This window comes from Haliotis asinina, chromosome 1 (assembly GCF_037392515.1).
Source record: "Haliotis asinina isolate JCU_RB_2024 chromosome 1, JCU_Hal_asi_v2, whole genome shotgun sequence".
In the NCBI taxonomy this organism is placed as follows: domain Eukaryota; kingdom Metazoa; phylum Mollusca; class Gastropoda; order Lepetellida; family Haliotidae; genus Haliotis; species Haliotis asinina.
The window spans coordinates 74557832-74620960 of NC_090280.1; the positions used below are offsets into that span (position 1 = coordinate 74557832).

Below are 63129 nucleotides of genomic sequence, written 5' to 3' on the forward strand. Positions count from 1 at the left end.
AATAAAAATGGACCGAGGACACATTCTTGTCTTAATCCACTCAAGCAATCAAAATATTATTATAGAAGAACCAGATATTCTAAAAGAAGCTTTTATGTTAGAATACATCTTTTGTCAAACCAGCAGCAGCATTCCATGAACCCCAACTGAAAACCGTAACAAATTTCTATTAACTAAATAGAAAACCTTTTTTAAACCCACCACCACTTTTAGACATACAGTTTTGCACAAGTCATTGTGAAGTAAATATATTATCTTCGACTCCGGTATACTGTTACAAAAATCAGAAGTTTACTGACAATGATCAAAAAACACTTTACTAAAGAATTCATTGGGGACAAAGCTCGATAATTCTCCATACAGTCATACCGTCCCTTCTGAAGGAGGGGAGCTACCAAACCTTTACAAGATTCAGTAGGAAAATTACATGTAGATATGATATTATAATGTGACCTGAACCAGGAGTCATCATCCGGACATGCCGATTTACCCAACTTAAAATCTTTTATGGCGGCTTCAATCGCTCCTGTCTGATATCAAAATGTAGTACATTATTGACTTCGTCATCTTGACAAAGATTCATTTCATGATTCTTTTAAAAAAAGCCTTCTACATATCACTATTTACACCTAAATCGGTTCAAATGGAGACTCTTTGGAAATAGTTTAACCCATTTTAACAGCTAATCTTTGTAACCGTACTCTCTGCATTCACCTAATAAGTTAGATAAGGAAGCTCTCTGTAAATGACTTCCTTGTACTATCGGCCAGCTGGGAAAACAAGACTCCACATACGCTTCTGGTAAAGGGACCAAACGACTCCAACTTCAACATATTATTTATTATTATTTGTTCGTAAATGCTATTGCACTCTAAGACTTCAACCAGTGCATTACATCCGCACAACAGGGTCATGTCTTAGGTCTTGTGATCGAGTGCAAATCGTTCCAGCAGCACTCAATGTTAGTACGGGTCCTTGTTGTTGCCTCTGAATGTTTTACCAACAATGGTCCTGCATACGTGACCGAACCCCCACCAGCTTACTGTCCAAGGAAGGATTCTAAGATCAGAGGATAAATGTGTAATCACTAGAGTGAAAAGTTTTGGCAAAACAACAATCGCCTACGCTGCAGCATCAAAACGACACGATGTTCCAGAATATCTCAAATCCTCCTCCAGTCTCACTTCTTTACAATCTCAATTAAAGACCCACTTGTTTCTACACTACTACTTTTAAAATTATCGTTTTCTTTCAGCGCAAAGAGCACAGTTATTTACGTGCTCTGTAAATGAATTAATCAGTTTTATCATTATTTTCTGATCACATGGCTTAGGCACCAACGAAAGCTTTATCAATAAGGGAACATTTTATCTTCGGGATCTGTGGCTAGGAATTACTTCAAATATGTTCGTAGTAATGTTGGTTATTCTGCATCTATGAAACATTGCAGCATGTTGATCAACTGACTGATTATGCTTATGGAATCTAATGCTTTAATGCCAACTAGTATTTTGCTCATATGGAAATAATTGAACAAGTGTCATCAAAAAATGGTTTGAAATATTAGTTCATATTATTACATCGAAATGACAACATTTCAATAAAATATGACGTTTCAATAAAAAAGATTAACATGATGGAATTTCTTGATATAATTTCAACACTGACGCAAAAAAAATCCATTCTTGTTTAATACAAAAAGTATACCATACTGTGGATGATGTAGTGCTGAAGAGATCGTCAATATAGACATTGTAAGTATTTCGCACTGACGGAATTAACGGTGCTTCGTTCTGTTTTTCCAGTGAACCGGGCCAAATGTTACATCAGTGGAATACGAACCAACTGTGAGCCATCTTGTGACGGACCGTGGGCATGGCATGAAGGAAAGACCATAAACGAATCAGACCCAAGATGGCATCCCGGATCGCCAGTGCCACAGCTGGCTAGAAACTGTATGGTATATAGTTGGAAGAATGGGAAATATTTGTGGGAGGATACTGCGTGTTTTGGATACGAGCATTATTTCTGCGAAATCAATCTGAATTGACATGCAACAACAAAGTGGTACTCTTATTGTCACCAATTTTATCATCAACTTTACATTAAGGCCTCTCTGTCCTTTTAATACTCCTTTTACTCCTGGATCCTTTTAACTTGCGCTTGGTTGCGGTTCCTATGTATCAAAGTGTTTTTATTTAATTTTTGTGTGTTTGGTTTGGGGGATTTTTTTGCTTTTTTTTGTTTTGTTTTTTGTTTTTTGTTTTGTTGTTGTTTTAGTATTTAGTATTTAGTATTAGTATTTATGGGTTGTTAGGTTGTGAATGTTTATTTGTTTGCCGTTAAACGGCACTCTCGGCAATTATGTAATCTGTTGAAACCTTTCCAACAATTACACTGGATGCTGAGCATGTCTCTCAGCTGTATTCAAGTTACATGACGGCGGCTGGTATCTAGTCGTACACTGGACCAGAAGACAACAACAAAAGTATTGTCTCAATTTTCCCCGTCGCGCTGTGTAAATGTATGTTTCGTTGGTTTGCCTAAGGTCACATACAGCAAATATGCAAACCGTGCGGACGCGGTCTGTAAATATTCGAGAATGCATCAGATAATCCAGTGATCAGCAGCATGCGCTACGATCTAAACACTTTGATCCGGTGATATAACGAAAAAGAAATCAAGACACTTCGTATCAGACCTGTACATAATTGGATAAAGCAATTGTGCTTTATATTGAAATCAAGACACTTATACGACACCTCGTAATAGATATGTACATAACTGAGTAAAATGTTGTGTGTTATACTGAAATCAAGACTCTTATAAGTCATTTCGTAAAAGCTTAGTGCCTAACAGAATAATACAACTGTATGCTACCATGTTTTAACGTTAGTTATGAAATTTCAAGATTGAGAGTTCGCGGTAGGTTTTGTACGAGTGCGTGCAGAAATAATATGAAAATATAAACATGTATTCCAAACCTTTTGCGCGTGAAATGTTCACTAGAATCCAGAATCGTTACAAAATTTATTGTCTTTTGTATGTTGCTGTTGCTGTACGTTTTAAAACTGAGTAGATAAAAATCTATGCGTGCAAAACACGCACGCAAAATATTGTTTGCATGTTTTTGGCGCGAAAAATACACAGGTTTATGCGTTAACGCGAATACTGAAGATTGCATGAAGACTTGTCACACCTTGTGTCCTTGGGAAGAGTAAATAAAACTGACACCGTCATGGTTTTTTTACGTCAATTACAGTTATCAAAGTATCAGTAGGTTTGTGTTGAGCAAGAGATTGTTGTCTTGCCACGTTTACTCACATTATTTGCTGACAACATATGTGATGCTGTTGATTAAATAAACGTTCAAAATGGATGTGTGTTAAGTTTGATTGATTTTTTTTATGAAAGATACGACACAATTAGTGCTGGATAGTTAATACAAACGATTTAAAACGAGCTTTTCCAGGCTTCATATGCTGTTCAAAGTGCACCGTCTGAATCCATTCCCCGGTATACCTCAAGCTACCTTTGAGGCGCTTGAAGGTTCATGACCACGTGAGTTATTCCATTTGGTACTCATTTTCTGGTGGGTGACCAGGGGCAATTTTAAACAAGATGAGTCAACATGTATCACACGTGCTTCGGTGAGCGGCAGGACTAATGTACTATGACATTTCCTGAAACGTTATTGTATTTCCTTTTGAGCATTGAGTACAGGCAGGTTCGAAAAGTAATTTTGTTTTCGCTTATGCACGAGCTTTGCATATACATACATATAGGGAGTGAGTGAGTGAGTTTGGTTTTACGCCGCTTTTAGCAATATTCCAGCTATATCACGGCGGGGGACACCAGAAAATGGGCCTCACACCGTTCATACATATAGGAAACTGAGATAAACTGTAAGTAAAACTAAAAACCGTATCTATATATTACAGGAGGCAGGTCTGGCACGGGGATATTTCTTTCGTAAAATGAAATTTCACATACTAAGTGTTAATCTCGTCAAATACTTTCAGAGCTGATCGTAACCATGGAAACACTATCTGTCTCGGTGAGGATTGACAGACGGAAATGAGACGCAACGACGAAGTGACATAGGTCCATGAGTCAAACACTTTTGTTGAAGGAACATAAGCGTTTTCAAGGTTCGACGGAACCACAAAACGGGCACCAGAGGAGAATTATTCAGGGACTAAGCTTATATGATATAACCGTGGGTTCAGCACAACAGTGTTAACTATAGCTAAAATATCACATTTTCCCAAGCATCAATTTACAAGTTTTATGAAAGGCGAAATGTAGACTTTGGTTACTCAGTGTAGGTGACAGGGGCATGAGAATGGTTACAGAGTTGAGGTATCGAGAAATGTACGCTCGTGTCTCGTCTCTCTGACAGTTCATGAATAGCATTATATTCCTTTCCGCAAGGTCCTTTCTGGAGAGTAAAGCTTTAAATGAAGTAAGTCTGTATTTCCTCGGGATCAGGTTCATTTCCTAAACTAGGACTCCTTTTCAATTCAAAAGGAATTATTTCCCCCCGTCAAAGTTTATTCATTTAAGGTCTAGCGTTAGTCTCACTCGGTTCTTGCATCAAAAATCTGCCATATTGATGTTGACTTACGGAGATTTAGTTTGGTATCATATATCGTATCATAGTTGCACCGATACTTGTGTTTGCTACCTTTCATCTATGAACAAGTTTGCATGGGCACACATGGATTAGTCACACTCAACCAAGTTACGTATGCAGTAGTTAAAGCGTTCGTTCACATTATGTGAGTGAGTTTTGTTTTAAACCGCACTCAGTAATGTTCCAGCTGTATGACTACGGTCGGTAAATAATCGCGTCTGTACCAGCCAACTCAATGGGCAGCACCATGAGCATCGAGTTACATAATTGGGATACGATGACACGTGTCAACCAAGTCTGACCACCCGATCCCGTAAGTCACCTCTTACGACAAGTATAGTCGCCTCTTATGGTAAGCATGAGTTGCTGAAGGCCTATTCTACCCCGGGACCTTCACGGGTCCGCTTGTAGCAATATTCCAGCAATATCACATGGAGGAACACAAGACGTTGTACCTATATGAGGAATCGATGACATGTGCCAATTCAATTCACCCCATCCCGTTACTCACCTCTCTCCACAAGCATGGGTTACTGAAGATCAATTCTAATCCCGATTTTCATATGTCTTGTTCAAATCAACACACGGATTATGGTGTAGTCAAAGACGTGAAGTCATTTATGTGGTGTCCCATCATCTGTAATCTTTCTTGCAAAAACCTTGAGCAAAAACACAGTACTTCGACGTTCGCTCAACGTTCTAGTATCACTATTATCTAGTATTTGTGACAACAATCGAAAATGAGAGATTGAAGACATTCTGCAACAGATTGTTGACTTAAATTCCTATCGTGCAACATTGATATCCAAATTGTTTCACAGTTGTTGTGCACACTCTCTGTGAACGACCCACGAACAACTGCTGAAGGTCTCGTCGGCACAGTCGGCACAGATGTAGCTTCAGGGGTAGATATTTCAGCGCGTTGTTCAAGAATTTGCCGTAGATGACATATAGTGTTGGCCATCGGCTAGAGATATGTTGGAACAGGTCTATATACAGGCGATGCACAGGGCACGGGTCGTTTTACGGATGAACGGCAGTCCACATTTGCCAGTATAGAAAGGCCTGCACGTGCTGGAATCGTTGGAAGGCGTCATCAGGGATTATACGCTAATTCCATTCAGTATTATACTTGTGTGTTACTCGTTCCTTGGTGAGTTTGTTCCAAGATTGCGTGACTGGTATTGGTTGACTTTGAAGGAAACCAACGAGGCAGTGTCCGAGACTGAAGAGTTGAGAGTTGAAGAAGAGAGACGGTTGCGTGACAGAGTCCATGTAGAGTGTCTTAATCCGCTTCTGGGGCTAAGACCAGTAAGGTGGTCTGGTTTTGGTTGTATTTTATTGGTAGTGTTTGTAATATTTATTCATTTATGGATGCTTCCAGTATCGGTGCGACGTGTTTCACCATAGATCATCATCAATCCCAAACCCCTAACTCCCCTACCCATAAATTATCAACGATCCCTAACACTTACCTTCAGCATTTTAATGTGCACGTGAGAGATTTGATGCCTCACATGGGTACATTGTGTGAAGCCGATTTCTGGTGATATTGCTGGAATATTGCTCAAATCGGCGGAAAAGACCAACCCATCCACTCATTCATTCCAGCCTCATCAGATGCTGTCTATTTCCGTTTTCTTGAGTGCAAAATGAAATATGTGAGAAAACTGAAATAATGAAATAATAATTTTTTTAATAGCTTGTTATTAATATATTAATCATTACTTGTTTATTCATTTTGAAGGCGCATTTTCAATGCTACTGACCCTTTGTTGGTGAGTACCAGCTTCACAGCTTTATCATCTCGTAACAAATGAGACCATTACAAATCACGAGAAAGAAAATTAATTCCTGGCAACAAACGCAGCAGGTGTGAGGAACGTCAACCTCCTTGACACCCTTGAGAACACATTTCCACGTGATGCAGGATGTCTAAGAATCATCCTACACGAATCTGACCTTGGTAATAAGTGTGACTGCTTCATGTTTTTATTATTATATTCACACAGATATTATGGCAATAACCATCATTACATTGAATTTCCCCCCTCAACATTAAACATTCCAGGGCCACACTTGTACAAACAGGTTTTGTATTAAATTCTATGGGGTATTGTAATAATCATAAAATCAACATGGATTCCAATCATCGTTACCATGTCTATACATAGCTGGAGCGTCCGCGAGCGAAAGGTTGTGAGTTCGGTCCCCGGACGCACCATACCAAAAGGCGTTAAAATATGGTACTTGTTGGTCCCTGCCTCGCGCTCGGCATTGATGGGTACAAGAAGGGCTGGTCAGCTCGCAGTCAGTATGATGTTGTCGTAAGTGGGGTATTCATTGTATCTAATGCATAGTATCTAATGCATAGTATCTCAGCTTAATCTTAAAATCAGCTTAAGTCTGGGTATTATATGCAGCCACACATATACACGCATACACGTCGTCATATGAGTGATACCCTATATATGACTGTGACGTAACGCTTTATGATGTCAACATAAAGTTACGTCACAGTATAATCTGTAACTGTTATGACCTATTGAAATTGAAATTTCGTAGTGTGTCAATATTTTGTGGATATCGTGTTGATATCGTTCAATACCGCATCACCAATATGTATAAAATTATGTAGTCAAACCATACCGTGCAAATCCATTGTGTCTTAATGTAAGCTGTGTGTTGAAGACGAATGTATTTGCTATCAAATAGTGATGCATTCATTAAATCAGATTACGTACATGTATGCTGTGGCGCTATTTCATGACTTCCAAAGGTTATGAGTTATGTTAGTGCATATGTAAGACCGATACTGTGACAAATTGTTTCGCCTCCAGGGTGTTCAGCTAGTGACTGTTATCTATCCACGTGACACAAGACCTTGAAACACCCAGCCAATCACTGCAGGATGGGCTTTGTCTGAAGGACATGGCCCTGTCAAATGCCAATCCACGCGATTTAAACTGTTCATTTCGTACTACCATCTACCTGTTTTCATTACCACGTGCCTACTGACGCTGATAAGGGCTTTTTTAAGCGGGGTGCGGGATCACGGTATAAAGCATTTGGCAAAACGTTTTACGTTACAGTGGTACTGACTAGTAGCGTCTCTACATTTCCATTCTAAGCTGCAGACATGTAAGATAGCAAAGACAGCAGAATGGTCAGCTCGGACTTGTGTTTCGTTCTGCTTGTGTTGGTGTCCAGTGCCGCAGGTGCACCGTTTGAAGATGGGCACAAGCATTACTTCACCTACTTCTCCAAGTCTCAGGTTCTTGGTCTACACAACTTGTCTACGATCATTAAGGTAACTTCTGATGGTACAAACATTACGAAAGGAAATAACAAACATTCAGAGTTATCTTTTGAATGAGTCACAATATTAATTCCTGGCGTCATTTCTAATTTATCACATCATATTGTATTCCACCGACTCTTTTAACTTTGTGCAAACAATTTTCGTCATACCAGTTATGTAATAACCAATGCAAAGTGCGGGAAATGTTAACAAAGTTGTTGCTGTAACAGTCTTGTATTGGATACCCACTTCATCTGGAAACGGGGTGGTGGGGTAGTCTAGTGGTTAAAGCTATCGCCAGGTACGACATAGATCGGGGCTCGACTCTCCTCCAATGCATTGTTGGAATATTGCTATAACTTACTCTACTGCATCGCGCGATAGCCGGTCATCGTCCTGTTGAAACCTTAATTTAAACAACTATTTAATCTCGTTGCGAATGAATTATCCGCGTACTTCATCCCCTTTTGTCCTGTGTCAGACCTTGCCGTTTGCCTTGCGATACTTTAAATAACAAAACACACCTCACTTAAACTGTTTCCCCTTTAGTTTTTGGTGATATTTAGGCTGTTGTCATATTGTATTGTAATCTATAGTCAATTTGTTTTAGATGGAATTTCTTGTAAAGTAGAATCTGTGATAATCTAGCTATTTTACTGTCCTTCGTTGACAGGTTTTTACAATTTAACATTAATTATTATGTATAAAATTAAATTAATTGTCTCCAAAATGTTGTCTCTGAAATGTTGCCAATATGACGATAAATTTTAACTCACTCACTTGATCCGTGAAGATCCGGGATAGAATACGTCTTCCGCAACCATTGCTTGCCCCAAAAGGCGACAATGCTTGTCGTAAGAGGCGACTAACGGGATTGGGTCGTTAGGCTCGCTGACTTGGTTGACACATGTCATCGGTTCCCATTTGCGCAGATAGATGTTCATGTTGTTGATCAGTGGATTTTCTTGTCCAGACTCGATTATTTACAGACCACCGCCTTATAGGACTATTGCTGAGTGCGGCGTAAAACTAAACTCATTCAGTCATTTAACTCACTCAATCATTATAGGATGTCTGCATCATGACCGAGACAGCCTTTGGTACATTTGACATATCAGTATCCTCCTGGATACTAGTTTCACCTTGGAGATATTTTACATTCAGTTCCACGTGACCCCTGTGAACCACTCTAACGATGGCAGCATGAACCTGCTGATGGTGGACAGCTTTGTACAACATTCTGACCAAGGATATGGTAATACATGTCTGATAATATACCCTTGGTTATATATATATGATTTGTGTTGTTTTTTTTTCAAAATAATGAATCTTGCGAAAGGTTAATATAATCTACGTTTAGCTAGGGCGTTTTTACACTATTTACGTGACCTTACATGATGCGTGTTTCATTAGATGTATATGTTCTTAATTTTGTGGTACTTGCACTTTCCGGCAAATGACGTTCATTTGATGATTGTTAATACCAAACTGATTTTTCTTCAGTGGACAACAACCCTAAACACTGGGACTTGACAAGGAAGTAAGTTGAACACCATCACTTATTTATTATTCACAATACCGTATTTACCGTTTGTCAGTGATCACATTGTGCTTATGAACGTTCGTGAAAAAGGAAACGTGAAGATTCGGGTTAGAACAGGTCTCAGCAACGCATGCTTGTCGTAGGTGGCCACTAACGGGATCGACGTTCTCGCTTTTGATCACTGGATCGTCTGGCCATGGCTCGATTATATACAGCCCGCTGTCATATGCGCTACATGCAGCCGGAAAAGCCTTAAACAACAAACATACATACATACAAAGCATTTAAATATAGTTATTTCATAAATATTACCTCATCAAAAACTGTGCTATGTATAGCTTCCTGTTCCACGTGGGCGGGGATGGAGCAGTAACGCAGATCTTCCACCACCCGGAGGAGGATCATGAGGTGGTGACCTTGAAGAAACTACTGGCTGGAACCCTGTCCATGTATAACAAGGTATGACAGCCCCCTGTGTCCTTATTTGTACACTGAGCGATTTGGGTCCAACTCCTCTGTAAGAATGCTGTTCTTAACTTCATGGTTTACTACATATCGCTAAAATGCGAACTAATAATAACATAAGTAACCGTATGCCTTTTGCATAGATCGATTTTCATAATGATCACTGGATCGTCTGGATCATAATATAGTTGGAATATTGCTGAGGGCGATGCTAAACAACAAACAATGAATTAAAAGTTCTCAACCTGGGAACATAACTATACCTACGCTTCTTCAAAACGGTTTGACAGCGTCGTGTGTCATATGTCAACACTTAATCATGTTGTTTCATATTCACGTTGGTTGAAAGCGTCATACTACTAAGAATAATATCTGAACATTATGTGTTTTGGGCAAGTAGAATTCTAGTTTTGGTCATCCAATTACTTTCAGCGCTCGTCGAAGTCTAAATGGAAGTACAGGGACTTTGAGACAGACCAGCATGGTAACAAAACTTCGTTCGAGTGAGTGAGTGAGTGAGTGAGTGAGTGAGTGAGTGAGTGAGTGTAAACCCATGTAGCTTCAGAACCATTCCAGTAAAATGACAATTAAGGATTTTGTACACGGTACCAATATGGAAAATTTGGACTACGGCTATGCAAATGACCGCATCCCATCCTTCTCAGTTTCAAAATTTAAAAGTATCTAAAAGATATGAATTAAATTGTTATTTTAGTCGCCTAAATGTTTAATCACACAAAATTGTTTTGCTTCAAAGGGAGATTATTCCACTCGTATTCCGGTAAGCGATTGCCGACCGGAAGTGTGTTGAGCAGACGACATAACAGTACAGCAGAAACACACCGCCTGCACGAAAAGGTACCAGCTCATTACCGACATCCACCCTGCCATAACTGTACCTACCTGTCCATCACTTGACCAATAAAACTCTTCACATATTTCTGTATAATATTGGAATTCTTCTTCCCCAGACTGTTGAATATGACCGCAGAGGCTTCATCAAACAGATCAAGAGTAAGGACGTCATCAGACTCAGAAACAAGCCTGCTCCGTCTCAAACGTACGTAGCGAAGTCTTTCAGAAGTATCATGGTTAGGGTTGCTACCACAATTTGAGGATTGCACCTGCTTCTTAGTCGTCTGCTGATATAGGTTACGCATGTGTTTCACTGCCATGTATTTCACATGCCGATGCGTATAGTACAATTTTGTTCGTTGATTGTACAGAATCTATGTACATGATTACTATGGCCAAAAATTACTTTTGCTTCTCGGTTTGTAAAATTTAGATCACACATGTCAACATTTATATCACATTTTGCAGCTCCCAAGATATGGAGAATGTTGTGATAGTTTCCCCGAATACCGGAGGTGAGTATGGTTAGGCATAGTAATGAATAAAATGTTAATGACAAAACTGTCATGTCATGATTTTGAGTTTTGTCGGTTTTTGGTACTAACAGAGTGTGGGAGATGCACGCTACAGCAGAGACTGCATCTAATTAATGGTCATAGATAAACAGCCCGTTGTATCGGGCTTTAAGGTACACGAATCATAGTCTTCGAGATATCCGAGGTTGGAGACACCGCGCAATGATGACTAAATACGCCGGGACCCAGACTTCGACACATCACATCTCGACTCAACAATGTTCACGTTTAATTCATAATTGTTGTAGAATTCCCTACATTGACGTCGACTGCAAGAAGCATTGTAAAGCTCACAGCTCGAAGGTAAGTCACGTAATATACATGCAAAATGAGTGTAACGGCCTATACCTAACCACATAGATTTAAATATACTTGAATTTCTATAATATATTTAAGAACCGAAATAACGAAATGTGACCTTCACATTATCCCAGGAGACTGGCCGCCACACAGGCAATAGCGATGGAGGAATTCAAGGTTGACACACCCCAAGTGAAGACGGTGAGTCACTACGAATTAAACTGTTTCAGTAGCATGCAGTGTTTCAACACTAGTCATCCATTCCTAACCAACAGTAAACTTAGTTCTTCCTCATGTGACTCGATAAGATGAGGGATATCTTCATACTGGTGCGTGTCTTCTTATATGCAGCCGGTTCCAAAAGAGCAAACCCTGAGCGAAGTGAAAACCGTCTTCAATAATCTGCTGGAATGCATATCATCATACAAAAACAAATGTGAGTTAAGTTAACTAAATGATTTTAAATGACAAAAATTAATAGGTAGCGTCAATTTAGCCCAAAGGGGTAAATGATAAAAGTGAATCGCTGATGACCTCATGTGTCTAAAAGGGTAAGCATGATCTGCTCTATCAGGAGCATTCGTTGTTCATACGCCTTGTCTGAAAAAGGACGGAAATCCTTGCATGACTCGATATATATGAATATTCCTGAATGGGAATAAACTGACACTGAAGAGATGGATGGTCCTGAAAATCCAGAACTACGACTGAACATAGTTTGATATTAAAGAGACTAAAGCATTGCATTGTCGTTGTAAACAGTCTTCAATTTAATAGTCAGTGAGTTGGATGATGATGTAATTTTAGACGGTTATCACTTGTTTAACTGTAGGATATAACGTGTTGCGCGAGAACGATAACGTCCGAGAAAATAGGAATCGTTTTCATGTTGGCAAATTCCAGTCGCAGCCAACAGGACCGTGTGTGTTGAAGACCTCATGCGTCTCTTCAACAACCTGACGCAGACAGACAGAGTCACTCTCGGCCACCAGTACCTTGCCAAATGTGCCATCAACGACACTGTGTGTAAAGATGAGAGGTACCTGTTCTTGGACATTCTGTGTCGGAGAGGAGACGAGGACTCGCAGAAACTGGTGTTGCACTATGTCCTCAACGACAAGAACGCCACCGAGGACGACCTGAGACGCCCTCTATTTCATTACGTAGCTCTCAAGAAACCAACCTCGGTATGTACACATATACCTATATGCCATCTACCAACCACTGGGACTCTAAATCTAATCCCTATAGCAAGTCTGAAATTCACTCTGACAATCACAGGTAAAGGCCTGACAACGGTTTGCGGACATGACACAACAAGCATGCTCAATATGAGGATGTAAGAAGTTTCTTTTTTGTCCAGGCGGTTGGGTAACCTAGTGCTTTGGGTTTGCTTTGCGGTTGGGTAACCTAGTCTACCTTAGAAGACACGGGCTCTATTTCCCACAGGGGTATAGTGTGAAGTGCATTCCTGGCATTGCTCGAGTATTGTTAAAGCGCACTTATTGCTGAGTGAGGCGTAAAACAAAACTGACTCACTTAACTCGGTCATCTTCCAGATGTACGAAGTCTGCGTACAGACCAGTGATAACTCGTGTCACCAAGGAAACGTACATGACAAAAACTAATGCAGATTTACTGCTAAAAATGTTTGGCATTTCTCATTACGAAGTTAATACGTCATTTGTTTGTGGTCAAAATAAAAATATAATATAATATTTTGTTTCAGGAAACAGTTCTGTCAGTCGAACAACTCTGTTTCCACGGTGACTACGAACATATTCGTAAGACTTCAAGTGTTCTTGCATAGTCCGCAAAATAAAGTTACATGGAATGGTAGTCAAATCGATTGTTGTGCATCTACAAATATAATTTAAGTTTTATGTATTTACTGAGATGTTGTTGAGGAACACTTTTCATATCAACCATCATTGTTAACTGAAGGTAATTTTGTTACCCTGGTGTTAAGATTTCAATTAAATACAGCAGAGGCTCGTCGCTTTGGAACGTTTTATGTTTATGGTATTTCTGTAGCTATCAGTCACGACTAATGCAGCCACAGACACACAAGTACATGCACGTTGCTGTTTGATCATATTATCGAACCCATGACACATTCATCATCTCCCTAACGTCCATCATCTGTGGTTAAAATCCTGTTGTTAGAATGCAGAATGCGCGTATTAAAACACATGTAATTGCAGCTACAACTGAAATGACCTTGACCCAGAAGAGAGCCTGTCTGACACTGGGTGCTCTCGCGAGATCCCTCTTCGACAAAGGAGACAAGAGAGCTGCTGACGATATCCTGGAGAAGCTAGAGAATAAGCTTGGGCTTTACAATCACAGTGAGTTGGAACTAAAATAACATGAATGTTTTCTGCTTCGATCACATTCACTCTTCCGATCCAGTGATGACTTAATCAGGTACCCATGCCCAGGGATAATGCAAGCATGAAGATTCATAAACAGGTTATGCATGACGTACATCGACACCCTCTAATCTTGTCAGCCCTCTCCTCCCCAATCTTGGGCCGGCAGAAGCGATCTATCCACGACTTCGACTTCGAGCAGCACAATCATATCGTGTCCAAAATGGTTCTTCTACACAGTCTTGGAAATGCCGGAATACCAAGATCATTACGCCATATCCGGTCCTATCTTCAGCCCAACGTGGGTTCCCCAACATGGCGGAGGGCAGCAGCTAACAGTCTCCGTCAATACAAATGTAACGAGGTAAATAACTTTTTTCGCGGACACGTAACACACCGCAGACATATATACTGAATAGCAAAAGAAACAAGAGTTTCGAAAATATGAAAACCCATAAAAGTAGGCGTTCGTGTTTATGTTTTCTATTTAAAACCTTCGAGAAAAACAGTTGCATTTATTTTGCTAAGGGTATATATCATGTGAAAGGGTTACCACTGACCGATCTCAATGAGATACTCATTGATTGCCAACAGAAGCAAAACAACCAAAGTGCTCTGTACTATAAACCACAATTTCTCCTTATCAGAGTGCACTGGCGCTGTTTGACATCCTCGCCCACGAAGAGAATGAGAAGGTCCACAAGGAGGCGAGAGAAGTGTACCTGAAACATCCACAGCGACATCGCCTGACCAAAGACAAGGAGGATATCTTGTTGAGGTAGTCCAATCATACCTCTCGTCATAGAAACAGCTTTGGTACTCTTATCTGTCATGTCGTGGGTAGCGATTTATTTCAATGATATCTCAAGAAGTGTTGACTTGCTTTTCACGAAACACAAAATCGAATCATCTTTAGGGCACCAGTTAAAGTTAGGCTTTTGACTGAGTTACTACAAGTTCGAGGTAATTAAAAGTGACATTGGTAAAGTAATCCTGCTTCTGTAAGTGCTGCAGGAACCTATGACACGTGTGTTACATCAGTGTCATTTTCAGTCTGAAATACCATTGGATGAAATTGGGTTTCAGAGTCACAAATGCAACAAAGCTTTATCATTCTTGCTTCCTACATGCAGAGTATATGGTATGAGGGTTTAATATCTATTTCTCAAAACGGAGGGTTATAGTTATCACACGGAAATGCGACGAGGCAAATTCTTCTTGAAATGGCTGTGGGGAGAACTGCAAGTACATTTCTAATACTGAAGTGACTTTCTAACCATATAGCGTTGCATGTTAATATGAATATGTGCTTCACGGTAATAATTTTGACAGTCGCGACTACAACTACCATTCCGTCTCCCGTGTCCGGCGTGATGTCTTCCACATCGATACAAGTGATGGTATCCGTCTCACCATTAAGTTGCCTGACGTTAAGAAGGAACAGACTTTTGGGACCAGCAGCATAGGCGCCAGTCTTGGTCTAACGATAACCAACATGCTCGACATGAAGCTGCGTAGGTCTTATTGCTTGCTCGACACTAACAAGTCACATAAGACTGTACTTAAGACCACATCATTCAATGTATTTCGATAATTGCCAGAATTTTCATGTTTGTAGTTTTATATGGCTAATTTGGTGAAAATTCGCCAAAAGCTGAAGGGCGAATCCAGCTAGGGCCCATGGAGATAGCAAAAGTAAAAGCCCCACTGTCCTTAGCATATCTACCTTCAGTTGTTGGCGTCCTAGAGCCCGATTTCATATCACTAGAGAAGCTGCGAACCTGATTGCCAAAAAGCCCATTTATAGCAGTGCTTTTAACTGATCCATGTAGATGATATGACTCCAATGGCTCCCTTGTCTGTTTAGATCCCTTGCACAGTTTCTTTAGTATCGACGTTCATGATGAAGCGTGGGTGACAGCAAACATCGGCATCATTGGTAAACACGTGGACATCGTCAGGGCGAAGTTTTGCTATGCTGGCCACATAAAATACGACCTCAACGTTTTAAAGGTTTACATTTAACACAATATGTGCAAATTATCTTTAGATTGCCTTTTGAAGCAGTCCTCGTACGTTTAAATAAAGCATGCAAAACGTGTTTCGGTGCATATTTTTATGCAATTGCGCCGTGTGTCCGACATCTATTATTTGATCATTTACAGTTGTTACGGCGAGTCTTGGATTAATTGTGAAATAGAATTGTGGTGAACTACGCACTCATTTTTCCCGACTGATATAATCTTGACATTAACCTTTCGTATATTCTCTTTTTTAAAAAAAGTAGTCACTGCATTCCTACAGAGCTTTCCAGTGCGATATCACTATTGTGTGGTTCTAAAAAACAGTGCCGCATGCATTATGTATTTGGATGAAAAAAAGCATAATTCTAATTTTCAGGATTTCAACATTAACCACTTCAAGGACCTCCTCCAGAAGCTGGATGATACATTCCACTCCATTGTGGGTGGTATCAAGGATGCAATTGCCATGTTTAAGAAGATCACCCAGCCAGACTACATCAAAAGCCTGCTGACGGAGATGATCAAGTTTGTGAAGAGCCTCCCAAGCATTGTTGTGCAGTTTGTTGAAGACTTCGTGGACCTAGTGAAGAAAGTGGTTAAATACCATACTGATCCTATCATGGAAAAGGTGAAACAGATCGCACAGAGGGTCAAGGCTTTTGCTGAAGAGATCAAACAGGACGCTTTGGAGTTCTACCACGTACGTTTTAGGCTCAAGGTTAAACTATGCGTGTATTGTAACATGTGTACTGCCATATTCAGAATGGTAATATATTTTTTTTCCAAATGCAGGTGATTTACAATGCAAGTCAAAATATGCACATATCAGCCCAAGATCCTACGTGATTGCTTGTAGTATTCAATATATACATTTCCCGTTCTCTCAAATCAGACCCCTTCGACGTGTGGGTGTTTTGTACAAGGATTTTTCCTTAACACATACGAAGTGACCATGTGGCCCGACTTGATAAACTGCAATACGTGATTCTGTGCCAGCCTACTCTGGCACGATGAATCGTTATCGTTGCTATTAATGTTAACAACCATCTAGTCGGTTCTGTCGAATCTTTCCAGGTTACCGGTATACCTTTGTGAATGGTACTTTAACAAAAGCCCTTATTCAAGTATACGTTGTTCGTGAACATGACCAGTATTTAGATGTGTCCTGCTGTCGCACTGAAATGTTCTAGTCTGTGTTTGTTATTCCAGAGCATAGCTGACCCCGTCGTCATAACGCTTCCAAAAGTGGGCAAGATGCTGAAAGAGGCTGGAGATGATATCATCGCAATCTTCACTGACTTTTTCAAAAGCCCAGCACAATCCTTCTCCAGAATTGGTCAAGCCGTCATGAAGTATTAAATGAATTTGCGTCATTAACCACTTAGATTATGATTAAAATATATGCATAAGCATTTTTCAATTGACATGCACACATTACAAAATGGTTGAAATGTGCCCCACCATCTGGCCTGAAGGGGTTGTTGCACAAATTATTGTTTTCTACTTTTCTAGCGATGAGGGGCGGTTAGGTAGTCAAGTGGTAGTCTTAACGCTAAAGACCCGGGTTCACTTCCCCATATTCGCATAATGTGCTCCCCGCCGTGATATTCCTGAAATATTGCTAAAAATGGCTTTAAAACTAAATTAACTCTAACAATAACCATATTATCATTCTTACTAAAATGTCTTCTTCAGGGTTCGCCTTGCAGTCTCAATGGTAATAGATGCCAAGAATAAAATAGTGGACGCTTGTTCATTCTCCAAAGGTATTACAACAATCCCACAATATACTTAAACAGGATATCTTGTAAATATTTAATGTAACGTATTAAATGAAAGGCGACATATTTGTAAAGCCTCATCACTGTGCATCGATAGTTAGATATGAAGTGTTGGTTGTTCCGAAGCTAGCTTTCTTAAACTGTGTAATCTGACACTTGTATGCTGAACACTTAAATTATATGATCCCTTCCAAGGAACAAGTCCGTTCTGGATGCATATCGGGGAAGGAGGGACCCAATTAACATATGACATCAAGGATTTGGTTGCCATGGTTAGGGCCAAGGTCAACAACATCATTCATCCCCGATTGCCAAGCTCGGATGGTACCAACGATGGCATCATGGGACCGGTTTGTATATTATTTTACCTGTTCTTGTATATGACGTACCTGCTCATTACGTCACGTAAATGTACTGATCATTGTGGCAGGATTGCGGAGACAAGGGGGATGTATTTGTATGGTTTGCATTTAACCTGTGGTTTTAAACTAGTCATCAAGCCAAACTGGAAACCACAGTGTTCTAATGGTCAAAAGAGTAAGCAAATAAATGTTTTCGCTTCAATGTTTATGACGACAAACTTGACTACGCACCAAATATTTGTGCAAATATTTATATGTTCATGAGGCAATATTTGAGACACTTGCTCACATTTGCCGACAAATTAATGATACAGAATTTTATATATAGCTATAATGTTCAAACTAAGGTTTTCTACTTACCACGCCTCAATGATGCGAACCTTTAAGGGGTTTACTCATTCATACAATCACCCCAGTTGACCGCCTAATCCATCGAGAGCAATGGACAAGACACATTTAATACTTACTTTCAGTACAAGATGAAGAGCTGGTTTCAGAATGAGACACAGGTTTTGCTGTCAAACGTCACCGCAAGGATGTCAGGACTGAAGAACATTTCAGATCCTTTCTTCAAGGCGTACAAAGACGTCACTGGCGTCGTCACTGGTGTGAAGATGGCATTTGAAACCGTGAAAACAGTGTAAGTATTCACGGTTCTGTTCATCAGTTACTGAAAGACACTGCAGACAACTACACGTGAAATGTTTATAGTTTTCATTGGTTTTATCTGGTCAAAAATGAAATAAAGCAACACAGAAACCACCCAGCTGACACTTCATGTGCTGGTTACAACGTCTGATGACACCTCAGTTCCTTCATAGTAGAGGTTTAAAACTGGTTCTACAACATGGCCACCCCAGCAGCCTTACTGAAACCCTAAACACACACATATTTTCGTAATATTTAAATTCGCTTGTTTTTCACTTATATTGCCTTCGGATCATTCGTATTGTTGTCTCATGCTTTAGTCCTGAACATGATTTACCGATATTATTTGAACATGAATGTTGGCAGAAACTTTGATAAATTCTCTGTCCTTCTTAATGATCCATTATCGAGATGAATTACTATTATGTAGCACTATGTGTCAAAAGTTATTCTGATGTAATGAGAAACAGATTATGCTTTAGCATGATGAGTATTGCTCCTATGTGTGAAAGGTATAGGTATATTTCTACCTCATTAACCTCATTTTGCTGTGCATGACTCTTTCCGAACGTCCTCCTTAATGCATCCAGGGTCAATGTGGGGAAGTCACTGGTTCAGAAGATATTTGGGAACAAGTTCCACCGCAAATTTCCATCTGAGAGAGTTAGCGGATCCTGTACAGAAGCTGTGTATCCTTCCACAGCAAGTGGCAAGTATGAAACCATCGGCGTTGATGTTACTGCCCACTCTGGACTTACGGTGAGTTCCATTCACTTCAAGTTGTAGAAATGGCAATTCATAAAGGATGAGAATGTATTGCAGCTCTGTACATATTATTAACGACATTCCGTACATATGGTTTTTGACATAGTTAATTCCAAATGATTCGGTTAATATCCATCTGGTAATTGTGACATATGACATGCATATGGAATACCTTGATACTCTCTCTGGTGGCTTATACTTACAGCTGCTATGTAGATAACCGACTGTCTCAACGATACACTACCTTGCAAATACATTGATGAAAACATGTAAACAGAAAGAATCGAACACAAGCGTTATTATACAGTACGCAGTTTTGAGCACGAAATTCGCGGGGGAATTTGATTTTCGGATATGGAGAATACAAAATTCTTGCTCCAAAACTAAAATATGTATGTCTGTTTATATTTCAGATTGTTAATCCTGTAGCTGGTATCGTCATGTCAACCGGTGATGACGAAATCACAATTACACCTACAGATGACAACTTCATGGAATACGAGATCGTCATCAACAACGTCATCCCCAACACTGAGGTCACAGATGAAGGCTCCGTCATGGAGGCCGGAGACGATATCGGCACTGCAGGAGACAGCAACTGCGATTCCAACTTCATACACGTTGCCCTTCGTGTCCGAGAAACAGGAGAATATGCTGATCCGTCTAAGTATTTGGACAGACTTTTGCCGATTCCACGTTGGGAGCAGGAATGCAATGACCACACGTTCCGCTATATTGGCAAGACATACGAGGCCGACAGTACCACGGATGGATTGCCCAAAGAGACTGTTGACAGCTACATGTCTCCACATTTTACAAAGATGAAGTCTTTATCCCATGTCGATCCTGACCCCGCTCCTCCCTTTACACCTGATGGAACAGATCAGCCTAAGGTCAAGGCTCTTGCAGGGTCCTTCCATAACCTCTTATCGCCGCTGAAGAACTTTGGCCAAATGCTAAAATCTGTCAGGTATGTATACATTTATGGAAAGCCGGCCAGTGCCAAAGATTCACTAATTTGTTATGTTAAGTGGATCCCAAAATAATGATAATGATATGAACATAATGTTCCTTCCTAAACTTTGTGACTGTATGAATTTAATCTGATTGACGGACTTACCTTTTCAGGACGAAGATTCGTGTTTTGAAGTTTCGTTGTCAATTCTATGCCTGTGTCTAAATCGCTCTTCTCGTCCTACAATAGGGTTCCAGGTATTAGCTCTGTCTTCAATCTCAACACAATGACGGTATCCAAGCTCAAAGATATATTGAGAGCGAGCGTGGACATCGTGAAAAGAATAGACGACTTTGTTGCCAAGGTTGACCACTGTCTTAACTACAAGCCTGTTGAAGAGCCAGTTTCCCTCTCGACCTTTAAACTACGTAGTCTTCTTGCACTTGGCAAAATACCTGTCATTGGAGACAAGATTGGAATGGTCAAATCACTACTGACACATGGACTTGACGGTAATGTTAATATTGTGTCCTCTTTTCAATTTTCAGCAATTTATCCCTAACAAGTATTTGATGACCTTTAAATATTGGTTGGTTAAATATTCAAACCAAAATATGATCGCCCATCTTTAAGGGGACTATATGTGGACCGTGTGTCCAAGTTTAACCTTGTCGCCACATTATCTCCTTCTGTTTTGTTAAACTACATGTTTCAAACCATTATTTTAACGTACATTGATTCATTTATTACAACTTTTTACAAGAATGGTCACACGAATCGTAAAACTAGAATTGAATGTTTGTTATTCATGGGTATTCATAATCCTTGATAATGTCCATTCTCCTCTTTCACTTCAGCCTGTCCAAACCTGAAATCAGGACTAGCGCTTGGCTTCGGCCATCTGTGCACCCCTGATCGCGACTGTCAGGGCATGTCATGTGGCCTCATGTTTCCATATTCCCACTACCACAAGACTGTCATAGTGCATATCAGAGCATGTGGCTCCAAGTTAAAGATTCAGTTTCCGGGTATGACAAGAGAACATGACGCTAAAGGTATGCCGATTGAGAATGAAGACTAACAATGCAATAGACCTATACCTCCGTTCGTTAATAATTAAATATGTGGCGAGGACCACTTCATGAGACACGTGAAGATCCGGGTTAGACAGGGTTGACATATGCCATTAGAGCCCAGTTGCGTAGATTGATGTTCATGCTGTTGATCCCTGGATTGTCTAGTGCAGATCAGAATATTTTCCAGTGATATAGCTCAAATATTCCTGAGGGCGGCGTAAAACTGAACTCACTCACTCCACGTCATAAGACATAAGGTATGCGAGTTGAGGATGGCAACTATCTACACTAATATATATATATATATATATATATATATATATATATATATATATATATATATATATATATATATATATATATATATATATATATATATTATTTACATATTTATATATTTATATATCCATGGGATAAACATTAAACATAGTTGGATTATGTTACTTGTACACGACAGTATAAAAATCTATGAATGCATATACGCATGTAATCATTCACTACTACAACACTCAACTAAATTAAATTAAATTACAGTTTAATACGCTGGTGTTTGTCTTTCAAGATGGCCCTCAAATCATCGATGTACCTCTCACAGACAGTTTTGTTAAAAGTTTCCACGTCACCTTCAAACTGGACACGTCCAAGAGTGGAGACGATTTGGTAGCGACTCTCACAGGCAATCTGTGCTCAACCAACTTCGGCTCTTGCCTGCCTATGGTGAATATTTTGAACAGAACGAAGTTCAACAGTTCAGATTGCAAAACAGGTAAGACTTAATATCTTAACCTCTTTCCACTGGTATATCTATGACAGCCTTATAGCTGTTTTTATGTAAGGCATAGTTCTCATACAGCACAATGCTATAAATGTTTGTGTTCTCATACAAGTTCTGTATGACACATCGGTCCAAATACAAGCATATTGAGAGTCATAACATATTATGTTTTATAAAAGTATTTTGAATCAGATTTGTTGTTACAGGAAGTGCAAATGCCAATTTTGCGTCAAAAGTCGAGTCTATGAATATCCGACAATGGATGTCAAAGATATCCCAGTGTCATCTGGACATGCGAGGGGCTGGGGAGTTGCTCAACGACATCAGGCAAGCCGTTCTCCATGTGGTACGTATGTACTTCATTGTCAGGAACCCGATATTGTAGTGCCAGCTCAGTAGTTCCGTACAGGTATTTAAATAGATATTCAGTGGAATAAATTATGGGTGATATATGAATTATATGAATAATGTCATTAAATCGAAAATAGTAATTAATATCTTAGGTTTTAAGAATTTAGAATTATAGATCATTCGCCCTGGAAAATACGTAAGTTCCTAGTCAAGTATTAGAGTGTCACTGAAACGGATACATAAAAAGATATGTCAGTCAAAACCGACCCAAAGAACCTTGTATAAGAATATGATTGATGGGTCCGTCCGAGTCTCAGGTACTAAAGGCAATTTTATGGTAAACATTCAGGAACAGTTTAAACATAGGTTTTAGAAGGTGTTTGTTGATGCGACATTTTGATGCCATCACTCTATTTGAAGTTATCCTGATAAATTCGAACAACTAGCATTATTTTCAGTTTGGTATTTTCATTTATCAAATGATTGCCGGCGTTTTGTATACCTTTTTGTTGTACCTTTCAGCTGTTTGACACCATCAAGAATCCCCTAAGAGCATTGCAACAGGAGTTCAAAGAAAAGAAAGACAGTTGCAGTCGCAGAGAAATCCCATTACAACCTATTGAACTGACATTTTTTTCATTCGAGAATCTGTTTATGGTCGGGCCAATTCCAATGACACTAGGTACGCATTTGTCCTCATTTCTGAATATATTCAAACTTAGATCAAAACAATGAATTTGCATAAACAATTTCCTGGCCAGATTTCTGTGGTATCAATTTGACATTTGTGTTCTCAAAGAGATGCATTTGAATGCATTTTGTTCATAGTGTTCATAGTTTGTTCACCTGATGCGGTATGCAGTTGACTTCAACAGACAACTCAAGAATGTAATCATTGGATTTCAGGATTTGGTGCTGGTGGCACTGTTGGCGTTCAAATTGAACTTGGAGTATGTTTCATGAGCATGAAGTTGGAGGTAAGGGCCCTATGTGATACAAAGTGTGCTTCTTTGTTGACTTCGTAAGGCGATGCATACAGCTGAATCAAGAGCATATGCACAATGAGCATCTATCCATGCATCGATCATCTTATTCAATTTGTCAACCTGTGCTGCAAACACACGAGTAGGTCAACGGCGACCAATATTCAGTGAGTGAGTGAGTATTCATGTACCCTAGAAATGTACCCATGTGGATAATCGGACCTTGTCTTCAACGTGACGAGAGAATATCTTTTCATGTTGTGTGATTCTCCCTTTTTAGTAGTTAGTTCAGATATATTTAAAATCAAAATGGCCCGTTTCAATATATTCCAGGGGAAGCTGACACCCAGTGCTTCCATCAACGTTTGGGGGAGTCTGGGAATTGACATAGGGTTTGCCTATGGAGGAATCAAATTGACTGGCTATATCATGCAGACCAAGTTTCCGATTGGTGGCACGTTAGGGTTTGCGAAATTCCCACTGGATGTGACGTAAGATATCTTTCAGAAATTATATATGTAAGGAGTACACTGAGTACAAAAGAAACGTCGTAATATTGGAAACTGCATATAATATCAATGGTGCATTGGAACCTTCATTTTTTTTAAATATACACCCGAAATCAAGTTCGCGAAAAATTTGAATCATGGTCGTATAGCCTGTATTGTCCAAAATGATATTGGTTTAGACTGAGGTTTGAAATGTTTTCGTTTGTCAAAAGAGAAGACCTCGCACAAAGACGACATTTAAATCGTACTTCGAGCATGCATTCAAGCCTACATTACCGGTTTGAAAGGCAATCGTTAACTTGTTCTCTGAACATACTCGTAGCAGCTATGGTTCGGGTAACGAGAGCTTAACGACAACACGCCACTGGACGTCTAGACGCTGGTCAACGCGTTCGAGTCACTGTTAATGACGTCTACACTTTTATTTGACACGTGTTTTAAAAACCACCCCTGGTAGTGATGCTTGGTTGAAAAAATATTTATTTACGTCTGTCTTTCATGTTTGCAGTGCTCGTATGGATATGGAGATGGTACCTCTAGCCCTAAAACTTGAGGCGTACGCCAAGCTGAGACTGTTGTTTGTAACTGTCACCGTGTACAGAGGCAATATTTGGTCCTATTCGACACCCACAATTAAGAGGAATATTTTCACGACGCCACACAAAGGGAGTGACGCATCGCCGCCAACATTTTCCAAGAATTCCGTTGGCAAGAGAAGCAAGAGATCTGCTGACGAGGGCGGCTGTGAGGTAACGCAGATCAAAGGACGCTCCCCATCAGATACTGCGTTCATTCTGAAGGCTACATCCGATGATGATGTCAGTGAGGTAAAGATGTTCTATGCTATAGGGACATATTCAGGTGGTACTGATGCAGTAGACTGGACGGAAATGGCTGGGAACACACTTATGGTGCCTATGAAGCTTCCATTTGGTGTTCCTCTGTATTGGACATTGAAGGCCAGGAACAGTGAAGGCGGGGAGGCTAAGACACAATGCATGCTGCAAACGTACGACAACACACCTCCAGATGGTAGAGTTGATGAAGATTTCAGGATATCGAGTAATCCTTTCGAACTTGGAGGCACGGTGGTAGTGCTGGATGACAGTATAGTCGATCCTCAGCAAGAGATAGCTCTCGGGTTCAGTTCTGGATCACAGGGGAGCGAGATCATACCTTGGGAACCCATATCTCTTGAACAAACCACTGTGAGATCAGGAGAACCAACAGAACTGAAATATTTCTCCCTGCCAAAGACTGGAAGTCTGACTGCTGAACCCCTGGAAACTTTAAAAACTAAGTTTGACTATGAATGTGCTAAACAGTGCATTGATTTCGGTCAAAAGTGTGTTTCATTTGATTTTGAATACAATTCTCAGGAGTGTGAGCTCCATTCCGTCGGGGAAGGCCCAAATGCTGCACTCAGATATAATGGAAACTACAAGTCCTTTGAAAGACTTGGCGTTGGTCAGAAGCATTACAAAATCTTCAAAAATCTGAACTTAACACACAAGGAGACATATTTCATGAACACCCATGTTACCAATGAACTTGGGTATGAGAGCCATCTGACCTCGCACGGAACATTAATAGATCTGACGCCTCCAAGTCCTGGGCCTGTCGGGAACTCCACGAAGGATGAAACAACATTCGATGGCTGCTCGGCGTCCATTCTCCAGAGTTGCAAGGAATTGTCAAAACTTCCTAATCACAGGTGAGTAGTTTTGCTCCTAACAGGTGGCTTGAATCATAATTCATGACATATTAACGGATACCAGTGGGATCAAGTACTTGTGCTTCATACAAAGTGCAATACATTTATTGAGAAGTTAAATGCCGCATTTTTCAATACATATTTATTATGACGTTTACACATGGTGCATGATTTTTGGCATATAGTCATGCAGTGCCGTTGCTTGTTGACATCAACCCAAGGCATGCTGCATCTTCACTGACACACGCTATTATGTCTTTGGTGACGTGATGACAGAGCCTATATTATATGCGGTTCAGTATTGACTGATTTGGGGATTAGAATTCAGATTAGTTTTCTTAAAAGAATTGAGAATGCTTGATGGAATGGTGCCCATTCACCCGTTCCTGCATGTGTTGCACAAATAGTTTTGCAAAATGTGCATTTTGCAAAATAAATTCTCATCTCCTTTTCTCTGTTTAGGAAAATAACTGATGGAACTGATGGTGGTACTGTCTTCAACGGACACAAACATCTGTATGATGAAAAATATACTCTTTCCAACAACCTTATTGCTGGTAAACATTTACATTAAAATGACTCATGGTTTTACATGTGACGTGTAAAGTCTGATGCCCCATAATACGGAAGCAACATTTCCAACTAGACAACTCCGAGTATATCATATGCAAGTGCCAAAAAGATAAGATGGGCATATCCTGCCCTAAAGATTGCATTACATACAAAGACAAGTCAATGTTTCATCCAAAAATCTCATTTGGAGAAATCATAGTAGGTCGTATGACATAATTCTCAAATTTAATTACTGGTCAAAGATGTTTTTTTCTGCTAGAATCCCGTTACCTACGCTTGTCGTAAGAGGCGACTAACGGGACCTGGTGGTCAGGCTCGCTGAGTTGGTTGATAAATGTCATCGTATCCCAACTGTGCAGATTGATGCTAATGGTGTTGATCACTATATTGTTTAGTCTAGGCTCGATTATTTACAGACAGCTGCCATATAGCTGGAGTGCAAATTTGAATCAAAGCTCCAGAAAGACCTTGATTGTTGTAACCATAATATCATTTTACATATACCTCGTCAAAAAGGAATATTAGTATTTGTTTTCTCAGTAAACTTCAGCTGCCATATGCTTTCATTTAATAACCAATTCTCTGACCACAACATGAATATTTAACACAGGAAACTGGGATGGCTTCCATGACAACGAGACCGGTATCTATGGTTACACTTGGGCAGCTGGCACATCTATATGTTCACACGACGTAGTTGACTACAACGATCCTCATTCTAAAATACCCAGCAGGGATGAGTGGACATACAGCGGGCTGACCTCTGGCCTTCACCTCTCTGATGGGCCTCATTACGTCACAGTTCAAGCTGTCAACAACATCATACATGGAGGTGCCCTTGTCACTACAGTTTGCCACTCAACACCGCTCATTGTAGACACGACGCCTCCTATCTTCAATGGCATAGATGACGTCTTCTTTGATGGCGATTTTGAGCTCCTCGGACTGTACTACAATGGATCAGATCCTCTCTCAGAAATCGCCCATGTCCACTTTGGGCTTGGATCTACCCAAAATGATGTGAAATTGCGGCCCTATGAAGAATATAAACCCCTTGGTGACCCTAAACCATATGTACTTGTTGAAGACTTTCACCTAAAGCAAGGAGTTGCTGCCTGGCCCAGAATTCGGCTTACCAACAATGGTATGTCGAGTTTTTTCTTGTCAAGAAGAAGACCCCTCTTTCTGTCTACCTTTGGTTTTCATGTCCATGAAACTTGGACTCTGCACTCGATCACTCACTAGCTCACTCATGTAACCACTCAGTCATCCAATCACTCATTCAACCTCTGAAGCACTCCCACACTCAACCACTCACTAAACCAATCCCTGAGAGAATCACTCAACCCTTCACTTAACCACTCCCTGAGACAATGACTCAACCACTCACTCAACTCATTACTGAATGAGAGCATCACTCAACCACTCCCTCAGTCACTCCTTGAAAGGCTCACTCAATCACTCTCTGAGAGACTTCTCAACTGCTCACTCAACCCCACACTCACCCACACAGTGTCCCCTGTTTTGACATTGCTGGAATAATGCTAAAAGCGGCGTAAAACCCCAGTCACTCACTCACTCACCATTCTATTTTGTCTAGTGGGGCTTTCTACAAGTGGTCATGCTAATGAGCCAATCATTGTTGACGACTCTCCTCCAGCAGTTGGTATCATCAACGACGGAAGTACTGTTGGCATAGATGCGGACTACCAAGCAGATGCACATATCATCTGCGCTCAGTGGGAAAATTTCTATGACTCGGAATCTGGAATTAAGAGGCATGTGTCTACTGCCGTGTTCACAATATATGTTAATGCATTTATCCTTTTACCATAAGTGTTTTTGTTGAAGAGTAGTGATATACCGTTTTACGATTTTGTGTGGTATTTATTTCACTTCCGTGATCTATAAGTCAGAACATCACATTGTGGAATTATTCACAGATCATTAGTAATGAGTATTTCGGTCTGACTTATCATAAGAGAAGCAGGACATATTGGCGGTGTGAGTATCTTAAGCAACGAATAAACTTTAACTGCTTCTTTGAAACAGACAGAAACTGAAGAACCATATACAGAAACAATACATATTTGTTTTCAGGTACTTGTGGGGCGTTGGTACAAAGCCTGGTTCGGATGACATTGTCAAGTTCAAAACGGAGGACCGTTCGGTGCACAAAGACTGTAGCAGTGTTTTACTGACTCATAAAACCACGTATTACTCAACCGTCATAGCGTTCAATGGGGCGCTGAACATGAAGAGGGTTAATTTTACTTCAAATGGAGGTATGTAAATCCATACAAGATATCATTTTTAAGAACATGATTTTTTATTCATTATTTTGTAAACGCTAAAGTTAATTCCCCATCAATACTGACAATGGACTATATCACATTCCACTCGTCCTATAAGTATTACAAATCCCATGAAAAATATGATTGAAATAATGTGTTTCGTTTAAATCTGTTTCACAGTCCTGGTGGACATCACAGCCCCAGTAAAGGGATGGATCAAAGATGGGGATGATGCAAAACATGATGTCTCTTATTCATCAGAACAAGCGCTGATTCAGGCAGTTTGGGGAGGTTTCTCTGATCCTGAGAGTGGAATTGTTAAGTACGAAGTAGACATATACATCAACAATCAGCACAGGAAGACTAACACAATCTTACCAACCCATGATGACCTGTTTTACTACATGAACGAGAAAACACTAGAACTGAAGCAAGGTGATGTTGTGCATACAAAGGTCAGAGGATTCAATGGAGCAGGGAAGAGTGTAGAATCCACAACCAATGGCTATACATTAGACTTGACACCACCAGTAGCTTACTTTGTTCACGACAATGATGGGCAACAGGAGTACCAGTTGGACAAGGCAGCACTTCATCTGTCATGGAAGTTTGAGGACGCCCAATCCGGTATTGAGAAGTATATGGTTTCCGTTTTTGAGGACTATGCTGGCATGAAGAGACGAATCTGGCCCTCGACAGATAAAGCAAAGGACATACCCGCAACGGGTGGACAAATGTCATATCCTTTGACAAGTCTTACCCTTGTGGATGGGGCACGCTATTTTGCCCACGTAATAGCTGTCAATAAGGCCAAGATGTCAAGAAGTGTTGATTCTCTGGGTGTGGTGATAGATTCAACACCTCCTGAAGTTGACAAGGTTCGTGTACACAATTGTGATGAAGACTCTAAAAATTATGATTGTCTCCATATTCCCATTACTTGATAGTACGGATAATTATACAATCTGATAATTTAGGGGAAAACGTAATGTTGAAAATGTAAGCACCATTTTCATAGCTTCATCAATGTATTGATATTATTCGACATGTTTCAGATCCACCTTGGACCAATGAAAGAGGATGAGGAAATTGAAGATGGAAAACTGATCCATACAGACAAATCCAAAATGACAATCTCCTGGAAGGTTAGTGATGAGGAGAGCGGCATCACTGAGATATATGTCGCCATTGGAACCTCGCAACATGATCAATCCATTACCAATGGATTTCTCACTTTCTCACACACAAGCGAGGTGACACTGAAACATCTGAACCTTATTGATTATCAAACGAGTGGAAACTATTACTTCATCCAGATTAAGGTAAAGAACGGTGCAGGTGCAGAGTCCAATCTGCTTATCTCCAGGCCAATCAAACTCCTACCCGGAAACGTACCAGGTGTGATATATGATGGGAGGAAACGTTTTGTTGATGCAGACTTCCTTCATGATAGATCAACCTTTGCGATGTCTTTTGCTGGCTTCCAGAGTATTGCCTGTGGTATTGTGGCCTATGAGTGGGGAATTGGAACTGAGCCTTATGTGACAGACATCGTGCCTTTCACGAGCTTTGGTATTGTCAAAACTAATGAATCATCAGGCTTTGGACAGACTGACATACAGCTGTTTGAAGGTGTAAAGTATTTCACGACAGTTCGAGCAAGAACCGGACATAAATGTCCCGAGGAGCACATTGTGTCAACATCTGATGGTATTCTTGTCGACACACAAGGACCTGCAATCAAGGCATCCAATATCAAAGGCCACACAATCCCAGATGTAAAGGCCTGGGGAGTTGTGTTCCAGAATAAAACCGACATAGTTGAAGTAATGCCTGATATCACTGATCCCTCTGGAGTCAATGTCAGCCATGTATGCTTGGGATCCTACCCGTATGAGGATGACATCCACAAATGTAGTCCTCAGAATGAAAAGAGCGTCAAGGGGCTATCTCTGAAGCCAGGATCATCAGTCTTCATAACCATCAAGGCAACGGACAATGCTGAGAACAGTGCCACATGGGAATCTATTGCCTTGATTCCTGATTCAACTCCACCCGAACTGGTCAACTTCACATGCACAGAGGAAATATCCAGCATGCGATCTAGGATAGAATGTGTTTGGGATGAGGCAAAGGAACATGAGAGTCACATGGAGGCTATCAGTATCTGTCTTGGTGAGGCTGGTCTTCCATGTTCATTGTCTTCCTTTGAAAACATACCGCTCCAAAAGAGATCATGGAAAACGGACACCTTTAGATTCATTGACAGGGTAAAAGTGGATAAATTTTTTGTCACGGTTCACCTAGCAAATGCAATGAAAAAGGAAACTAGTTTGACAAGGGAAGTCGTCGTCGATTCAACAACACCTACAGCTGGTAAAGTTTTGATTGTCACCAATGACCGAACGAAAGCTAAAACTACTCATCAGCAATGCCAAGTACCAAACTCCTTTGTTGAAGTCATCATATCTGGATTTGAAGACCCTGACACCGGAATAAGCAGGTACTTAACTTTGTGTTAGTTCTCAAAAGATTATGACAATGCAATGTATGACAATACTAAGAACATCCATTATATCACCTTTTGTATGCGTTGTGCATATTTTCATCAGTATTGTTTTCGTATTTTAGATGTGAAGTGGGACTAGGTCGGGAGCCAGGATCAACAGATGTTCACAGAATGAAGACTGGTCAACCAGAGACTGTCATTTTTTTCGGAAAACTGTCTCTACAACCAGAAGATAAAGTCTATGCAACAGCAGAATGTCTAAACAGGGCTGGTCTCTCGGCATCTGCAACATCGGAAGCAGTGGTAGTTAGCCCGAACCCGCACCTTACAGTAACGGATGGCTCCGGAGAGAATGACAAAGATTTCCAGACAAGTCTCTCTGCTTTGGAAGGTCACTGGCATTACACAAGCGGCTGCCCTGTGATGAAGGCGGAGTGGCAGATCATGACAGTTAGTTGGACTGCATTCCAAGATTTCACATCAATACCAGAGTCTCATGGAACATTCTTCAGCGATGAACTTCGTCTAACAGCAGGGTTTACCTACATCAACGTGATACGTGTAACAGATGCGATAGGGCGAATTCACGTCGCACACACTGATGGTGTAACCGTTCTTATAGAACCACCACACCCAGGAGCAGTCAGAGATGGAGCAGAAAAAGATATAGACTACCAGACTTCCACAACAGAACTATCAGCTAACTGGGATGCATTCGGTAAACCGAATAGTACAGATGCGACTCAACAGATCGATCGCTATGAAGTTGCAATTGGTGATGATGTCAAGAACCCAGCTTCACGCTACAACGTCCACTTCTTTGAAACTGCTCACCTGAACACCTCGTGCACATTCAAAAACCTGACACTGACAGCGAAGTTGATAACATATTACGTCACAGTACGTGCCTACAGCAAGGCTGGGAGTTTTGAAGAAGCTTACTCTGATGGCATCAAAGTTGGATATGATTTGGACATATCTCCCGGGAGCATTGACGTAAGCAAGTACAGTGATAGCCGTGAAGATCTGAAGGTCTCATGGAGTGGTTTCTACTCTGATGTTGGACTCACAGAATACACTGTTGGAATCAGCAAGGACAATATTGCTCTTCCAGGTAATACTACTACCTGTAAATCGCTGATGACGGCCATTTCCAACAACTATAATGCATCGCTCCAATCCGCGGGACTTGACACTGTTGTGCATATGCACCATCTTGCTCTCAAACAAGGTCACTCATATTATTTGACAGTCATTGCCCATGACAAGGTTGACTCTTGCATTGGAGTTTCTCAGGGTCCTGTTACCATTGACACAACTCCACCTACACAAGGTCACATATCTGTACAAGGAGGTTACAGTACAAGGGTTGTGTACATCAGCAGGAGAGACGAGGTGACCCTACACTGGAATGGCTTTGAGGACACTGAAAGTGGTATTCAGACATACCACATTGAGCTGTTTTCACAAATGCCATGCAAGCAGGAATCGAAGAAACTTGTAAAAGTGATGGATGTTCACAATACGTCAGACATTACTCTTTACAGCTTAAATCTAACACTCACCCTGATGTATACGTTTACAATAACTGCCATCAACGGGGCTGGTCTTAACACTACAGCTGCAACACTTCCCATCCTTATTGATGTTTCAAGGCCACAAGCAGGAACCGTGAAAGTTGGCAGAGACTGGCACACATCAAGAAGCTTCCAGAGTGAAGACGACAGGGTTGCTCTGCGAACAGCAGTTGCAAGAAGCAGGAAAGGGTCAGAATGCAAACGAAATAAGGAGATCTTCCCCAAACTTTCAAATGAGGAACCTTGGCAGTTCCTTGACAGAACGGACATATCGAATTCCTCTGCTCTGGTTGATAAGTATGCACGGATAGCCCTCACATATGATGAAAATCTAAGAGATATCGTGCGTGGAGGGTTATTTCTTCAGCTTGAGGACACACTGGCAGAAGGAAATTACACATTCAAGTTATTAAGTGCTAAGGGGCAGAATGTCATCACTTCCCTACATATTGAGTTCTCTGATATATCGACCTATCAAACTCCAGTCCTGAAGGAAATGCCAAGACATGATGACAACGATGTGCCTGAAGACGTCAATACAACTTCTAATGAAACTGATGATGTAATTCAGTGCCTGTCATCACCAGGGGTTGCAGTGTTTTTCTATGGTTATGATGATGTTACCCATGCTTGGAAAGGGCGAATCTGTTTGAAGGATGATAGCAAGGAAACAGAATCCTGGTTTGACTTGCCTGGTGATCCATCAGACTATGTGTATGAAATCAGCCTGCGATTCATGAAAGACACTGAGAATGTGAAGAGAACGTGGAGAACAACACTTTTCATCGAAGGTCATCGCAAAGCAGATATTGAGGGTTACACATTTTCTGGAAAGCCAAATATCATCTACCGTGTACACAATCTCAATGATTACAAGCCTCCTGTTGGAGACCCTCTTCATCCGTTCTTTACGCAAGCTGTACTAAGCTATCTGGCTGTACCTGACACAGTTGACAAAGGATGTTTACATGGCACACCGTTCTATGATGGAGAAAGTGGACTGAAAGAGATATGGGTTGGAATTGGAACAAATAAATCCCATGTGGACAATGTGCTTCCTTTCACTTTGGAATCAACGTATTGTCTGCCATGCATGAATGGCTGTATGGAAATTTGTGATCCAAACTGCACCGTGTCATCAACTGTATTGTCTATACTGTCATTGGAACTGCAGAACCTAACTTTGGACCACAGCGAAAAATTATCTGGCAATAAAGTTACAAACTCCTCAGTGATGGATTTTAAAGCCCCAACATACTACGTCAGCGTAAAAGCCGTGAACTTCGCTAATCAATCGACGGTTGTGATGTCAAATGCTTTCCAAGTTGACATTACTCCACCACAATTCGATTATATGATGTGTGTTGATCCTCAACATTCTCTGGACGAACCGACCACCTTCATTGGCTCCAATAACAGTGTTGGGGCTTTTTGGGAATGCAATGAAGATGTCAGTGAAATAGCAGAATACACAGTGCAGATCGGCAATAAGGAAGGCGGGAACGATATTCTGAATGCAACATCGGTTGAATTAAAGAGAAAAGTTGGTTTGACACTGGAGCATGCGATCCTGGAAGATGGCAAGACGTACTACGTCACGGTGACAGCTATAAATTCAGCAGGATTATCTGCCAACACGACATGCAATGTGACGGTCATGATGAGCGCACCTGCTGTCTCTAGCGTCTACACACACAGTCTCTTCACCTCAGGGTACACAAAACAGGCCGTTTCGCTGAGTCCATCACAACGCAGCATCGGTGTCAGTATACACGGCGGATATGACAACCTGTACTATGGTGAGTTTATGTTTGTTTGGTGGTTTGGTTGTAAAACACCGCACTCTGCAATATCCAAGCTATATGGCAACAGTCGTTAATCTCTGACTCCAGGCAATGCAAACATCAACAGCATGAATATCAGTCTGAAGTCTGACCACCCGAACCCGTTAGTGTCCACTTATCATAAGTATGGTTTGCCAATGACCAATTCTGTCCAATTCTGTTGAGTTTATACCGATATCCTGATGTAATTGTATCAGTGTCAGTTATAAGGAAGGGTTTAGAATGCAAACTAATATATTATATGTAATTTGTTTTGGTTATGTTATTGAAACATGAGTAATGCAATATTAGTTATAATATTTATTTGGAAGAAAACATCATATCCGAATGCTGTGTATAATATTGTAAATTACGCTGTTTCAGAATGGACAATTGGCACTGTCCCCGCAACTGATGACGTCTTCCCCATCATCAAAGTGGCAACACCAGCAGATTCCGAAATATCCATTAGTCAGGGGCAACTGATGATCGATGGAAAACTGACGAACATCTCTCTAAGTGACTACAACACCAACAACACAGGCACCAATATATCCAAATCAGACGGATCCTTCCTGATGCTGGAGCCAGGCAGATGCTACTATCACAGTCTCAATGCAGTGAGCCGTTCCCATGTGGCAGTTGCTGTGTCTACTCAACCAGTCTGCATAAAACGTCAGTATCTTGCTTTTCTTCACTTCAAGCCTTACTAATGAATTTACGAGGTGAAAACGGGGAAGGAATCTTTGTTAATTTCACTTTGACAGATGACGTAAATAGATTCTGTAGATATAGCAAATCATTTTAAATCAGTTGCATTACTATGAGTTTGACAGCAAGGCAGCTTTCACCAAATAAGTTCAGAATTATTGTTACATTGTCGTTTCAGGAAAGGGTGATATTCTTGTTGAACTTGAGGATCACAACAGCACCATAAAGACAGTTGTGATTAATGCATCATCAGGTGGCACCAACGAAAGTCTGCAACTGACTGTTAAAGGTAACGCTGTTCTTCCGAAATATTATTTTGATTGTAATTATGGTTTAAAATGTGTAGCAATTACATTATCGTTAATTAAATTAGAATATGTAATAACTGAGTTTACGTATGCACTTGCACAGTGTCCTTTGCCAACAGGCCCTGAGGTTTCAGATCAAAATATGTTTCGGGTTCATTGCAATGGCTAATGGTTCATGTATTAGCGGACATATGATTCTATCGAATGATGTATCATATTTCTTCACGTGTTTCCTCTACAGGCTACAACGGAAGTCTCCTAATTGGCAGTTTAAACTCAACTGATTTTTCATATTTCTTCACGTGTTTCCTCTACAGGCTACAACGGAAGTATCCTAATTGGCAGTTTAAAGTCAACTGATGTTAAATATTTCTTCACGTGTTTCCTCTACAGGCTACAACGGAAGTCTCCTAATTGGCAGTTTAAACTCAACTGATGTTTCCATGATTTATGGAAGTGCAGCAACTGCAGAATACGTTCCTTACATTACTGACCCGCTGGAAACAATGCAAGCTACTTCAAGGCTTCTGTATGGGCGGTATGGAAACTTTCTGATCAAAGTAACGCAAAAAACATCAATGACGGCAATCGCCCCTAACACCTAGCTGACATACACACTGGCAATATTAATTTACGCCATGTCGTAAACTAAATGATGTTTATGGAGAACGGGGTTATGGCAGAGTAGAACTTAATTGTGTGATTTCCGCATTGAAACAGGATCAGGAAGTCGTCGGGACTGACATTCTACATCTCCCCAGCCACCGAAGCATTAGTAGACCCACTGATGGATGGCACTATTCATGGTGTAATTCCCGAAGATGCAAACAAGAGCGTCGCCCTGCTTGCTTGGAATAAAGGTATGGCATAGCAACATATGCACATCCTATTGAAAATAAAAGTGTCATTTCCTCGTGCATCCTTTTGCATTGAATATATGTAAATATCATAAGTATGCATGTGTCTGCAGATGCACAGGAGTGGGAACTCGCCCAGGAACACTGCCCCAAAAGCAGCTCTGCAAACAGCAGTACAATGGGAAAGGTAGCAAACGATCCTCCTGTTTCAAAATGAATAAATGAATGAATAAACTGCTTTTAGTTACAAGTTCAGTCGAGTGAAAGGATGGAGACGGCACAGCACAGGCTCATGGATCAACACATTTGTCCGAATTTGTGCTCGTGCTCCTCGAACCCATCCCTAGTACCAACAGTGAACTGTGTCAATGAGATAGTTTGTTAAACGACTATGACTTCTCAGAACAATTCTATGTTTTCGTTATGACCAGCGTTTCACTGAGTATAGCAATATAACTGTTCAATAGTTTTCCAGTTATTATGCATTCCATCGGTCCGCATTTGAGGGAAACGGGCTGTAGTTATAAATAACCTTGTATGTATGTATGTATGTAATTTCAGTTGTGTCTCCAAGGCGATAGACAATCCATAAACGCAAAAGATTATATCACAATTAGACAACCCCAGCTCCTGAGCGTATTTGAAATAGACAAGGATGTTCAGAATACACCACCAGTAGTCATCACAAAGACAATTACAACCGACGAAGACGCGCTCCTGACAGAATACATTGATGTAATGGACAGAGAGGATGACGAGATTTCCTTTACTCTCACGGCCCAAGGACAGCATGGAAAGGCGTTCCTTACAGCTGATGGATATCTTACGTATACCCCTGAACCAGACTATTGTGGAGATGATTCTGTTACGGTAGAAGCAAAAGAACAGAACATTCCTCTTGGAGCCAAGCCATACAGTGTCGTACAGGACATCAACATCCAGGTCCTCTGCACCGAAGATCCTCCAGAACTACGATTCATCAGTCCCAATGATGACGTTTATGATGCAGACGTTGATGCCACTGTGAATGTTGAACTTTCATCTTCGACAAGCACCTCGACCAGGAAACTCCTAGGGTTCTTTATTCTGTCTGATCGAGACGTTGACACTCTTGACATTGTATTTGACTCAGCAGCTGCAAAGGAGGTAAACATCGAACTGAAGAACACCACCCAGACTGAATCTGTGAAAGCTCTAAGCAAGCTCAGCCATCACAAAGAAAAGTCTAACCTGGTGTATGGGGTTTGGGTCACCGTGCCTGCAAATTCACAACATAATAAAACCATCAAGTTCCGAGCCAAAGACGATATGAAGGTTCACAGTAATCTCATATCCTTAGAAATATCTGTCAAGAAGGGTTCGTGCCAAGGTCAAGTTTGTGACGCAATCAAAACACAGGGCCTGAAACGTGATAACGGTAAGCACACTCATACATCGACTGATAAAATGAACAGCATGAAACATGCGTTCTTCCCTGAAACAATAGTCTGTGAGTAAATGAGTTTAGTTTTACGCCGTGTTAAGCCCTATTCCAGCAACATCACTGTAGGCAACACCAGAAATGAGCTTCACATATTGTACCCATGTGGGGAATCGAACCTGAGTCTTCGGCGTGACGAGCGGACGCTTTAGTCATTCAGGCAACATTACAGACCCTATATTTTGTGATGAGGCTGGTAGGAGAAACAAAAAGTCTTTCTGAAACATATTGTATAAATGCGTTGAATGTTCTTTCTGCAGCCAAAGTCTTCAACGACCACCAAGCAGGGAACAAGATGCTCACACCACCTCCGCAGTTGTTCAGGAACGATGTAAGGGCATAGTATCTTTTGATTATGTTCACCACATTCACTACTGGTGTGAATAATTGACGTGGATGCACAATGAACTAGAATGTTAATGTACAAGGGAAAAGTTACTGGACTAGCTCTACTAACTTCGGTCTATGCACAAATACAAATCTCGTTGATGCTTTTTTGCTATCGGATTTTTTAGCACCTACTATTTCCACGGTTCCTTGTACAATTTGGCATTTGATCATTTTGGAATGATTGTACGCAGTTCCTGGGGAAAGGATCGATACAAGGTGGAGCTTCAGGCTTGCAGGGGAGGAGTGTATCTCTCACCAGAGATGGAATCTTCTCGCTGGCTTTGGACTCTTCTAAGGCCACAGAGGACCATATGGTCTTGACAGCAACAGGTTTGAATTGTTAGGAGGAGAATAATGTCTAATGGTGCCATGCTGATGGCAATATGACCATGTGTCCTGATCGTCATCGTCCTGTGGCGATTCTGGTTACAATTGATCTTCGGCAACCCTTGCTTGTCGTAACAGGACAGGGTGGTCAGGTTCGCTGATTTGGTTGTTTCATGCCAATGTATCCCAGCTGCCTAGACAGATGGCCATGGCGTTGATCACTGGATTGTGTGATCCAGATTCGATTATTTACAGATCATATGGAATACATACTACTGAGTGTTGTGTTAAGCAACAAACATTAATTTCATCTTACCACTGAATATTATGCATTGCCGCTTGTTTATACTTATCCCTTTTGTTGTTTAGGAAAAGTGAACATCTCCACAGCTGACCAAGTTACTGTTGAACAGATGAACTCGAACGCAGACCGAAACAATAGAGGAAGGTTCGTAGACCAGTTGTTAAATGCAAATATAGTGAACAGCAAATGGTTCGAGAAAATGAAGTAAGCGTTCTTGGTTATGGGTTCTATTTAGTTGCCTTTCTTTTTGCCGTTCCGTATAGATGCATTGTTTCTGAAAGCCTGGTATTAGGCTGACTAAAGTTTAATGTACAGAATAAATACATGAATGATTGCAGTTATTATCCTCTTATCTCGGTCACAATGTGTGGGTGTGGTTAACACGTCTAATTTGTTTAAAACTAAACTCACTCACTCACTCACTCACTCACTTTAGTTTGACTGTTTAAAGTGCGTCTGTCATAAAGTTGGATATTTCTATCGCGATTTAATGAACATAACGATATTTCCGCTGTATTTTAGGTTCGTTGAGCAACTCGGCACACCGCTGACAATGAATGTCAAACATGAAGACCTAAATGGTACACATGTCGATATGAGAGTTAAATCGGCCCATGACAACACGACCAGTGTGAAACTTTTCTTCAAAACCAGTGGTAAGCTTATAGTGTCGCAACCATCTCCATCGCACAAAGTCAGCGACCTCCGCGGCCGCCCATCTCGTCATTTTTCTCCAAAACAATGGGTTTCTGACAACTGGTGGTCAGCCTTGGGTACTTTGTGTACCCCTCTGAGAACTGAAAGTAATCTCTGACTGAGTGAGTATGGTTTTACGCCGCTTTTAGTAATAATCTAGCAACATCTCGACGAGTACCCCAGAAATGGGCCTCACATTTGTACCCAGGAAGCGAACCGAACATGGGTTTTCGGCGTGACGAAGGAACCCTTTAACCACGAGGCTACCCCACGGCCAGCTCTGACAAACACATTGAAATGAATTCTTTTCAAAGGGGAAGGAGTTGTTTTGTCATCAGTTTAGAACACATGGTGCTATATGAGTGCAGGATGCTGTATAACCCTACAATTGATTACACATGTTCTTTTCATGCACAGATGATAATATATCAAACCTTCGATATTCCCTTGATTTGTTTGGTTCAGATGGTGCCTGGTATCAACTACCTGATGTGTGTAACAGAACGAAGTCAACTGTTCTGACAGAGTACCAGTACCAAGTGTCTGTAAGTGCATCTTGAGATGTAGTACAAAAAGAGAACCTGAATACTATTGAGCAACAATGATCTTGGCATGTGCGTAATTTTGACGGAACAATTATAATGTCAGGGTGTTATATTTCAGTACAATATAGGTTATAGCACAATACTGACAGGAGAGAATATAGTTATTCAAAATATTTGAGAGTGTATTTCATATTAGTAGGTTATAGCATAAAATTGACGGGAGACGATAGTGATATAGAGAGCATTTGAGCGTGCATTTCATTTTACTAGGTTATAGCGTAAAATTATTGAGCGTATGTGTGCGTGTGTTATATTTAAGTGGTATCGTATTTTTGACAGAAGCGGATCGTACACATAGTCGTGTTATGTATTGAAGTTGGTGATAGAGCAATAATGAGAGGAGAAGACCATATTAGGACAGTAAGGGAAAGTGTTAGGGCGTATATATGAATCGAGCAATATTGATAGCAGGCGGTGTGTGACAGCATTTCATCAGCATAAATTCTGCTTGATGTTGACTACATAGCACCAGAGCATATTAATCATAAAGGGTAGGCAACATCACTATTCCAAGTATAAATTCATTGTATATTGCTGTGTTCCTTTGATTTTTTCAGCTGTGTCCAGTTCTCTTCGATCAGATGAACCTCACCAAAGCCACCAGCGGAGTCGTATCTATACACGTGGCAGTATTTGCCGTCAAGGACACCCCTGTGAACACCCCACCAATTCTAGAGGACACCGTCATCTACGTTCAGGAAAGTCATTCACTAAATCACCAAATCAAGGCAAAAGACCCTGAGGGTGATAAATTCACTTTCCGTTTGACAACGCGCCCAAAACATGGCTACGCTGACGTTCGCTCCACAGGTGGTCTGTTCTATTCACCAGCGCCTCACTACAACGGTTTGGATTACATCGGGATTGAGCTTGCGGAGGTGCCCGGAGATGGTGTCAAGCCAAATGTTCAAACATATACCGTTACTATTACTGTAACTGCAGTGAATGACCCGCCTCTCATTTACTACCTTCCCCCAAACAGTGGCATGTTCCGAGTAGAGAACAACGACAATGTGGAGCTGGACATTACAAGACCGATCCCGTACCAAACAACTGCCGTTGACCTTGGCAACGTCGTCGCGGCAGACTGGGACGAGGAGGATGAGTTCACGTACCAGATAATAAGCCTGAACAAGACGGATCAGTACTTTGTTGTAGAACCAACTTCTTTACCTGATTCTATCTGGACCAACAAGCTCTCTGACATCAAACGACTTCCACAAAAGAAAGTCTCCCACCTAGCTCTGCGTGTACCGTCACAGTTCAAGGGCACTTTGATGTACACGGTGACTGTTAAGGATAAGGGTGGAGCACAGGTTCTGCTGAGTCTGAACGCTAGGGTTTCTTACAAATCCTGTCAAGCTGGAAGTGTGTGTGTTGATCAAGTCAACGCATGGCGCACGGCTTAAAGAATCCCACTGTTCACGGACCTCTTTATCACATAGCTCAAAAATGTTTTATCACGCACTGTGTTATTAGAGAAAATTGCATGACTTGATATACATATTCATTGGTTTACATAACCAAATATACTTTATAGATGTTTATAGTGATAAATTTTCAAGAAAGAAACATGATTGCATTTAGATAATGTAAATTTCAACGAATAAAAGCTTGCACTGCATCTTCTTATTCATGTTCGTTTCTTTGCATGTGAAGGTCAGTGTAGTAGCTGGTGAAGGGAATCCTGATGGAAAAGAGGTGGGTGGGGAGCGGGGACTGGTTGGTCTGACAAATGTCCTGATTCACTGGACAGGTTCCCCATGAAGATTCCTCTTAGAACTGGTCTTCAACAAAGCTTGTTTTTCGTAGGAGGCGACTAACGGGATTGGTTGGTCAGGGTCTCCGACCTTGTTGACCTATGTCATCTCACCACAAATCCTTAGATCAATGCTCATGCTGTTGATCATTGGATTACGTGGTCCAGATTCGACCATCTACAGATCAACGTCACATAGTTTGCTGGCACTGGATGGTCAGACTTCCTGATTTAGTTGTCACGTGTTATCGTATCCTAGATCAATGCTCATACTTTTGATCACTGGATTGATACAGGTTGAATTATTTACAATAAACTGCCATGTAGCTGACATTTTTGAGGACATCGAGTTGGTCAGACTCACTGACTCACTGACTTGGTTTACTTATGTCATCGTATCCCAGATCGGACACAGACTCGCAGACTTTGTTGACACGTCATTGTATCCCAGATCTATTTTCATGTTATGTTGATCCTTGGATTGCCTGGTCCACATTCGATTATGCACAGACATCCACCCTGTAGCTGGAATACTAGCGTGTGTGACGTTAAACAACAAACAAACAAAAAACAAATGTCAGTATATTTAACTGTTCAGTTCCGTGTGGTTATGGTTAATTTTAACGCCACTGGTCAGATATATAATTCACTGTTGTAGTAATGTGGCTACAGATCTGGACAGCGATGAAGAATACCCACGCTTTGTTCAATCCTGAGATAAAGACAGTTTTAAAAGATAATACAAAATTAATAAATACAAAACGAATAATACAAAATATACATATAGTGGAAGCCGGCACTGATCGGGACTGAAGAAATAATCCAGTTTAGACAACGTGCCGGGTTGTAGAGCTGATGATGAGTGTTGAAGCCACAGACGGGACTGACATTTTATGCCGGATTGAACAGATGTCGGTTTGACAGCTTCCACTGTATATAATCTCAGCATATTTACTTTACCCCTACCATATGACCAGATGCATACACAGTACCCACAGTGAACAATTAATTTTGTCTTTAATATTGTCATAATATTTGGTACATTATCCTCCCAAATCATTTTGTCTGAAACCAAGTTGTATGGTTTATATTAAACTTCGTCAGATACGAATACATACTCAGTAACATACAGTGGGAGCAAACGTTGTGGTATTGAAAACAATAACATAACAATAAAGTCCTGTCTCTGACCAATGTTTCACCAGTACAACTTCATTTATGAAGCCATACTTGATAAAGAAGGGAGGGCTAGGCAAAGCGGGATGGTATGACAACCCAATTAACAAAGTCAGTTTCACTTGTTGCCATCAAATGCGTTGATACATCTGAGAGAGCTAAAACTTAGCCAAAATGAGCGTGAGTCCCCGACTTCTTCCCCTCCTGTCGTAGGTGTCACTCCGTCACAGAGTCAGACGAGTGTTATCAGGAAATTAAGGACATCGCTCCTTTCTCAGCGAATCCAAATATGATTTCTGACGTGATATCTGTTTTCGTTCTTATCCATTGATTCTACATGTTTCAGATTTTGAACAGTCGTAAAAGTTAATATGAATTCCGCTTTCTGGTGCATTTTCACAAAATGAGAATAACTTACTCTCTATATATCCCATCTTAAACCGAAATAGGTTTGTTGGGCAAGATTCGATACTCAAAAGAATATTGGAACCATCTAACGTCTAAATTTGTACAAGCTCGAATTATAGTCTTTTGAGAGCATTTCTATTCTTTTATACTATAATCTGTTTCACGTTTATCTTCCCATTTTGCAAGTTGTGAGTGTTTCCCAACTGTAGATAACGTAGGGTGAGAACGCTGTGTGCGAAGAATATTCATTATCTGACAACTTTCGCACGCTGTTATGAGAAAGTGTTCTTCATCGTTAAACAAGATAAGTTTTTGTGCGAAAGATTTCTCCAATACCACTGCGAGTTAGCGAGTGAGTAAGTGAGGTTAGTTTAACGCCGCACTCAGCAATATTCCAGCTATACGACGGCGGTCAGTAAATAATCGAATCTGGACCAGACAATCCAGTGATCAACAATATGAGCATCAATCTGCGCAATTGGGAACCGATGACATGTGTCAACCAAGCCATCGCGTCTGACCACCCGATCCCGTTAGACGCCTCTTTCGACAAGCATGGTCGCCTTTTATGGCAAGCATGCGTTGCTGAAGACCTATTCTACCCCGAATCTTCACGGATGCAAGTGGGCTGGACCAGATATTTAAAATATTTAAGATAACAAACTCCTGTACTGTCTGTAGTGTGCCTCATCCGAGATTCGAACCTACAAAATACCTTTAAATAGTCGACTATGGACCTGACAATCCAGTGATCAATAATATGAGCATCGATCTGAGCAGTCTGACCACTCGAACTCGATAGTCGCTTTTTATGATAATCATGGTTTGCTAATGACCAAGTCTGACCAATTCTTTACGGGTCTGATGAGTTTATATCGACATCCTGGTGCACATTTTATCATTGTCAGTTCTAAGGAAGGTTTTAGAAAGCAAACTTATATATCATATGACCACACGATCCCGTTAGCATAGTCGCCTTTTATGCAAGCATGGGTTGCTGAAGACCTAACCTACCCCGGATCATCATTATGAGCGGTTCATATAACAAAACACGCATCATCCCCAAACAAAAAATATAAATATACCCTGACTCTACCTGTGTCGAAAAATATTTTGTGAATGAAATCAACAACCCATCTCTAGTACAAACCCAGTATACAGTTCCGACTTAGTCATAAGTATTTCAATCGGTTTTAGACGTAACTTATAATAACTGAATAATGCGTCAAATTTAGATATGCCATCCGCAAGAAACATTTTAAAACATTAACCACAAAAGCTACAACCCTCAATAAATATCTTTGGACCAGGAGTCGTATCTGTGAAAGTTTCATAGAAAGGACACGCCAGATTGTCAACCAAAGGTTGAAGACACGAAAGGCATGCACTGCTGAAGTGTTCCTCGACAAAGACTGTCATGGAAACGTCGAGTTTTGAAAAGTAAAATGGACCCTAAAGTGACGCGCCACCAGGATTAAGTGAGTGAGTGAGTGAGTTGATTTTTACGCCACACGTAGCAACATTCCAGCTATATTGCAGCGGTCTGTAAATAACGAAGTCAGTGAGCCTCACCACCTGATCCCGCTGGTTGCCTCTTAACACAAGCATAGACGCTTTTTGTGGCAAACATGGGTTGCTGAAGGCCAATTCTACCCCAGACCTTCACGTGTGCGCCCCCAGGAACAACGTGTTTATTGTGATGAATGCTTGACCTTATACGACACGTACAAGGAATGGTTTACTAGGTTTTCACAGCTGTCTACAAACCTATTACGTATAAGCACTACAACACTGAGCAACATGAACACACTGTACATCAATCTTTGTCAGTCAGCTGTGTAAACTCAGTTCATCTTCATATTCTCCTTGTGCATGATGCTGTTCATCACTGATTTGACGACAATGTTGTTTCCCCACAGAAACTTTGCATCTAATGCAATACAGAAGAAGTCAATCCTTAAAACGTGTTCCTGTTGGTGTGAGAGTATATTCTCTGGCGGCGCGATGGCCGATTCAGTCGAGTCACTTCACATGTGACCAGTGAGCACACAGCGCCTTTCAGGAAGTGGTCAAGTGTAACATAGTGTTCTAGGGATTACAGTTTCTCAGTACATATTCTAGAATTTTTTTGGGTAGAATCCGGTCGAAAAAACCAATGTGCCACACAGTACACTACAATAATAACGACTTCAAATGAGCCACTGTAGTTCGATATAGCCATAGTCTTTTATACGCAGTTCAATTAATATCTATAGCAAGTTGGCTGGGGTGGGTGTGAGAGTTTCCTTTTACGCCAGACTCGGCAATATTCCAGCTATATGGCGGCGGTCTCTAAATAATCGAGTCTGGACCAGATAATCCAGTGATCAACATCATGAGCATCGATCTGCACATTTGTGAGCCGATGACATGTGTTAGGTACGTCAGCGGTTAGTCGCCCCTTACAATAGGCAGTGTCGCCGTTTGTGACAAGCACGGGTTGCTGAAGGCCTTTTCTACTCCGGATCTTCACGGGTGCGAGTTGGCGAGCTGACCAGATCTTCATATCCTTGTTGTTGCTTGAGAGACCATTTACCTGATGACGGGACAAGGAGTAGCCCAGAAACGTCATGGTGTAAAGACGTACGTTGTAAATCCATACCATACGCTGTTATGTATCACATGCCATGGATAAATGTATGTAATATTTGGAATGAGAAAATCATGTACTTTCCCTAGTGTGTCTCAACCGGGATTCAAACCTACATCCCCAAAGTGTCTCTTTAGGTGGCATACAAAGTCATCGAACTGTTAAGTTATGTATGGCATTTGTGTGGACGCTGCGGTGGCAGAGAGGGTTAGATTGCCGACCTTTGAAGCTGATTGATCTTACAATCAAGCTGATATCAGATAAAATGGCAGGTAGCCACCATCAAGAAAACGGTTAGTGTAAGTATTAGAAGGAAGAGGTTCCACCAAGTGCAGATCCTTGACCAAATGACATAGCTGTGATTTGACATTTGTATGTCGCATGCACACTCGTTCAACTTTGATAAAGAACACCTGCCTCCCCTCAGCCAACACTTGAGACACAGTATCTTTATAAGTTTGATTCTTTAACTTAAAATAAGTTCAGATACACCTTAGTATCTGACTACGTCAAAATTTCATGATCGACTATGATCAGTTTGATCTTAGCAACCTTGAAATGTAAACTGATAAATTATTCAAGTGGATTTCTTTTAACACGAGAGCTGACAAATGTATTGCCACGACTAACACACTTCCTTGTTTGCCGCGATTTAGGTTTTTGTGCCCTTGACATTTATCGGTATCACGACATCTATCAATGTGTTTTGTGTCATACCGTTATCACATGCGTGATCATCCTTGTCCAATATCCCCCGGCGCTCCCCCTGTACAACCTTCAAACTTGTTTTTTAGTCCCACGCCATCTTGAGTGCCATCCCACCTGATCTACTTACGATGATGTTTCCACGTACATATGAAATAATAAATTTAGAAAAATGATAATTTACTATGTGTATGTTACAGTCAATGTGTAAAATGAGTCAATTATAAACTATTTGATATTTTCGGCCAAATTGTTGCTAATTAAGTCATGCTTAAGATACAGATCCACTGAGCTCTCCTAAAGGAAGTAGGGTAACGGGTTTAAAATCAACATAATCAACCAAAGTTTGGACAATTCAAGATAATCCATAAGGCTGTGTGATTGGAAAATGTGATGGGCAGGGTTTCACCAAAAGCTACTTTTCTAAGAGTGGCAATCAGTGTGCAACAAACGAGGTTCTATAAAGCTTGGTGTAAATGCAAAAGCAGGGGCCACGAAAGTCTCCCTTGTGCAAACAGAATGTGCGCAAACACCCAATGTTTTAATGTTCTGGAACAATAGAATATTGTTTAATAATAATAAAGATGTTTCTGTGTCTCAGGTTTTTCTCTAAAAGTTAAATGTTACACTAATAATGATAATACACACTGAAATTGACTTTCAGTCATTCTGTCAAATAAATCGGCTTACTTTCAGGCAATTTGCTATTTGTCTGATTTAACACATTTCCTGAATCATATACACTGACCAGATGTTTTCAGCTGATATATTTGTACATTTTTTTCTCTTCTGCACCTACTTATTTGCGCATTTTGCCTTGGGAGAAAACATAAAAGACATTTGTTTTGATGTATAATATCTAAAGCAATACAGCAAGGTAAATTCTGAATTGACATGTGTTCCCAAAAATATTCTTACTGTTTTGCCTACTACTTGATAATTGGTAAAATGTGGATCTCAATATCCAATGCTATGGTGATTATTTCTCGACCTATTTGTCAAAGTTTTCAGAGGCACGAGTATCGTTAGTGTGAACCAAATTAAAGTGATAAAGTACTTCATACTTGTGTTGGTACAAAGGAACAAAAGTATATAATTGATCACTTAAGTGTCAGACAAAAGTTCTCCAAACGTATCTAAACTTTCAACATCTTATGTACTTGTACAGATATCATTGTGTGGGTCAGAAGCAAATTGGTGTAAATGGCAAAACCTCTGGATAACATATTGATTTTACCACACGTCATGTTTTCTATGTAGGCTGATGTATGTCGGCCACAAAGTCACCTTGATGACAAAAAGACGAACAAGAAATAATGTCCTCGTTGCCCTACAAAATGCTACCCCCCAAAGTGTGACTAATGTGTTGTTTGTTTGTTGTTTCATGCCCCACCCATCAATATTCCATGTATATGGCAGCGGTCTGTAAATAATCGTGTGTGTACCAGACATTCCAATGATCAACAGCATGAGCATCGATTTCAACAGTTGGGATACGATGACAAGCATAGGTTGCCGAAGATCAGTTCTAACCTGGATCTTCACGGGTGTGACTAATGATAACATATGTAACTAGGAGATAAAATACACATTATAATTCAACATATCAATAGTCAGAAATACACAAAACATGAAAATGTGAATAATATTCATATTTAAAATAATCGTTTGTAAATTTATAAGGAATTGGTAGAAAATCGAATCATAATTCAACATATCAGAAGTCAAATATACACACAACACGAAAATGTGAATAATATCCGTATTTAAAATGATCGTTTGTAAATTTATAAGGAATTGGTAAACAATCGAATCATATCGAGTCAATAACAATGTGGTTCACGCAGCTTCTGCAGGGAGTCTTCAATGCTTCTTTTTTTATAAAGCAAAATGAAATCAATCTTTTGCTGAATATATCTCATGTTATGCAAAGTCTACATCTTGGTAGTATTTCCCTAGAGTACCTTATCAGTTATAGTGAACGTGTCCAGTTCACCTTGGTTGGGCTGTACAATCTATAACCGGTTAATAGATCCGGTTTGTGTTCTACTGAAAGCCACACCGACTACACACACCAGAAGGAACATCATGAAGATTGTACCGTTATGGATTGTTTTCTGTGTAATTTTTGTTAGCAGTACCAATGGCGGGCGTCGATTTAAACACCAAAGTCGAGGCAGCGATGCTGACGACAATGCTGAATGGGAACTGAACTCTAGAGGGCTTGTGTCACACATCGTCAATCTCGATGTCCTGCCTGACGTCAGTGTATGTATTCTTTCATGGATCATATCAAGTGACTAACTGACTTAATATCTAACGTCACAGACCCGTGAAGATCCGGGTCTTCAGCAACCCATACTTACCACAAAAGGCGACTCTGCCTGTCGTAAGAGGCGACTAACAGGATCGGGTGGCCAGGCTTGATTCGACTGACACATGTCATCGGTTACCAACTGAGCAAATCGATGCTCATGCTGTTGGTCACTGGATTGTCGGGTCCATTATTTACAGACCGCCGCCATATAGCAGGAATATTGATGAGTAAGGCCTAACACTCACTCACTCACTCGGCAATGTCACATTGGCAATGTCTAAGGCATATTGGTATACAGAAACTGAAGATAAACTTCTTAATTGTATGTGTTAAAAGAAGCATTTTATGTTTCACATGTCTTCATACATATATATTACTTGTAATATATGTCAGACATCATCCCAGCGTCCTGAGTGACGTCAGTGTATGTATTCCTTCACATGTATCATGTCATGTGACTGATGGCGTTAATATTTATGTCACATCGGCAGTGTCTCAGCAAAATCGCGACGAAAACAATTTAAACAACATGAACACATTTTGAAGAATAAAAGCTATCGACGATGGACAGTAAAAATACTAGAGTGTCATAGATATGAATATATAACTAGCACGTAAAACTAAAATATTTTAATGGTTAATGCTATAGATCACCAACAACTGAGGTATCATATCTTATATCTTTTATGCTGATACATAAATTTTATGTTCAAACCTCAAAACGGGAACACTTTGCATTGTACATACCTTAATGTTTCAACTACATACAATTTATTTTTTATCGAAAAATAAAAAAGAACGTATTTTTAACCTATTCATAAACAAGATAAATCAGTAATAACTATGTTATTTCATGATTTCATGCACGACAGAAGCCCATTTCAATTTGCAATTGTCCACATAATATCATCACATTGATGATCACATTGTATTCCCTGACTGACCTGTACGCATGATTATATTCTATGGTTGAATTTTCATGAGTTTTTTCTTTGCATGGTTTAAATAACAGGTTGCCGAAAACAACAAAGGTGAGATAATCGTGAATCTTGAGAACAGCTCAGCTGCTTCAGCATGGAAACCAGGGTGGTATCTCATGAGCACTAACGTCCGTCAAAGACAAGGTTTAGAAGTCAAACAGGTTGCCATTGTCAAGAAAATATTGAATGTAAATATCGTCAGTCCAACAAAGGTCAAAGTCCATGGAATCGACGTCAGGTAAGCATATATTTACAGACATTATTTCATTTTTCTTTATTTTGATAGAAACGACGTCTCGAAGTATACTCTGCAAAAAAGTAATGGAACTGTACTTTCCATGTACGATTGTCAAAACTGGGAGATACTGGCATTGAATCAATGTTCATACAACAATAATGGATGTTTTGAGACTTCAGCTCCACGTGGATTTCATTCAAAAAAAACTTTGACCCTCAAAACCCTGACCGTGCACAGATGCAAGACAATTATCGGAAAAAATGGTCTACAGTGATTTGTCGACCTGCCTGAAAAACATCAAGATTCATAATGACACCCCATGCACATGTAGGAGGTCCCTGCGTGATTGTGCTTCCTATGCATTGTGTTTGCGTGTGGTGATAACGTGAAATAATGCTGCATACACAAGATGAATGTCACTGTAACTTTTCTCAATGGGTTTTCTTTCTACCAGACTTCATAGTTCCGGTTCCCCTACATTTTTAAGAGTATACGTTCTTACCCGTTTATCATGTGGATGAAAGAGTGAGTGAGTTTAGTTTTACGTCGCACTCAGCCATATTCCAGCTATATGGCAGCGGTCTGTAAATAATCCAGTCTGGACCAGACAATCCAGTGATCAACAGCATGAGCAATTGGGAACCGATGACATGTGTCAACCAAGTCAGCGAGCCTGACCACCCGATCCCGTTAGTCGCCTCTTAGGACAAGCAGAGTCAACTTTGTAACTAAAAGATTAGGAAATAGACAGACATGTACATACATATAGTCGTCTGTTTCCTAGTCTTTTTATTCTGAGAAAATAAAGTAATTGACTGCCATAAATTCCCGTCTTTATGTGTATCATTTCTGATTACGCCGTTCAAACACGCAACATTATTTCAGCTGATGTTAGCATTTCTTCAACTTTCGTTTCCAGCGCCTTAGACCTACTTCAGGAAGCACAGGTGTTTCTCAGATATCCCCACACAACCAGCAAATATGGTCATCGCCAGAAGAGATATGTGTCCAATCTTCTCTCTGACGCCTTGGACAAAATCAGCTTCCATGCAATTGATGCTGACGAGTCCATCAACTTTAATTTTGACCCCAAGACTGGTCAGGCAACCCATACGTACAATGTATACAAGGAGGAAGCAGGCAAATTTGCCAAGCTCGAAAAGCTCAGCGGAGGACAAAATAGTGCCGTTCCTAGAGATGCAGACTTTCGCCTTTCGTGTAAGAACTGTTATGAACAGAGACACACTGGGTACACAATGTGAGTACTTCATGATGTATTAAACAGTTTTAAAGAAGGTTGAGTTTGGCAGCATTTCACGACTGATTACTTTTTGTTTTCAGGGATCTTCAGATTGAAAGACGAAACAAGACAGCTACTGTCAAGAAGTTTCTAATGCAGGTTATGTTAGAGATTTAATATTTCATTTATGAAATTAAATCTAATATATTTACTTCTTTGCCTGCCGTACATTCTGTTTCATTCAGTCATTAAGGATGTAAATTTCAATGGGCATGAATCTTTAAAATCGATTAAATAGATTATTTTGAAAACGGAACACTTATTTTTAATACAGAGTGACGTCAGTACCGACCTCAACGTAGAGTTCGAACTCAGCTTCCAAAAAGCTCTTGGCCTCTCAGAACGAATTATCATGGAGAATACATCTTCCACCATACTGCGGTCCATACCAGTTGTTGTAGTGGACCAGAAGTTGCCACACATACAACTGGTCATCTCATATTCCAAAACTGTGTTTCTTGAAATTAACGCAACATCTCATGGACCGATAGACTACAATGGCGAATTCCACATTAGGGGAAATTACACCATGAGTATGAAAACATTTCTTTGAAAACATTCCAATTGACAGTGTTAAAAATGTATGTTTCTAAAAATCCTTGTACTACATTTTCACTTATGATATACCAAACATATAAGAATATATCAAGCCAATGACAGCAACTTCAATATAGATATCACTGGTAAATCACTTTTGTCTACAATACAGTACCTTGACGACGTGTTTCCACTTCCTCGGTTGTCTCATTTAGTGCCTGTGTGAGGACATATGCAAAGTAATGTATATTGTTGGAAAATGGGCATCACTGACCATGTATTTCCTCAGCTTCTACGGAGTCTTCGGGACAGGTCCCCAAAACAGATTTGACCACAACATCCTGGTCATCTTCAGTTCATTCATTCTCTGGGCGGTCCTCAAAGCCTTACGTCATCTCAATGTCCCTGTATCAAGAGGTGAGTCGACAGACAATTCTGATGAATTCTTTTCTTCATTCGTTCATTCCACCTTCGGCGTGTGTCTTTGGGTTTAATTTCTTAGGAGTATTTCATAGAGTGAACGTGTGTGACGTATAACGTTCCATTAGATTTGTCAAGATCTTCCAACAGCTATTAGTGATTGGGCAAATTCGGTTTTAGCTATGTTTACCATCTTGTTTGCCAGGTTACTCTGCACGCTTCCGTCAAGTGGTCCGAACATGACGCATCTATAGTGTTCGCGCCACCGGAAGTCGCAAGCTTCAAGCCTGTTCTCTTCGCCTATACATCCAACGACGAATACAGTCGGTGTGAAACTGCCACGCTAACAGTTGACGGATTATTTGCGCACAACAAGTCGGACTTTGTGGCCAAAGCTTTCGATAAAACCATATGGTAAATCATACTCTTCTCCGTTTTGAATATTACCTTCACAAGCAGTTTTTCCTAACTGCAAAGCAGTTTTCCTTATTGCAAAGATACAACACTTATCAGCGAATACGTGTTCCTTTTGCATGTACCAAATGCTGCAAATATTGCCCACAGGTTGTATGAATCCAGTTCAGTCTAAGCAGGACAACGATGACTAATTGTACATATAACAAACAATTTCTTCATATTTTAGGGACCTAGCTTTAATAAGCACGTCCTTCGTTCATAAGACTTTGATGACAGAAACCGTTTCCCACATTTGCTCCGCAAACTGTGGTGGTCTGGCAGCTGATGTTAGCGGGAAGGCCATGGAAGACCTGTGCGGTCCAGCGGGCGACAGGATTGTTAGAGGAGACAGCAACTTTCACAAGTAACCTTAAATATGCAGTAGTAGAATGCACGATATTCATATAGAAGATATGCAGGTTATTCATATAGAAGTACAGTTTGTGTCACGTTTGTCTTTGAAGCCTTAATTGATTATTACTCTTTTTATCATAGATGCCTTTTCACGAGCATTACTGAGACAATATTGCTAATTCAAGCTGGTTATCGTTGGTGTATCAAATGTTACTCCCCTCGGTGCCTCGAAAACTGGTGAACAAAAATTTTTCAGAAGTGTAATTGTGCATTATCTACTCGTAACCATTTCTTGCAGTTACTTAGGTTATTTCTTTCATGAAATAGATTAACGCTGCTTCAAGGCGATTTCATCCTGTTCCGGTCAGAAGAAAGCGAGAACGCTAGCTGGTGTGGAAAACCTGGTAGAAGATGTCATCAATGTGTTTGGAGTGATAATGGCGATAGTAATGTTGACGCCTGTGCAGACAGGCTGATGTCGGCAGCAGCAGCATCAAGACTGACCAGTCTGGGTCATCTTGCTAAGAAGGAATGGCCAAACAGTAAGGCGACGTCGTTTTAGCAAATTCATTCTTTAATCCACAATTCAAAGATGGGGTATGATGAATATACTTTAGCATGCACGTTAGAGTACAAGACCCTCAAAACGTGTAGTTATTGTTTTTTATATGCCAATAAATGTATCACAGGAAAACTGGTGGTGCTTGAGGCATGGGATGAACCAACGTCAGATCACTCTCAAGGAAAACATGGCGCTTCTTCACTTCACTATTCCGGAAGAGCTCTCCAGGTGGCGCTGACAACTGAACACCCGAACAAAACTACATCACTGCAGTTGGAAACGTCCACATCACTGTTGAAGAGACTGGCAGAACTTGGTGTTTGTGCTGGGTTCCCATTCTTCAATGTCACTTCCGGTCAGGTGCAGTTCTGTGTCCATGATGATTACTTGTCAAAGAGTTCTGCCATGGACAATAAGGCAGAGAAGGACTATTTTATGAAAACCTTGAATAAAATAGGTAAATATTTGAGCAAATACATAAACGTCTGTTCAAGTTTAGTATTCTCAAAACAAAAAAATGTTTCTAGCATTACGATGTGTCACTCTAACTTTTCGCATTCGTTTGTAGTAAACTGCCATTTATACTGCCATTCAAATATCTCTATCAAAAATGAAACTAAACTCGTGATACATATTCTTTCAGGGTTCAATCATAGCGACATCCAGTGCATTGTAGACAGTATCAAACCCTTTTTTCATGGTGTTGATTTTAAAGAAGTCATCAATCCTCTTTTGCAAGACCGTAATATTCAGCACAGGTACAGTTTCTTCTATGTTCCCAAGCCTACTGAATTCACAGATTACAGCATTAAACACCATACACTTCCCTAATCCTGATTGATATATTAAAGCAATACGACAATATAATACAAAAGTTTCTGCTGTACGAAATTATGAAGCAATAAGTTAATATGTCCTATGAATCTAAACCCAGTCTTCTGAAGACATTTGCCTTGTACAAACTATATTTTCCACAGGCTAATTCAATATCCTTTCGAAGACTTCACATTTGATCCGGAGGGATCCTCGTCAGACACGTGCTATCAGTCGACAAGAAGGTGCAGAAGTACCTGTGAGTTGTCTGTCAGCGAGGACCCCTGGGATTGGTGTCAGACAAGGGTCATGACTGCCAGAATGGCGATACGGCTCCGTCGACTGTTTCCCATTGTCCAACAGCGTTATCCAGGTGAGTGTACATGACTTGCAATTACCATCTAGATTTTAATAGTCACATTGTTAAAAGTAAGTTTGACGTTCCCAGTTAACGTATTCACCTTCTTGTCATCAATTTCATCAGTTTCAAACGTCTACATACTATGTTTAAGTTTGAGGTTTTCAGTTAAGTATACAATTACTTAATGGTGGCATATGGTCCAGTATATGTGGAGAACATGTACATATACATGCAAATATCCTATTTCAGGTGTAAAATTGAGAGTAACAAAGAAGGTACAGAATGGCGCTTCTAAACAAAAATCATTTGAAGCAAATGGCAGGTAAATATTTGTATACGTTAAACCATATCACGAGAAACCAAAGACAACAAAGGAGCTAATGAAATCACAACAATCAAACAGGAGCACTGTTGGGTTATAAAACAAAGATGCTCCGAATTCGATGTCTTTGAACCTTTACGGCGTCAATAAATCATGATAATTCAATACTACATGTTAGAGTGTGACAATGCTTTAATATTTCCTCCTAAAGATATCATCCTATATTTACAGGAAAGTACAGATTTCTCCCCCATCCGGCACAACGATGTCTATATCCACGCTCCGCTCAATGGCAAACTGCGCAGGTTTTGACTACATAAACAGTTCCAAGTCTTCATCCATTGACGTCTATGTTAAGCTTCAAGACGGTTACCAGGCAACAGTTGTCCCTTTCCAGGATACGACACTGTTATCTGTTGGGGTTGATGACGAAGACTATGCTTATCCAACAGAACTGAAGAATGAATTTAGAAAACCGTACCTTTTTGACGGATTTAATCCTGACGTACAATTATCGGAGCACTTCAAGGTATCAGATTTCAAACATTCAAAGACGAGGTTCTTCAGGCTTGACCAGTACTTAGCAGACTGTCTCGAGCTTGTGGCACAAGAATTTGGTGAAGCCATCAAAATCATTCCCGATTCAGCCTACAGGTACAACACTCACTAAAACTTTCAATGCAACGCAACAATGTACGGTTACACTTGAACACGTTGTTAAGTTCATCATATTATTTAGTTCATTTTGAATCTTTATCATACATCTATACTGGTGTATATTCATAGTTATCATTCACCACGAATAGGCCTTCAGCAACCCATGCTTAACCTAAAAAAGAGACTTTGCTTGTAAGAGCCGAATAACTGGAATTCCGAAATCTGTTTTCAAACAGGATGTCCATGTGGGAAGGATAATGTCGTGATTGTAGGGGTTTGATTACGCTCACGTCCGAAACTCATTTGAAATGATTCTATACAAAATAGACAAGCGCCAATATGAAAAACGTTTGTATAAGTGCGGGACTAATGGTACCAACATGTTTAAATTGGATTGGCTGTAACATGACTTTCTTTGAAGATATTAGTGTTGGATTAATTTATATTCAGTGTATTAACTGTGTGTGTGCTTTTCAGGCCCCATTCCGTCAACATACGTGACATTGCTCACAGACACCCCCAGGAAAAACTGAGATTCGAAGCTGGACAAGCTGTGTATGTCACTCCCATCATAGACCAATCAAAGGATTCCCTTGTAAATCTTGGATACTCATTTCTGAGGAGCTGCCCACCCATACTTCGTCTGCAGGCACGTGGCCTTGGCATTGGTTGTCACAGCGACAAAATGTACATCGACATTCGCCCGATGGAAGGTGATGAGGATATTGCCGACGTGTGGAATGTTGATTATGAGCCTGTGTTCGAAATCATCCAGAGAGCAATGGATGATCTTAAGAGAGGTAATGTAATTATGACAGAATCGTGTTTGATACAATCCTGCTAGATAAATGACGACATACTCATAAGAGGTTGTGCAATAATTTGTAAATGTTAGCACACTATCTCACGGCTTCAACTTCGTTCTTGACATTTGAGTTTCGCAGATCTAACAATGTTTAGAAATAAATATATCTGCATGTAACTGTGTATAATTTGCAAAGGTCAGAATATACCAGATATTAAAGTTCGTAATTTAAGGAGGACCAGCCATACATCCACTGAACGTCAAGAGAACATGTAAAGATCCACGATTTGGAGAACAGTTCGCATACTACTCTTTCAATAAGCACTCACTTGGGTACGTATATAAGATTGAAGAAAACAAAGGAGTATAATTAAAAAAGAACAAAGCGTATAATTGCTGTTAAGATTGGTTGTAAAGTCAGTGAAAAAGAAAAGAGTACACGAATAGCGTATGGAATTCCTGACTGAAAATAGTCGCGTATCAGAGACAATACTAGTATATTACATAGTGAGTGGCTCCTGTGTACAATTGTGTTCTAGTATAGTGTACGCTGTACCGATGATGTATCCAACAGGTTCTGTTTCCACGACCGAGAGAGCGACTTCTGCCGTGACACCAGGGAACACAGACAACATCAGGCCGACAAACTACGAGATGACTTGATGAAAGTTGCAGGCACCACGATGACCAGGAGAGCGATAGAGCCGGATCTACAGAAGTGTGTTCTGGACAACTGTGGCGGATGTCCTGGCAAGGGTAGGACACATGTAAACGTGCTATGGTTACTCTGTCACCCAGGGTTCCGAGACTCATCTTGGTAGCAGGTGCATTATTTTGTTGTTCTTGCACTAATTTTGTGTCAAAACAGTTGATCTGATATATACTTATCCTTGATACCCTTGCTGGTCTGAAATTCTTCGTGTCATTACCATTGGGTATAGTTCGGTTCCCTCAAATTAACATTAAGGAGTGCTTGCTTGTGATGATGGTGTCGGTGTTGCTGATGTTGATGCTGATACTACCTTCATTCTTAAACGAATACTATTTCTCAGGACGAACGTGGGATAAGAAGGTTGAAGGGTGTCTTGGAATGGTCCACACGTACCTGACTCTTGCCAACAACCAGTTCAGTAATGTGGTCGACAGAGCCGCCTTCTTCAACACCGAGAACGCCGAGTCCAGCGTACATTCACTGGCGTGTCATGATGATGCCCTGTGCGTGGAAAACACGCAGCTATACTCACTCATAAGTACGAACCTTTCCTTCATTGACAGACCCATCTTAACCTTTGGGTTCGAATTGATCTTCATCATGCTTGTTGTAAAATTCGACTATCGGGATTGGGTGACCAGACTCTCTGATTTGGCCCAAATGCCTAGATTGGTGATCATGATGTTGACCACTAGTCCAGACTGGACTCCTTGAAGACTCATCGATATAGCTGGAATATTGCTGAGTGCGGCGATAAACAACAAACAAACGAAAAATGGTCGAAATGAACTGTTCTTGCAAACTTCCATTTCAGTATAGATTTGTTCATCAATATTGCCAGGGGGAGCAGGTTTTGGTAAAATGATCCTTATAACAATCATAAAGGAATGCAACGTTTACGTTACACTATGAAATTGTACTTCCAGTGCCTCTGTTGAACTCCAAGTTCAAGCCTGACCCAAAACAGAGCAGGGAGGAGTTGTTGTACAGCGGCGACAACAACCCTTCACCATTGATAACCCTAATAGAACAGGAGTTTGCAAGACAAGTGTCTGGGGTTGTGAAGGTTTATATAGAGTCGGAGACAGACATGGCTGTCCTCAGAGATGTTATAAAGGTATATGGAAAGACAGTCTGATCATTTCGAAGATGTCGTGGTGATAATGCTAACATAATGAGCTTAAGAAAGTTTTATGAGGTTTTACCATTCATTTAGCAATATTCCAGCAATACTACAGGAGACACTAGAAATTGACTTTTCACAGTTTACCCATGTGGGCAAACCAACTCGGATCTTTGGCGTGACTAGTGAACGCCAACCACCTAACAACAGCCAAACGTCGCGCCAGAAAATACTAGACAAAGAACTGAAAACGTTTGCTATGAATATAAACCTCTTAGAAATTACGGCATGCATTCTACGTCAATGGTGTAGATATTACCTAATTGTGTGTGTTCGATCTTTTGGTAGTACATACATTATAACGAATACAAATTGTTAACCATGCAGATTGAATCTTTGTGTATTGCGTACTAGATTAGGAAAAATGAATACTGACTCATTTCATACATGAATCTTCAATGTATTAAACAAAAGAGTCACTGTAATATAATATAGTTGTCTCCACAGAAACACAAACCCATTCTTTCTCACGGATATGTCATATTCTAGATCCTTATGATATACAACCGGGACGTGACAGAGGTGGAGTTCCATCTGACGGACACGGTGGACCAGGACAACGTAATGTCTGCCCTGCAGAGGAAGCTGGAGTACTGGTCAGGGACAGTCTGTCCTCGGTGGAGTCGGTTTGCTGCTGCTGGCTACAGCGTTCACGACATACCCCATCACAGAAGGAGGAGGAGTCTTGAAAGGAGCAGAAGCAGGAACAAGGTGAAGAAAGCCATGAAGGAGTGGGAGCTGGACTGGATCAAGAAGATGTGATGAGCATATTGTACACCTGCTGATGGCTACGACTTATTCTAAGCAAAGAAGGATTTTTATATGTATTCCGAGTATGATATCAAATAATAGATTCCATGGAAAATATGTAGTGATTCCTGATTGACATTTGACTTTGTACCTGTTTCAGCGTATGATGTAAACCGATTCATGAATACCTTTTTTCATTCAGAATAGTGCGTTATGAGCATATCCATATGGCGATCGGAGGGTACTAATTTGTAGCTTAACTGTACATGTTACGAGAGCGATAGAACCCGTAACTCGCACACACATTATTGTTTTTTTATGTAAAATTGATTATTTTTATGCAGTGCAAATAAACAGTGGAAACTGGTGTAATATGGATTTCTGCTTTACATTCTTAATTTACTATCACTCATTTTTTAATAAATGACTATGTTGATGATTTGTGATCTTCAGTATTTCTGAAAGGGTAAACACATTTGCTTCTCTGTTGTCTACAGCCGCACGGGGCAATATTCCAGCTATATGATGGCGGTCTGTAAGTAATCGAGTCTGGACTTGATAATCCAGTGATCCAGAGCATGAACATCGATCTACGCATATGGAATACGATGACATGTGTGAGCCAAGTCAGCGAGCCTGATCACCCGATCCCGTCACGACAAGCATGGGTTACTGATGATGAAATCTAACCCGGATTTTCACGGGTCTAAGGATGATAGATGTTAGACATTTTGATGGTAGACTATTGACTGCTGCCCACCAACCCCCGGAGAAGAATTACCTCACAATCGGCCACGTTTGCAATTGCCGCTAGTCCGGCGTACACCCTCCTGCCGTGAGCATTCCACAAATGTTATTTAGGGGCAGTCCAATGTCTGAAGCCCCTCATGTCGGAGGTAAGAAGTGACGACCCAGGATCGATGTGGAAAGGTATTTTGCTTTCCATTTCTAGCGAATGGAAGACCAACAAGACGTATACTTTCGTTAACAAATTTCTGGGCCTAGATGTTCGAAGCTCTCTTCGCGCTAAGAAAGTGGCATACATGAACGTTAACACACGACTATCTTAACGCTAACAGAGCTTCTAGGTCAGGGTCAGTAAGATTCACATCAGCAATAATTCGTTAACATAACGTCGGTCAACGTTCTCTGGTTCCAGGTTTGAGCCAAAATATAACGGCAGTAAAGGGCCAAAAATAGAAATCGTTTTGTTTTGTTTTTCTCTTGAGGAGGTAGCAAACCAATTATTGTCCTTCGAGAAGTATTTGGTTTGCTACTTTTCTTGTAGTCAACAAAGAAATACACCTCATGACCAGCTTCACCTTCCAGGATTTGCTCTTTCATACACACGATGGCGATCCATTGCCGTACATTCTTTTATCAATTTCTGTTGCGATTCATCATCTTCATCAAATCACAAAGATAACAGTTTGCAGGAGTCCCATGGGTTACGGCACACCTCGACACTGCTGGATGCTAAGCTTTACGCCATTGATTTTGTTGTTGGTTCCAGAAAATGTACTCGCTCTTTCTTCAAGGCATTTCTTTGGATAATACCATGGGAAAACAAATCTAAAGTTCACAATTATGGACAATATATTGATTTTGTACGGATTCCTTTTCAACAAATGTATACCACAATTGAAAGGAATGATCACTGTTTGGAGACAAAATTGTTCGTTTAAACGCGAGGATGGTAAGTTAGGTCATCCACTGAACAGAAAATGCGGCCACGAGTATCCTTCCTTAGCCTCAGCACGCGCATAAAGCAGTAACAAAGAAGGATATGCAAAGGATAACTGCAGAATGGGCAAAATGGTGTGCTTAATTCTTTTGAAAAAAAGTGTGTCATCACTGGTTTTATCACAGGTTTTACTTAAATAATTGTCACTGCTGCATTGCCTATTACGACCAAAAAAGCCTAATTCGGTGAATAATAGAGACATGTTCTGGTGGCTTCCACGTATGTATTTGCACTGTAAAAAAGGTGGGATAACAAAGCATCAAAGAAAGTTACATGACGAGCTACGATAACTTGATGATAAGCTGAAATAACATAAATGAGATCAGAGTTAATTAGTTATCCCACTTTTGTTATTGTTATCTCATTATCATATTTACATGCATCCTTATAAACTGGTGTATTCCATCATGTTCCCATATGTCTGAAACCAAAATGAGAAAGCAATACAATAAAGCTGATCATCCATGAGGTTTTGTCATCTTTACACTTAGTCTACTTATAGAATGCCACTCAAACCACCCAGGTTACCCGGTACATATTTGGTTACATATCACGAAAACATTGCCCAGTACAGTCAATTCTTTTCATTACTGTTTATTTCAAATATTAAAATGGATACTATATGATTTAATGAAAATATTATAAGAAACTATCATTGGTTGGGAAATTTTTAACTGTCTCTTTATCATAATATCATAATGTTGCTCTGAGAATTTGAATACTATTCACATTAGTCAAGAAAACATTATGGCAAGCGAGTTTATTGTTTGGTAATTTTGTAAATATGTGCAAAATATTGCGTTGTCTGATTTGCGAAGGCCATGCAGTTCAGAAACAAGTTTATCTTTGATGGCTCATTTGCAGCTACCGATAGTCTAGCGAACAGTCTCGGGCCGAGAATTACTTCCGTGTAGGGACAGGTCAAAGCACATTTACAGAGATAGAGGTCATTTGAAAGACATGTCCTTTCAAAAATGTTTCAAATCACACCTGTGGGGTTTACAATCTTCAATTGTCAAGCAGGAATACAGCGACCGTCATAGTGTTTTCTGTTATCTCTGGAGTCCTTTACCATTGACTGACACCTAAGATATATCACTGATCCTCTAAAAGACTTTGATGAACGAACCAGAACCTATCGCTTTTTGAAGTGTTGAAGTGTTGAAGTGTTTTGACAAAAAGCGTGGCGTGATTTCTATACACCAGAAGAGTCAATATATTTTGCTATTTCACTCACTTATCCGTTTCGTATGGAATTAAACTGTATAACAACGGAAGTCATTATGGTGTTGAGTGAGTGAGTGAGTGAGTGAGTTTAGTTTTACGCCGCATATTCCAGCTATATGGCGGAGGTTGTAAACAATCGAGTCTGGACCAGACAATCCAGCGATCTGGGAACCGATGACATGTGTCAACCAAGTCAGCGAGCCTGACCACCCGATCCCGTTAGTCGCCTCTTACGACAAGTATGGTGTTTAGGATATATAAAAATGCGAT

At 40.4% G+C, this 63129-nt stretch overlaps 2 protein-coding genes across 2 annotated transcripts; both read left to right on the plus strand.

Moving 5' to 3' along the window:
- Nucleotides 1–7703: 7703 nt before the first annotated feature.
- On the plus strand, nt 7704–42068 carry LOC137297094 (uncharacterized). Its single transcript, XM_067829081.1, has 52 exons — nt 7704–7946; nt 9102–9192; nt 9441–9477; nt 9819–9939; nt 10378–10429; nt 10703–10803; nt 10917–11005; nt 11269–11315; nt 11624–11678; nt 11810–11876; nt 12027–12111; nt 12579–12862; nt 13405–13459; nt 13880–14023; nt 14188–14411; nt 14695–14825; nt 15380–15561; nt 15915–16060; nt 16448–16771; nt 17281–17423; nt 17767–17837; nt 18048–18202; nt 18688–18854; nt 19453–19621; nt 20041–20597; nt 20832–21094; nt 21440–21637; nt 22221–22424; nt 22640–22779; nt 23307–23466; nt 23691–23761; nt 24101–24258; nt 24785–25990; nt 26453–26547; nt 27174–27707; nt 28164–28341; nt 28664–28848; nt 29038–29735; nt 29913–31360; nt 31489–34742; nt 35151–35441; nt 35656–35766; nt 36179–36323; nt 36506–36645; nt 36756–36829; nt 37204–38059; nt 38383–38453; nt 38704–38842; nt 39209–39287; nt 39666–39799; nt 40305–40384; nt 41002–42068. Exons 1-52 carry the CDS (start codon nt 7800–7802, stop codon nt 41851–41853), a joined length of 15408 nt encoding a protein of 5135 aa, XP_067685182.1. The 5' UTR covers nt 7704–7799; the 3' UTR covers nt 41854–42068.
- Nucleotides 42069–49027: 6959 nt separating this feature from the next.
- On the plus strand, nt 49028–60266 carry LOC137297104 (uncharacterized). The gene is made up of 20 exons (XM_067829092.1): nt 49028–49389; nt 50451–50656; nt 51576–51914; nt 51998–52055; nt 52231–52489; nt 52783–52910; nt 53119–53327; nt 53557–53733; nt 54051–54265; nt 54413–54742; nt 54929–55043; nt 55263–55471; nt 55709–55781; nt 56013–56435; nt 56916–57238; nt 57477–57576; nt 57818–57999; nt 58296–58493; nt 58882–59072; nt 59628–60266. Exons 1-20 carry the CDS (start codon nt 49210–49212, stop codon nt 59898–59900), a joined length of 4188 nt encoding a protein of 1395 aa, XP_067685193.1. The 5' UTR covers nt 49028–49209; the 3' UTR covers nt 59901–60266.
- Nucleotides 60267–63129: the final 2863 nt, after the last annotated feature.

What these genes read in the sequence shown, in the direction of transcription:
- LOC137297094 (XM_067829081.1), top strand. Translation starts at nt 7,800, where the DNA reads ATGGTCAGCTCGGACTTGTGTTTCGTTCTGCTTGTGTTGGTGTCCAGT. An exon ending in TCATGAGCATGAAGTTGGAG is followed by an intron (nt 23,762 to 24,100) that starts GTAAGGGCCCTA and finishes AATATATTCCAG; the next exon opens with GGGAAGCTGACACCCAGTGC. An exon ending in CCTGCTTGCTTGGAATAAAG is followed by an intron (nt 36,646 to 36,755) that starts GTATGGCATAGC and finishes ATGTGTCTGCAG; the next exon opens with ATGCACAGGAGTGGGAACTC.
- LOC137297104 (XM_067829092.1), top strand. Translation starts at nt 49,210, where the DNA reads ATGAAGATTGTACCGTTATGGATTGTTTTCTGTGTAATTTTTGTTAGC. An exon ending in AGACACACTGGGTACACAAT is followed by an intron (nt 51,915 to 51,997) that starts GTGAGTACTTCA and finishes TTTTGTTTTCAG; the next exon opens with GGATCTTCAGATTGAAAGAC. An exon ending in TAGGGGAAATTACACCATGA is followed by an intron (nt 52,490 to 52,782) that starts GTATGAAAACAT and finishes GTATTTCCTCAG; the next exon opens with CTTCTACGGAGTCTTCGGGA.